A 72,089-nucleotide genomic window follows, 5' to 3' on the forward strand; every position below is an offset into this window, starting at 1 on the left:
AGCAGTTTAAATATATGTGGGATTTTGCCTCTTTGTTTTTTTTTTCTTCGTAACATCATATCCTCCGGAACGGGGGGGGGAGATTTGAGTTTAGAAGGAGGTACCCTCGGATTTCAAAAATTCTTGGTAAAACCTTTCGACTATTGTTATCTTCCTACGACTATCACTCGAGATGTTATATAAAATTTCGGAAAGCGCTGGAGATAAAATTGCTTTATTTAGAAAAATGATGGCACTTCTCACTCTCAAATCGTATTGTTTAAGAGACATTTTTAAGTTAAAAAAATATGAAATAAATAGTATTGCCAAACTCGAAACTTATTGTTATTATTTACGGTTATATTCTGAGTTGAAGAAAGCACGTGATTCCATATAACGTCACTGTATGTCGAAAAATATTTCGTTAATTTCAGTATTTTAAATGAATAGCTGCTTTTGGCAACTCTTATGTTTCACCTTTATATACGTGACACGATATGCTATCGCTACGTTAATTCTTTTATTGAGATTTTGCAAATTTGTTATATTAAAATAAATTTAAATCATAACTTCAAATGTATTACCCCAAGTGTCAAAGGTCTTTGTTTCCTGACTTGGCAAGAAAAATTTATTTACGAATAGCTGGTTGCTTGGAAAGAATGAATACATTTTCTTCATAATAAAATGTTTCTATGCATTTTAGGCTATTCTAATTTTATTTATAAAAATTTAATTTCTTTTATTGTATAGTTCCTTTCTGAGTAGAATTTTAAACTCCTGTAGGTATTTAACATATTTTAGATGCAATGTTACTTTACTACAGTTACAAAATTTTTTTTTCAATTTACTAAAATGTCTGAACGCAAGAAGACAGCACAAATGTTACACCGAGCTACAGAAAAAATGAAGTAAAAAGCACTAGGAGACTCAGCAGGCAAGTACAAGAAAACTTGCATGCTTCAAAAATGGATGAAGATACAACTAGAAACTCAGCAGGCAAGCATAGTGACAAGAAAGGTTACGCATTCAAGAAACTGAAGAAGAAACGAATAGGAGTTCCAGCAGACAAGCAACAACTCAAGAAACTTCGCTTGCTCAAACTGTATCAGAAACTAGTAGCAGACGCAAAAGACATTCAGAAAACCAAGAATCACTGCGTGCTCCGGAAAGGTAAGCAGAAGCGAAACGGAGGCCCATTAGGCAAGCGGAACGTCAAAAGAATATGCGCGATGACGGGAAGAAGTCGCAAGTAAACGAAGGATGCAAGACTATCCGCGTCATCGTCAGATTCGACAGGAAATACCAGAACAGCTCAAGAAGCTGCATAAACAACTCAAGACGCTGCAGATTAGGGACAATTTCGGTTCGAAGAGGCAGAGCTCATACGAGGAAACAAGCTTCGCATGAACGCATCGCGACATACACGTAGTACTCTTCACAATGCAGGAAGTTTACTTTGAGCAACACACTGTATACGTAGAGCTCGTAGACATATATAGTAAAGATTTTGCTTTGTCAACAGCCCCCTAGTAAAATGTATGAAGTTTATATTGACATCTCACAATACCTGAAAGAAATTTTTCTATTTACTTCTTCATTTACTATTTTCTTAAATTTCTTATCAGTAATCCTGTCTATATATTATAGATATCAAAATCAGAAAAAATTAATTAATTATCTTTAAATGTATCTAAGTGATGAATACTTCGCCCCTGTTCGTACCGAAACAACACGATGTAATTGTAGATAACTAGAAAGTAAAATGTATTCAGCAGGCTGTACAGCAAACGACAACTATAAATGGTGGTAACACAAGAATGTTATATAATGTTATATACTGGCAGAATTTTAAAAAAAGAACATATACATCAGTGTTTTAAAAATACGAATTTTGCATCAAATTGCAAAACAAATATCTTAAAATCTGCCTTTCCATGCATAAGAGTTCAGGATTCGGAAAATTATATTTTCGTAAACGGTTTTAGCAAAAATAACAAAAATTATTGCCTTGAGAAATGGATAATCTTGGTATGAATACGAATTACGCCAAGACTACTCGTCAATGGTTGTTTTGAACACGCACTTAATGTATATATACATAAGCCTTAAAAAACGTAAAGTGAGTGAATCTACTATTCGAGTGTGTCTTTATATCTGGAGCATTTAAGAAATAAGAATTGCATTTATCTATCTCGATAAAGCTAACGCTATTGCCCGTATAACAACGTTTATTTAACACTTGATATAACCAACTTCATATATATCTTGAAATAAGACATAAATTTCCTAATCAGATACTACGAATTGCAGAAAAAATACAAAAATAATGGAATTTCTAATAACACTACAAGTAACATACCGAGGAATAAATTGCGCTGCAAAACTGATGCAATCTACAATATGTAAACCACAAAATTTATGTACCGCTATAGAAATGCAATAGAATGAGAAACGAAACTGTGATAAGAATTATAATGAAAAACTTACCATAAACTATTAGTATATGATATAAGTAAATATATACTTTTAATACTATTCATTTAAATATGTTCAAACGTTCATAATATTCATTACTTACAAACGCTTCTTGATCGATCGAAGCATAGCACAAGCCATTCTCAATTCAGTGCTGGTGCACGTCAATAAAATAAGGATAAATCCAAATTTTTACAAAAAATCAATCGCTATGACTCGTTTCTCAAAAAACGTATATCTATAATGCAGTATTAATATATCACATCAATATAATTCGGGATCATAAAATCACCAAACAACGCATTAAACGCAAAAAATCGCATTAAGGCAGAATGAAGAATTTTCACTCTTACAATGACTTTTACAACAATATATAATAGAATCGAATTTCTAAACTAAGTGTTCATTGTTACACCATATTTCATTCTTGGGGAACCTTTCATGGTTGTTCAGTAATTCTAACTGTTAACTGGTATAAAAAGAATTATGATTTCATATATATGCACAGACTTATATATGTATTATATTAACACGTATCTGTAGTAACATTTTCATTTTCACCCGCAGATCGTTTAAAAAAACTGTCCAAGGAGGTTTGTTTCTTCCTACCTGTCAAGGTATTGCGGAATCGAGTTATGCAAGTTTAGTTGAACAACTCCGATTTAGGACTAGTTGCAACTTTTTCGCGGTGATTTTTATCCACGAACTCTACAACTTTATCCCACATTCTCAAGGTCTGTTTTATATCTCTTGTAGGGATAACCTCCTCTATCTCTGGCTCCTCTTCAAAACTAATTTTTCCTTGAACCACCGTATGCTGCTGCAAATGCAGATCGTGTAACACCTCGGTTGTCAGCTCCTGAGACTGTTCCTCTACGAGTTCGTTCACATCTCTCTCCTCCACCTCCAGACTCATGGATTTTCCCAGAGAAACAAGCTCCTCTACCACTGACACTTTGGGTTCCAATCCTTCGAATTCTCTTTCAGCTACAGCCTCAGGCCACAGCTTCTTCCATGCAGACGTTGTAACACCCAGCCAGGCCTTGTCAAACCAGCCCCGACTGGCTTTAAACGGGTCTTCCGATTCCACGTTTGTAGAAGTGTGTGGGATCTTCTTTAGAAAATAACCGTAAATCGCTCGTAAATAACTCGTAATAGTGCCTACTCACATATGATGCTTTGTGTTAAGGTTCCTCCTTGAATCTGCTTCTCTCTCACTCACACCATCAGTAGTTTCTCCATGTCTTGACGGAGAGAAGTCGGAGCTTAAAAGTTATTGTAACGCCCTTAGTTGGCGTTATACTTTATCAACTCCTTTTGTTCAAGCGCAGTAAATATCATTGATGTGTTACGCCCGTACATCGTCCCCAAGTCAATTACTCGCACACCTTGCTCATGGTTTTCTATTATTTAACGCTTTAATTCAATAGACATCATCATCTTCTTTGGACCCAGGGTTATAAAAATAAATATGATAATGTTTTCTAAATGTACAAAAAGCAAAAAACGCGAACCCAACTTATCAAAAATGTTTCCAAAACGAGGGAAACAAGCACTCAGACTGAGGACTAGTCTGAGGTGGGAGAAACTGTTAGACGCTGCACACGACACCTACATGCGCGCGCATGTTGCGGTCGTGTACAGCGGTGTAGTGTGCGATTCCTCGTATCTCAAATCTTGCTCTGGTCTCAAAGCAAAACCATCGCTCGGTCGGTAGCTCCTGTCTCAAAACACTCGTATGTTGGGGCACTCGTATATCGAGGTACCACTGTAAATACAGTTTATAGTTTTTTTAATGTGACAATCATTATAAGCCATGTAGATTTTTCCTTGTGGCTTCATTTGTTTTCTCTTCCAAAATTTCGAACGTCCAACAGTTTTGTCAGTTTCGGGCTTTTGGTATGGAGAGTGAGAAAATGAGATAAGACCAGAATGAACTTCAGTTCTGAACTTTGCAGTTCAGCATAGAGTAAGGAGTATTGACAGATTTATGTTCGCTCTTTACGTGCGCTTTTCATCGTATTTTCTTCATCATTCTCAGCACTTTAAAGTGATAACTACTAGCAGTGTTCCTTTATATTTCGTATATTTTTGGAATTATATTTTTTTACTCGTACTTTTCGAAAAACTCCAGAATTGTTTAGTGTTTTTTCGGGACAAATAAATTCTAACAAGCTACCAGCTCTTCCGCATGCTTTACGAACCTTTATGCCAGGAACAATTTTGGGTGTTAGAAGTAGGACAGAATGCTAGTGACAAGAACAATTGAGGAGTATCTGAGGCAGCTTGTGACAGTCTTTGCTGCGTTCCAGGAAGATATAAAAGGAGAGGTTGATTCCTTTACAGAAGAGATAAATGCGTCCAACAAAAGAGGGAAAGGGGAAATAATACCAGTTCAAGGAAAGATGGAATCTATCCAAAATTGATACTTAAGCCTGTCAAGAAGAAATAAAAGACAACAGTAGAAGATTTTCGAGGCTTTTGAAAGCAGAAATAACATGGTCGAAAGGAGAGTTAGAGAAACTGGAGAACGTGTTTCTGTTGTCAAACAGCAAATCAAAGAAAGAGTTAATGCTGTCAAACTACAAATCAAAGTAAGAGTTTCTGATGTCGAACAACAAATCGATGACAGAATTTCTGCTGTTGCCGCCAAAGAATCTGACAGCTTGAACACATTCATAATGAGAACTGAAGACGATTCTGATACCTTTAAATTGGTACCTATGTTTTCCGACCCATTTCTCATGCTTTCCACGTGTGATGGAAAAAACATTTGGCATATGGACAAGGCCCAGTTCTGTATAGCTCCAAATGGAAATGGGTAGGATTCCGAAGACAAACCTGTAATTTCGCAGCTTCTCTGAGAATAGAAGAAGACGATATCGGTCCCACTCTTCTAGAAACCAAAGGCTAGATTTTGATGCTGTACCCTGTACGCGAAAGCTCTACTAAGAAGTGTTTAAAAGGCTACAGAAGGCTGCAGTTAATATCTCGATAGCAGAAGCTCACCAAAATAATCCAGAAGCTCGCCACTGATATCGAAATGCTCTCCCATCTCTCCTTTTTTGACTGCTCAGCAGAAATACATGAAGTACAATCCATGAAATACTTCCTCGGTGGCATACGGGAACCTGAGGTATAGAAACAACTGCGAATAGTGTATCTCAAGGATTTAAAAAATGCCTAGAGTGTACGCCATGAAAAACGTGGCAGTCCTTTCAGAAACTTGCACACACCATTGCCCAATCGGAACTACTCCAACCCAGAAGCTAGTGGACAAGTGACAGCTCGTCCAGGCAGTCTACCCACTTAAGTAAGTGCCTTGAGGCGGAACAGACGTCAGACGAAAGCGACCTTAGTATGCTAGAACTGCAGTGGTGATGAACACTTGCGAAAGAACTGCAGAACACATTAGGACACAGAAGATAATGCTGCTAATCAGCAAGAAGTCACGAAAACAAATCGTGGATGTTGAGCGGAATTTGCCAGAGATTGCCAGATATTGAGAAGTCCCACATAAAATCCTTTCAGATTTCGGTTATGGTTGGTGGCAATAATGGACTTTTCAATCATGAGGCATACAAATAGAGTTCCCTTAGTATAACAATCGATACATGAGTAATTTACCATCATCCAAAACCTCAAGTCGAGATGATAGAACCAGCATGAACAGAACTTTTCCTTCCAGGATTATAGCTGAAAACAGAAATTTCCGGTAAGGCATTATGAAATATGCTAAGAACGTTAAGAGCACGAAATGAGTACTAATAATATGTTCTTTCGTTGAATTATCAAGGCCGTCATTCCGGTGACGGTTGAAACGTAAGTGCCAAAGCTAAAGTCATTGGGGAATGCGAAGTGGTTGCATCACGTTCTCCATTGAACTACGTTAAGGGGTCTCGTACACCTTAAAACCCTCAAAACCTCTGAATATGATCCTGTTGTAAGGATTGGGATAACATATTTATTTTTAAAGCTATTACTTCCAGTTCTTTACAGCTCACTCCATAGCTCAGCTGAATTTGTAAGCAAATAGTTTGTGTTGCCACAAATGTTTTTATAATTTAATCTTCTTTGTGAGGTAATTTATTATATGTTCACGTAATACTCCCACTTTGCGTGCACAATTTAAAACATTCTGTTATATATTTTAACTTCATAGTTAATACACAGCTTGTATAGCATCTAAAGACTACTGTGAACCAAAAATCTTAAGAATTTCATGTTAAATTCTCATTTTATTTAGAACTAAATTTATACAATGCATTTTAATAAAAAATTTTTAATATTTCCATGCGTAAAACTTTTGACTATTAAAATATTCAATATATTTTTGGTTCAGTTAGATGATAATACTCATATAAAGAAGTCCATTAAATTTAAAGTGTGTACCAAGAACCGTTTTTAAAATATCATGCGCGCAACAGTGAAAATTTATGTTTTGAGATAATCACGTTTTAATGTAAATATTTTTTTAAATACTTCTCTTGTCATAAAATATATAAAATGCTTATTTTCTGAGAGATATTGTAATATTATACAATTTCCAATAGTTGGTATAAGCATAATTAATGTAAAATAAGCTGCCATCATCAAAGTATAACATATCAACTAAAAATGATTTGAAACTTCTACGCTATCAATGATACAACTAAAATTTTTCTTACAAATTGGAACTTACTTATAGGCAAATGTTTCAGGTAAAGTTCTCTGTAATGTATTATTGTATATCAAACATATAAATCATTTAATAGTTCTTCCACAGGGTAACTTTAGCATACTCTAAATGCTATGTATACAACTGGGAAAAAATGCATTTTAAGAAAATCGAGTTTTGATGCAAATATTTCAGTATACAACTTTCTAATAATAAAGTGCATAGTATATTTATTTTCAAAATGATATATTTAAAAAGTATAAATCCTAATAAATTGCATAAGCTTTTGTCAATATGAAACACATTAAAATTACCATACTATATAAAATACCATGACAGAATGATAGCCGCGTATTAAAATACGTGTAGCATATTTGAACAAATAATTTATTTTTACATAACTACATCAGTTAAGTACTTTCAAGCATTTAAGCATATGATATGTATCATATTATGCAATATTATTTAAACATAACTGGGAAAAAACCTTTACGACTTATTTGAAATTGTATGCTAAACAGCTACATTCATCGAAGTATAACATATCGACTAAGAATGATAAAACTAAAACTTCCTTACAAATAAGAATTTACTTATAGCCAAATGTCTTAGCTAAAGTTCTCTGTAATATATTACTGTATATCAACGTATAAAACATTTAATAGTTCTTCCACAATGTAACTTTAGCATACTTTAAATGCTATGTATACAACTGCGAAAAATCGTGTTTTAAGAAATTTGAGTTTTAATGCCAATACTTCAGTATATAACTTTCTAATAATAAAGTGCATAGTATATTTATTTTGAAAACACATTTAAAAAGTATAAATCCTAATAAATTGCAGAAGCTTTTGTTAGTATGAAACACGTTAAATTTACCTTGCTATATACATTACCATGACAGAATGATAGCCGTATATTAAAATACATGTGGCATATTTGCACAAAAATTTATTTTTACATAACCACTTTAGTTAAATAAACTCAAGCATTTAAGCATATGATATGTATTATATTGTATAATATACATATTATTTAACATGGGTGCAAAAATCTTTTACGACTTACTTCAAATCGTATGCTAAACTGCTAAAATTTTATTTACAAATTAAAACGCACCAGCACAATAAACATCCCCATCATTTTTATGGAGGCCTGCACTTCTGACATTTTTTGCTGCCTTTCAAGCTTAGCTGTTGTTTTGTTTCTGACAAGCCTTTCTTTTCTGCGTTATCTATTCTCTTGTTATCAATTTGTAAAAATCCTTCAATAGAAAACTTACTTCTAAAAAGCTGTAGCTCATTTTTTACAGAATGTCTACCAACAGACCTTTCGTTAAAAGCAATTAGTGCTTCATTTCCAGCAATTTGAACTATCCTACTACCAGCACGACATGTCTTTGGACAAAATTTCCAAATTAAGGAATTAAATGATTCATTATTATTTTGTGTTTTGCCGCCAAGGCAACGTCTATATAACGAAGGTTGTGACAAATCTATAAAAACTGGCTTTATTGCCTCCATTACAGCGACTGGTTCAGAATTTATATGCTTATAATCAGCTTTATTTTGCTTAGCTTTATTGTATTTGCACCATGTGGTTTCATTTGTAGGACAAACGGCATGAATCGGCTTTTCATCACTCGATATTTTGTGGTAGTAAATTGCCCAAATGGCTTTTCTCATATCACTAACAGGCTCATTATATTCTCGAATCGCATTACCATAATACGAAGTTATTTCATTTATTAACTTATCTGTTAGTCTCCCTTTCCCAGACAGATTTTACCGTTATTTAATTTCACTTTTTTTCTTTCAAGTTTTAATTTGCGTAGCCATATTCCCATTCGTTTTTGAATATGTCCAACACACTCAATTTTTTCTATATTTAATGAACCATATGGTTTGGCGTCAGTTATACCTGCAAATGGTTTTGCATCAACTATGTAAGGATCTTAAGTTTTACTAACGTTTATTTTATTTTAAATCTTTACTATCACTTCTTATTTTCTACTTCCGGCCAGAATTAAAAGCGTTAACTTATTTATGCAATATTTGTGTGGCGAACGCCAAGTACTTAAGATGTGGCTTTTTGCCAAGCGAGAGAGAGGAAGGAGTTAGTCGAAGCAGGCCGCTTACCTTAGAAGTTTTACTCAGTTGCTGGTTGCCTTCCAGGCCAGAGTTTTAATCCTCGTGATAATGTTTAAACGTATTGTATTGTTAACAGTTTTCTGTACTACATACGGCTTCCTGTTAATATACGGCCAATCTTCCACGTTTATTATTCCAAAGGTAAGTTAGAGTTTAGTTAAATATTTTTATATTCTTACGTTTAGACCACAAGTAGTGGGTCTTTGTATTCCAAAGTACGGAAATTATTGTAAAGAGAGAAAAATAAAGGGTTTTGTATACCTTTCTTGTGTATCCTGTCTACTTCCCACAGTTATTGAACATAGCTTTAGTAAGCTCTCTGTTCCGAGTCAGGTCCTTGCATATTCCCGAAGAAAGTAAGACGGAACATTGAACCTGATAGTGGCGCCCAACGAAGAAGAATAACCATGGCCGAGTTTCAAGAAGAACCTGTGCTGCCTGCAGAAGCGGCTCAGAATCCAGAAATGCCAGCTGCCGCCCTGGAAAGATTTGGTTACATCGTCCAGACCCTGCGCGCTTCGATGAAACTAGAAGCAACATTTAATGGAAACTCACCGGTAATCAGTTTTTTGGAAAAATTGGATGACCACTTCATGCTCTACCCCGTGCACGAATTTCAAAAAGTTACCTTAGCTACCAGCGCTTTGAGGGGCCAAGCGCTTAATTGGTTCAAATGTATAGGCAGAAGTCTCTTGGGTCAAGCAGGAAGTCCCACCTATACTTACGAGAATTTCAAGACTGCCCTAGTAAAAGCCTTCCCTGACGTAAGGGATCGTGCGAAATTAGAAACGGAACTTTTCAGCATATATCAGCAAAGAATCGAAAATCTCTCAAGCTGTATTTTAAGAAAAATTCACGTCTTCAAAATCTTGTATGGAAACCGTCCGGATCCTGAGATAATTCAAGTGATTTTGCCGAGGTTACTGCCCCAAGTGCAAGACTTTATTGAATTAAGAAATCCGACTACACTGGAAAAGTTATTTGAGCTAGCAATCCAGTTTGAAAGTAGAAGAACGGCGGACATTGAAAGAAGACGTCAATATCAACTGCGAAACCAATTTGGTGCGCCAAGACTACAGCAAACTCAAGCACACGGCTACGGAAGCAAAGCGAATCAGTGGGCAAGGAAACCCGAGCATTCAAAAAAAGCCGGCGGACGTCGACAGTTCAATAGCAATCCAGGAAAAAGTCTCAAGGCCAGTGGAAAAAGAAGGAAAGCACGGAAATGAAAAATAATTTAAACTAAAACAGATTTCTGCTGACTGGAGGGTGCGAAAATCCGAAGGCCGTGAAAACCCCTATTCCTTCAAGTTAAATACAGTAATGGTGAAAAATTTGACTCTTCCGAAGATTGAAGTGTTGAAAATAATATCCCAGCCACATCACTCCTGGATACAGGCGCGCAGTATTCCTGTGTGGCAGAATATTTTTTTAGGAAGTATTTTCGTAAATATCGTATATATAATTCGGATAATACGACAGTGTTAGCTGCGCAAAGAGAAAGATGTAAGTGTATAGGTAAATTACCGCTGTATGTCCGTATCAAGGACGAACAAGTAAAGGTTATGTTTTTCATAGTAAAGAATCTGCAAGCACATATTATCTTAGGAATAGATTTTCTTTCAGAGGCACAAGCAACGCTAGATTTTAATGAAGCGTCTCTTAAGCTGACAATGAAACCAGTTCGTGAAGAAAAGGCTGAACCGCCGATGTTAAACCTTGACCACCTGCCTAATGAAGAGCAACAAAGAATCCGACAAGTGGTAAGTGAATTTGCTTCGTTATTTAGTGATATTCCAGGATTTACTCAGGTTACTAACCATAGTATTGACACCGGAGATTCAATGCCAGTTCGCCACAAAGCATACCGGTATGATAAGAATAAGGAAAAAATTATAGAATAGTATATCACCGATATGCTACGTAAAAAGATCATAACGCCCATCTCAAGTAGTTATGCTAGCCCGGTGGTTTTATGTAAGATAAATATTGACTATCCATTGACACATCGAAAAAGGTGGAGTTTCGCAATTGACTACCGTATATTAAACTCCATAACTAAATATCCGGTATATCCGTTACCTATTATTGAAGAAATTCTAAGGAACATAACATCCACCAAATATATGACGACTTTAGACTTAACGACTGGTTATTTTCAAATAGGGATTAGGCCTGAGGACGTGCCTAAGACTGCTTTTATAACCAAGTCTGGCACTTATGCATTTCTGCGCATGCCGTTTGGCCTTTCAGGGGCACCGGCAACATTTCAGCGATGTATGGACATTGTGTTAAGGACTGTTCATGGAAAGTCTACATTTATCTATTTAGAGGATATCATTATTACTAGTGATAATCTCGACCAACATGTACAGGATTTAAGACAGGTGTTTTCTTTATTAAATGAGGCCGGTCTAAAAGTTAATGTCGAAAAGTGCAAATTTGCAGCACTTGAATTAAAATATTTAGGTTACAAAATATCTCAGAAAGGAATAGAGACAGACGAATCAAAAATAATCGCTGTACAAAAGTATCCGACTCCAAACACGGCGAAGAAGCTCTCTTCTTTTCTAGGACTTTGTTCATATTATAGGTCCTTTATAAAAGATTTTGCAGCTATTGCTGAACCATTGTTAAAATTAAAAAGGAAAAAGGCAAGATTCTCGTGGACGGCCGAAGCCAATAGTGCTTTCGAAAAATTAAAACAAGCATTAACGCAAGCCCCTGTGCTGAAATTTCCTGAAAAGGATGAGAATTTAGAAATTTCAGTGGATGCTTCGGATTATGCGGTAGGAGCGCTACTTTCGCAAAATCAGCAGCCCGTGGCATTTTTTAGCCGAACTTTAAATCAAACACAAAGAAACTATTCCGCGACCGAGAGAGAGGCACTTGCAGTTCTGTTAGTAGTGCAAAAGTTCCGAGTCTATTTTGGAAAGGCGCCAATAACAGTGTACTCTGATCATGCGACGGTAACTAGATTGTACTCAGGGAAAAACTTATCCCCAAGGTTAATAAGATGGGCACTCAAGCTACAAGAATATAATCTGGTACTCAAGCATACCCCCGCAAAGGAAAATATCGTAGCAGATGCGCTATCCAGAATTAAAATAGATGAAGAAGGTAATACTGTAAAGGTGGCAATGCTCACAGCATGTACAATAAATTCCCGAGAAACTGTAATAACCGAACTGGGTACGGATCCTGAGTTTGAAAGCATTTATTAGTATTTAAAGGATCCTGAAAATTTTAGCCACCAAGATATTGTGGCGATAAGAAATAGGGCGGCCCATAACGAACTAATAGATGGTCTATTATTTTATACAAAAACTACGAATTCCAACAACGAATTTCGACCTGTTATCCCAGCTAGTCTTAGATTAAATATCCTGCAGGAGCTCCATGACAGCCCTTTAGCTTTTCATGCTGGTATTCGAAAACCTATCCAACGCGTACGCGAGGCAGTCTATTTTCCTGAACTGCAAAAGTTAACAAGGGCGTATGTCCAGTCCTGCCCAACATGTCAAGCAGTTAATTATATTAATTTCCGCCCGGCCGGGTTTCTAAATAGTATTAAATCCGAATTTCCAAATGAAATAATTGGCATCGAATTATTGGGCCCTTTCCCAAAAAGTCAGTTAAATGAAAGTCGCTATGTCCTTGTTATGGTTGATCATTTTAGTAAGTGGACCGAAATTGTTCCCTTAAAGCGAGACTCCGCGAAATTAGTTACTGATTCTATTTTAAATAAATATATTTTAAAATACGGAGCGCCCCTATAAGTTATATCGGATAATGGTCCTCAATTTGTAAGTAATGTATTTGAAGACATGTGCCAAAAACTGGGCATACGTCATTTAAAAACGGTCCCGTATCGGCCGCAATCAAATATAGCGGGACGGGTGAATAGAAGTATAGTGAAAATTATCCGTAGTTATGTTAACAATTTTCATAAAAGCGGTAAAGCAACCTTTACCGCTTTACTGAAGAGCAGGTAAATATTTCTCAATCGGCAGTATATAAATTACGCATATGAGGGGGATTATTTGTGAATAAATAAACTGTATTGGACTTTTATCCACTATGTCATATTACAATGGAATTATTGCATTTCAAAGTTATTTCTCATGAATTAATTTTGCTCTTCATGATTTTTGATATTTTCAAAGAGAAAATTCCACACTTTAAATAAAAATATACATACACGAGAAGATACTTTATGCAAAATTTGGCGTAAACGGTTTTCTTAATTTTGCTTTGAAAATATTGCAGTGTAATCGTTTTCATTACTGGAAGAAATATAAAAAACAAATTTACTACATGGTATCTACACCGAATATTTCCTTATTCTTTTGAAAACGTGAAAGATTACTCTTTCTAAAATAAATTAGAAAATATATTATGTGCAAATAGAATATTCGTTGAAAATGAAATAGACTTCAACTTTTGGATATAACGATAGTTTTAGACGAAATTTCTACCTATGGAAAGAAATTGACGTATAATTAATTCTTCATGAACATTTAAAACTGTTCTCAAAACTCTTTTGATGATTGCATGTATAAGTCACGAATTTTTTTCTCGGCGAACATAAACAAAAGCCTATTTTACAAAGAAAAATTCTCGTTAAAGATATACCTTCTTTGCCTGATAGTCCAATGTAATATTTGTTAAAATTAATTATTAAACGCAACCAATGTATCTCAGATTTTGATTTTTATATTATAATAACAAAATTATCGAAAAAAGCAGATTTAAATCTCTGTTATTGTTATGTAAAGCTTTATTATTGCTGTAAGTTCATCTCAAAATCTAATTGTATTGAATCTCATTCTAATCATCTAATGGTAATAAATATTATTATTATTATTTCATTAACTTAGTCATTACCATTATTTTATGAATGAAAACATGTTATTAAAAATCGAATTCCGGCCTGCAGACTTACAGATCTAGTCTGTATTTACTATATTTTGTTAAATTTTGTTCTCGCTTTCTAATTTCTAATACGAAAATACGCGAATATAAATGAAGAGTGAAAACAAAGTTAAAAAATTCACAAATTATTTACGAGATTGATTAGAAATAATGAATGAAATATAAACATTGCATACATTTTGTTCTAAATAAAGTGTGCACTGGATATGCATCCAGTACTACACATTTATTTATGCACTATTTATTTAGAATTTTGCTTTCATTTAAATATGAAAGCAAAATAATCATCGAAAAAATTGCAAATCTAGCAACTCCTCTACTATGGGACGTAGGCGTCCGACAAACATGTAAATTTTACTTCATCCATGGAGGAGAACTGACGACTTTTCTCATTAGGAAAATGTCAAAGAGGGGGCAAAACTGTTTCGGATCGCGCTGGTCTGAAAGCTATAATATGAGAATTTCGGCCCGGTTTTAGAAGGTTAAGAGGGTAATGCTTGAGAACCTATTGTAATAATTTTGTGGAAACATTTATTTGGAAGAACGTTTATAAAAGTATAAAGAAACATTACAATGAGAGAGAAAATATAAATTATTATCAGGTTTTAGTCAAATTATCTGTATATGAAACGTCGAAATGGTAATATGAGGAGTATTTTATTCATTTGTGTAAGCATTTTATTTACTTGCATACCAACGAGTTCTGACGAAAGTCTGCATAGATTTATTACCTAATTATTGGCACTTCTTGCAGACGCAAATGAGATCTAATCAGAAAATAATCAAGCATCTGAATCAGTCAATCATCAACACGCACATTCTAAATCAGATTTCTGAATTACTTTCTTGAAGAGTTTACGGTCCAAATAAAACTGAAGAAACATTTTAAACACAAAACAAAGCAGCAGAAGTGTGAGAAGTATATATTACTATAAAGCCAACACTCTGTCAGTTAAAGACAAAGTAGTTTGATTAAATAAACAAGGTGAACAGAGACACAGTTGTAGCCGTTTGTAATTTTAAAGTACATAAAGCGCAGGAGTATATGAGAAAACTAGTGAGTAGCACATTGGTTACAATTTTTATTATAAACATGCTGAAACTGTGAATATAATTTCAAGCAATGGTGGCAACATCGAATGGAGATATGCTTCAGTGTCAGATGTATTTCATTAAAAGATATGAAATATTTTTAAACGTTTAAGAACACAGTTTCTGAAGTACTTGACAGCTCACACTGTATAAGCTTCATTCCTTTGTTTAAAAGTCGGTAAGGAGTTATCACAGATTTTCTTAAAAATTATCGGTGATCAATACTGGTATTGATCAATCATAACGACAATAACATACATTGTTATGGAAAGAGAGAAAGTACTTGTGAGGCTTTCTGAAAGACCGAGTCTCAGTTTTAATATTTTAATATTAATCTCTACAAGTCTGACCTAACTGACACTACTGAAATAGTTACGAAAAATTGATTCCCACTGTTAAAAAATTGATCTGCATTTTTTTTTTTCGTAAATTTTATTTTTTTAAACAACATGTCTGTAATCAATGTGCGCACCGCATTGATGCTGGAAAAACACTAAAATTTGAATCATCGTTGTACAAGCTAAAGAAAAAAAAACAATATTTAATTGTGAGAATAAAATATTCTAACGATTATAATGATAAGTCAAGAATAAAATCAAATCTGTAGCTGCAAGCCTTTTTTAGCGTTATGGTGGTTAGGGAAAACTTAGTGCGATACCGAAGGGCTCGGGTTCGAATCCCGGAGAAGGCATGGATGTAAAATTGTAAGTCCCTTCATAGGAGGCAATGATGGCCCGGCTACTAGGCGCCTCCATGATAAAGAGACTACCGATCTGGCCTTAGGGCAGGACGATGCCGACATAGGCAAGTGCCAACCATAAGAAAAAAAATTTGATTGTAATCTTATTCAAAAATTCCTAATTATAAGACGCAAATTTTTAGACACCTTTCTCATGTTCGTTTTTAATGGTAATCAAACTAATATGAAAGTGGACTGAAAAGTCATTTTTAAATGAACCCCATAATCTTATACGTCTCTGTACATTTGCATAAATCCATAATGGGCCAGGTATTATTTTGTCGAAGGACAAGAGTCTAAATGGAACGATTACTTCGCTTGCTTGCGAGTGAATTCTAGGAGGTCCGACGAAGACATCGCGGACGAAAACGTAGCGGAGAAAACAACGTAAGACGGAAACTTCGTTGTAGAAAACATGTGGGAGAAAAGAAGGCAGGAAAACATATCGTAAGTCTAAAACATCATCGAAGAAAACAATCGTGGTACAAAACATCGACGAAGAACAGAAAGCGGTTCCAAAACTTCGCAGTTTAAAAATATCGTCGTGGAAAATATATTCCTATAAAAGAGAGTAAATAAAATAATCGCATGACGATTATTCTGCAGATATATCTTTTCTACTTTTAAAAGGTGCTGGTGCGTATTCGAATAATGAATTCTAGGTGCGAGTAAGAATGAGGAATATTTTTACCTCTATATTTCATATATTTCCTTTCATTAATAATTTTTTGCTAAAAATCCAAGAAGGAACTCTTGCATTGAAAAGTTGAAAGGAAGTAGAAAATTAATGATACGTATGGGAGTACTACGCAGTTTTTTATTTTTTATTTTAAGAGAATTTTAAATTTATTTACTTAACTATTAAACGTTATTATTTAATTAAGTCATTTCATAAAGTTGTATTGGCAGTTCTTCATGAACAATATATTTTTAAAAAATTAAAAAAGGGAAAATGAGCATTCACTTTAGATTAAATGTATTTAAAAGTTTTATGCATGTATGAAATTTCTAATATTATGTTCTTTGAATAAAATTAAGACTTCTTTTGTTCTTTTTCCTTCAGCTTCTTCAAAGTAATCCTTTTATATAAGTATCCTTTGCATGTTGCGATTCGTTAGTTGTGATGACACAAGTCAGGATGAACTACGTAATATTTCAGTACCGTATTTATATTTATTGGATTATTGGAAGAGCACGTTAGGGCTCTTTTACTAAGGGGAGGGAAGCGTTTGGGGAGGATTTTCTCAGGGAATGTTTCATACGCACATTAAACATTAGAAAAACCACAAAATTCTCAAGCAGCGTGTTTTTGTGCTGGGTCTAGCTACCAGCGTTCAACGACTTTACCTCTGGACCACTGCAGCCAGATAGAGTTATTAACGGAATAGATTATTAACGGAAATGCATTCATTTTCACACTATTTTTTTGGGAAAGATCAAATTTAAATTTAGATCTAGAAAATGTAAACGCAGAATTTTACAAAAAGAAAATATAGGTACAATAAATCCTCTTGTCGGTTACCATCCTAAGATGACCGATGTTTTTGAAAAAATAAGTAAATATAGGTTTTTCACAATGTCTCTCTAAGATGACCGCATCAACGGAAGACTAAAGAGATATGGAATCGTCAACGATCGCTTTGAAACGAATATTTTATATTTAACTTTACATTTATATATTTTTATAAATGATTCTAAAATATGGTTAAGCTTTTGTGTCTCAGTGTGCCACTACATGGAACACCCAAATTGAATCGCTTCGAAAGCCTCTAAATTCAACCGTAAATAGATAAAAATGCTTTTATAATATACTTTGAACTTTTCTTTTTAAACCGTAGATAGCAGCATATCACAAGGAGACACATAACTTTAATTTATTATGTGTTATTAAAATCCATTTTTTTCAAGTAATTTTCTCTATTTTTTAATGATATAAAAATTTTATTTGGAGAAAAAATAGGCATAATTTTTTTGGCTGTACTCCAAATTATTTTTTTAATCTTTCATACAAAAATCATACGCAGAATCATTGAATAAAACCAGGTGTTCCATTAGCGGGAACACTGCGCCTTTAGCAATCTCATGCTCTTACTAATCAGAACATCTGTGCTCTCAGGAGAGAACATCCGTTGTTTTCGTTTTCTCTTTCCGTTGATTTTTTTTGGGGAGGGAATGAATTCAAACAAAGCAGCATTGAGGGGCGAGGTGGGTTTTGTGTTATGAAAGCATTAATATTGGCATCTCGAAATTTATGGGGGTAGTTTTTAGGCGGGAATTCATTAGTAGCTTCACTCATCTTTACTTAGACCTACGCGAATGTTTTGCTGTCCTTTTAGTCTCATTCCCGTTTATTTTCAATATTTGTGTAGATATTTTTCGTGTATCTATATATTATAAGCTTATTTTTCTTTTTTGTTAATATTAATCGTAGTTAATTATTTTAATCTTAGTTGGTTTGTGCTTCCATCAAAAAGGGGTGACTTGCTTTGAACAATTTCACGAAGCTAAGAAATAGGAAAATTTATAAACATTTTTGTATATAGGACTTGTGTATATACATATGTATCTCATTTATTCGTATATATTCAGGAATATTGTGTATATCCAGGAAACCATGTATACAGCCATAATACAGAGTTTTTTCATTCTTATGCAAACGCTTCTACTCATTTTCGTGCTTCACTGCAAAGCTCGCTTTGTCGCACTTTTATAAGCTCTGGCGGCGCAGTGTTCCACCTCATGGAACACCCACAGAATTAAAACGGTAAGTGCAATTTTTACAACATTTTACCTGTATATTTATTTAGGACTAAATAGACTGAATACAACGTTTCTTGCTAAAATTCCGACTTTCACGTACAGTGCGCCGCAAAGGATTAAATATTTTAGTTCTATGTTACGCAAATTGTATTTCTCCCTTTGTACCGAGGAGAGGCGCAGACACAAATTTGTTAGGATCGTAAAGCTCGGGTTTAGAGCTTTTAAGTTGCGGTGAGTTTCAACTAAGCAGAGGTTCTCCTGAGTTTACTTGGTCAGCCGCTACTGAAGTCGGAGATTTCAAAGAGTTCTTCGCCGTTCCTCAGCCAACTTAATGTTTGAAAGCCAATAAAGTAGTTTCGGTCAACATTATGACTCTGAGGTTTCTTGGGTTCTACACTGAGGGAACATCAAGTGAATTTACAGTCCACTACTTTTGAACGACGGGACATACAGTTTTCACACACAATTTATTCGAAAATGTTTTAGTTATTGCTTGAACTTTTAGAACGAAGTTCTCAGCGAACCACTTTTTTTTACGACCACTTCTTAAAAGTATAGCTGTGGAATTCTGGTACTAATTCTCATCTTTTTAAGATTTCCCATTTAGGTAATATTTTATTACTGCATTTTACAATATAAAGGAAGTATTATAATTACGAAAATTTTCAAGTATCACATTTCAGTGGAAATATCCATTTTGTCCATATCTGAATCCATTTGGATGATTTTTGTGCGACATCTCATACGGACAGAATAAAGACTTCTTCCTTTTCATAGTATATTTTATAATGCATTCAAAAGGGACTTTTTCGTGTTCTCTGTATGTATGTAGATATAATATATGTGTGTATGTATCTCGCATAAATCAAAAACGATTAGCCGAAGAATATTTAAATTTTCTAAAGAGTAGGCTTGCTTCTCTCTTTATATTGCAGGTTAGCTGTACCAACCGTATATGTATATGCTCACGTATATGTACACCAACATCCTTTATCCGGCTTAAAAGTCCCTACACGACCTTTATTTTTGCAATCGTTGCTTGTAGTAATATACTTCCAGTTATTGAATTGTTTTTAATTCACGAAAATATTCATGTTTTGGCGATGTCAAATTTTTAAAAAAATTCTTTTTTGACAAATAAGTAAATCCAAATTTTAATACAGTCTCGCGGTTCGTATACTTACATTTGGGAAAGTTTCATACTTGTTATCTATATAGTATATAAAGAAGAAATTTTGTGTGTTTGTCCTCTCATAACTCGGTCACTACTATAGCTATCACCACCAAACTTTCTACAATTAGGTCGACGTCACTTTTCTCAAAAAAAAAAAAAAAAAAAAAAAAGTAGCTAAAATCAGAGCTATAAATTAAAAACTCGGAAAAACGATAATTTTCTTTCTCATTTTCCGAGTGGCAACAGTCTCGCAAGCTGGAGACGAAAATCTGCTTTATTTCGAAAGTTGTTACCATTGCTCTCTTTCAAATCCTAGAGTTTGTTAAAATACGAAAATAGATAAAGGATGAAATAAAAATAGCTTTCCCAAACATTAAATACGTTATTCCCGATTCCGAAAACTCGAGGGAAGCCATTTCGACTATTCTCATCTTAACCACTTTCATGAGCCAAAATACTAATTAAAAATTCTGAAAGTTCTAATTTTCGCACTCATTTTTCCTAGTGGTAACAGTCTCGGGCGTTGGAGATAGAATTGTTTTATTTCGAAAAGTGTTGCTACTGCTCGCTTGCAAATCGTACATTTTGTTAATAAAAAAATTTGAAAATTTTACATAACCTATATATATAAAGAAGAATGTCTGTTTGTGTGTTTGTTTGTTTGTTTGCGTTATTGATTTCTGATCAATTATGATAAATATTTTGCGACATTGAATCGACTAAAGTTGAATATAGGTGAAATATTGGATGGAACTTGAGCTGTTATGGCCATTTGATTAGAAAGACGAAAATCACTAAAAGCTGAGTGACATTGCTTCTGATACAATGAGAGAGAATTATATTTTTCTATCGAAATTTTTTATGTGGGGTTGCATATCGCACCAGACTGAAAAATGTATAACTATGAATCGTATTTTTTACATCGTTAGAGAAGGATTACAACGGTATCGTTCTCTCTGTTGTTAGAAACATTGCTTTCAATCTAACTTAATTGACATCGGGTACTTCCGCTAATAAAGAAATAAAATTAGAAAAAATTCATAAACGCACGACCAAAATTGTGCAGTATACGTAATTTCAAATTCAGCAACTTTCTTTTAGGAATCGGGTATTCAAGTTTGAAAGAGCAATTCGAAGAAATAAATTTAAATGATCAGCAGCAAAAAGTGTGTATATTTTAATAGGCCTTATAAGGAAATTCACATAACTAATAAGGAACAACACATAAGGCCTTTACAAGGCCTTATGTGTTGTTTGCCTGAGATTTTTGATTTTAGTAAGCACATAATTTTTCGATTTTTTTCATTCGAAAAAATATGCGTCTGTTTCTCGTACTTTTCTAATATACAGTGAATTATTTCATAAGGGCATTACGCGGAAGTTTCTAATTATTAGTTTATATATAGTATATAGACATTGTCAAACATTCGTTTTCTCCAGATGTAAACCACCTGTTTCTCCACCTGGCCCAAACAGCTTTTTACATATTGTTAACTGCAAACAATCATTCGATTTACTGCATAGTTAAATGGAATGTATTCTGAGAGCTGAAAAATGTCATCTAAGCAATTTGCAATTTGATTCATTACTAGTAAATCTGAAATCAGTTTCGTTATTTTAAGAAGAAAGGGTATTTTTATGCATAGTGCTGGAAATAGATTAAAGATTTAATAAAAATTAAATTTTAGGTTCGAGTTCCATTTGACGAATATCAAAATGTTTACCTTGAAATATTAATAAAAGTATTTTGAAAATAGGAATGCAATTTTTAATTATTTTAAATCTATTTACTCTAAAGCAAAATGCCGTTACATTAAATATCAGAGGCACAAGTAGAAGGTATAGAACTGGATATAGATGGCTAGAAGTAAGAAACAAACAGAAAAGAAAGAGAGAGATCAGAGTAAAATTATTCATGTTAAATTCAAATGGAAAGAATCTGAAAATGCTATATTTCAATAGCTAAGATTTAGTTAACTCTAACAGGGGGAGAAGTACCTCATATGGGCATAGTATACATCATAAGTGAAGTGTTGAAAGCATACGGTATCGTGTTTTTACTATTTGAACACTTTCGAAGATCTGAATGATGAGTTTATACATGTCAAATACTCTATTAATTACTTATCTCTATCTATCTGTAATTATACACGTACTGTCCAGCAATGAATGCTCGATGTATAGGTCACAGCCACTATCCCACCAAATAAGAAAACTTTCATTTATGAAAATTCCTAGTACGTCTGCCAGGGAAACGAAAACAGGCTTTACATCTAACATTATCCTGCACATTTTTATGAAACATTAACATTTTGATTTGACCCTTTTGTTTTATTTTGTTTTGAGTTTTGTTCAAGCAAACGTTTCGAAAATTATTCCTACTAGTAAATATCTGTTTGTTTCTTGTATGTTTGGGGCACCATTGGTCATGTGGTTAGGATTGCAGAATACTGAGAGTTTTATGGAACTGATCATCACAATTGTAATTTCCATTATTTATATACAAAAACAATATAGGAGCATGAAAAACACCAACATGGATAGTTTAATAAAACGAAACTTCAGCTCGTAAGTGCTGATAAAAAATAATGTACAATAACTAAATGTTACTGTAGGATGTTTATTATAGCTTAAATAAACAATATTCTGTTTTTGCTCAAACACAGCGTTAAAAATACCAAGTGGTTGACACGAAGCCACATAAATTTCATTTGATTAATTATTAATATATTATTATATCATAATATTAGTTAGCAGTGGTAAATCTAGGTATTAAAAAACCGTAAACACGAATTTTTGAAAATTTTAATATTTCTCCTTTGGCCACGTTTGAATTATCTATTTGAAATTAGGCATCAAGAAGGTGGCAAGGGGCCTTCATTTTCAAGGAATGATTTCTACCGGCAGTAATTTTACAATAATATTATAAGATTAGACATAATAAATCTGACAGCATGAATGCATTATATGAAAAAAGCATGGAATTTGCATTATTTTGCTATAGAATGTTATACTAATTCTCGATTATCCGTGTGTGGAATACCCGTCTTGCAATTTGGAACTAGGTACCGTTGAAGCAATTTTAAGCGACCAGCGAATATATTTTTCATTTAGTCAATTTGTCGAAATTTTAATCTTTTTAATTGCATTTTTACATTATTTTGATTACCATTAAAAACGAACGTGAGTAAGTCATCTCAAAATTTATAAGCTGTGAGAGAAATCATATTGAATGAACTGAGCATACAGAGGAGACTAATTATATGCCTTTGGCTTTACAATCCTTGTTAGAATATTTCATTTTCAGAGTTGTGTTTTTGTGTTTATTGCAGCTTGTAGGATGATGAGTGAAATTGCTTGGAACTCCGTGCATTAAATAAGTGCAAACATTGGTTACAGACCTTGTTAATTAAAAAAAATTAAACTTTAAAAAAATAATGTTACAGAATACATATATTTCTTTTACTTTCCGAATCAATTTTTCGTACCTAGTTGAGTCACATAAATTATGACAAACTTTGAGAAATGAATTTAAAAGAATTAAATATGAAAAAAAGTATTTAACAAAACAATTATAACTTGGCTGTGCGAGAAATCTCACAAATACTTCGTTTATGGTTCTGAACAAATGCATAATATTCCCTCCCTTTCTATCTATCAATTTTATCATTTATCTCTCACACCCTTTTTTATGAAAATCTGTGATAACACTTTACAAACATTTAAACAAATAAATGAAACTTATACAGGTTGGACTGTCAAATACCTCGAAAAATTAGTTGTTAAATTTCAAAAAATTTCAGATTTCATTACGAGATATATCTGACATCGAAACAGGTCTCAATTCGATAATGTCATGGATTTTTAGAATTATGTTTACAGTTTGAAATTATCCTCATTATACGAAAAATATTAAATAAATTTGTTATATATCAGTTTCCTTTCACGCTCTTGTGCTATATGTACTTTAACGTACAAAGAACGTTATAGAATAATACGTTAATACGTTATAGATACGTTATAGAAACGTTATAGAAACGTTATAGAAATGTTATAGAACGTTATAGAAAGAACGTTATTGAATAGTGTTATCAATGGTTATTTAAACCAAACTGCTGTGCGTTTTTAAGGCCGAGCGGTAGCTTTCTAATTAACACGCTGAGTTCGGCGCCGAATTTGCTGTCCTTTCCGTTCAGTCGGCAGCGAGCTAAGCCTTAGAGCTAAGCCGTATTTGTGTTTAGAATGTTTCAATGCATTTCATTAATGCTAAATCTGATCACATTTCATTGAGACTATATTTATTTTTTAACTTATACTGTCGGTTCCGTGGAACGACGCCAGGCAAACGAAAATTCCAGTGCCGGTTCCCAAGGACCGACAACGGCCACACGGAAAGTTCACTGTCGGTCCCCAGAGACCGGCGCCGCGCTCAACGTGTTAAGAAAGTTTCGGGCCGGTAAGTAAATATGTATTTAATTCAAATATATGAATTGATATGTAATCTATATATATGATTGATTGTATTTGAGTTCCATTTCGAATACTCAAAACTTAAACACAAAGAACTAGAGGCAGCAGATACATAAATCAGTTTATTGAACGCAATTTAACAGAATCGTTACAGGTAATGAGATGTGGGTAGCTCACTTCACCACAGAAAACAGCAACTCACGATTGATTGGCGTCACAGGATCCACGCGCCGGACGATCCTCAGTCTATGCACGGAAATTAAGGTCCACGGTATTCTGGGATAGTAAAGCCATTCTGCTCATTGACGTATTGGCGAGTGGTGCTCCGGTGAAAGCTGATCTTTATTGCGCTTTACTATAGAACATCTGAAGAGCCATTCAGAACAAATGGTTTGGGATGCTCAGTGCTGGTGTTGTGGTGTCCTACGACAACATCGGACGCATACGGGGAATTCCACAAAATATATGTTGCAGACGTTTCGCTGGGAGATGTCTGACCATCCATTCTATGGCTCCGATCTTGCTGTTAAGTACTTCCACCTGTTATTGCACCTGAAGACGTCCTTGTCTGGGCACACTTTCCTACAGGTGAAATGTTGCAGACAAATGTGACGGGCTGCCTTTCTTCCCAGGCGACAGACTTCTATGACACTCTAATGGAAATAGGTAACCGACGCTATAACAATTGGTATAGTTCCGATGTTTCTTATGCTGAGAAGTAGCAGAAATATAGCTGTATCTTTTGCAATAGGTTTTTCCAGGTAATAAGACTTTGTTTTTTATGGTTTACGGCAAAGTAATTTTTCGGACGACCCTCTTATTGTTTAAATAATCATTATCAAATGAATATACCTTCATCTAAATCAATATCTAAAACATTGAAATCATCATCTATATAAATTTCCTTCTAAATCCAATCAACTTCATCTGCTAATCTAAGACATCTAACTAAGCATAACTACCCAAAACACATCTTCATGTTAAACCATCATATATATATTATCATCATCATCGTCATTGAAAATATCGCCAAATTAAGATAAATCATCATAGCTCAAATCAACTAAATAAAAAGCAGTATCATCTAAATCACCACCATCAACAATATGATTCTCATTTGATCATCGTCTTCATCACCTCAACCGTCTAAATCACCATCAAAATTGTTATCTGAATAACCCAAAAAAAAATTATAAAATTATCACCAGATAATTCAAAACCATCATTTAAATAATCATCATCATCGAAATCATACCTTCAGTTTAAACCGTCGTATATGTCATCATCACCATTATCATCGTCGAGAGAGATCTTCCAGATCATCTAAATAGAAAGCAATATCAACCAAATCATCATGTTCTTCATCCTCATTTAATCATGGTCTTCATTGCCTAACTCCTCTAAATTATTATATAAATCACTCTCACATCATGTATAAAATCGTCATCAGTCAAAACTATGTCACCATCAAATTCATCTAAATATTTATTATCACTTAATACACATCGTCATTTTAACCATCATGTATATCGCGTCACCATGATCATCGTCAGAATAAGATAAACCATCACCACCCAAATCACATCAGTCATTCTAAACCATCTTATGTATCATCTTCATCATCATCATTGAAGTCGTCGTCAAAATAAAAGATCTTCACCTAGATACAAAGCCCAATCACCTCAAGTTTTATTATCATCCTACTCAAATATTCATACTCTTCATCATTAAACCATATACTCACGATCACCTAAATAAAAAATCATCAGCAGTTAATCTAAATCCTCGTCCTTAAAATACCAGTTAAATTATTTAAATCATGATTTTTTAGTGTTTCGCTAGTGTGCCGTCAAAAAGAGCCAGTTTCATTCAGCTAAAGACAGAAGGATATCACCGGAAGTTCACTATCTTTGGTACAGGTGTAGTAACCAACCGCCCTCAGGAGATGGCAGAGGCTTGGGGACGTAGCCGAAACCTATGCCGTCTTAAATAACGTGACACTCGGAAGTGACGTAAGAGTTTGAATAACGTAATGTTTCAAAAAGTTTGGTTTTTGTGACAACGAAAATATTTTTTTGAAGTTTCATTTCTTCCGGAAACGACGAATTGTTTTCTTATTTTTTTAGGCAACGGCCTCTTGAACCCCTTGAAATCTTGTTTGTAATGACATTAAAAATTTCAGTTTTATCATTAAATCTGTATTTGTTTTTAATTGAGCATCTCATTATTTACTGTTTGTTCATTTCGCATAATTTTAATATAATAATAATAAGCCAAATGCAAAATGTTAATCGTTAAAGAGAAATGCGACCAGAGGTATAAAATTAAAAATTAAAAGACAAAGAATTAAATTTATATATCAAGTTTTACCAAAATAGAAAAAAAAGAGAAAGGACCTTTAAAGAATAGAATAGTTGAAGGGGTGTTGAAAGCCAAAACATTTCATAAAATGAGGATTTCTGATATTTGCATTTTCAAATTCTCTACAATTTTAGCTTTCTTAAAACACCGTTCTTTAATCTCTTTGAAAATTAGGACTGTACAAAATCTAGCTTTAATTTGTCATTGAATACTTTGATAATTGAGAATTTTTACATAAAATCGCGTTTTTCCCCCGAACGTGATTTTTTATACTCGATGTAGTACCTGTTCTCAAGAACTACTGCTCACAGGTATCTGAAATTTTTATACCTTATTTACTACGCTTCCAAATATTTGCCGAAATGAGCTTTTGATTATAATCAGTGCTAAATTTTACTATGCGTAACAAAATATACTGTAAAATACTCTAAAATTTAAAATGATAAAAAAGCTCGTTTCAGGATATTCAGCTAGGTATTGTGATGTTCCTTCCCGTAGCGAAAGACGTTTCCAGAACATTTTATCTGCGAGGGGCTAAAGACGGTTAAAGGAAGAGACGTAGTTACGCCGGAAAACAGAGTGGAGGCAAGCTGGTGGGAAGAATACGAGACTTGTGACTTTTGCGGTTGGACCGGCAGTCATGCCGTGTGCAAAGGGATAACTTAAGCTAAATGTATAGTAGTGGTATTTGTTTTATTGTGTATTGTTTAATAAATTAGTGGATAAAATTTCAAAGCTGATCGAGATTATTTTCCTATTATGGCGAGTGCATTAGAAATGACCGAACCCGCCTCGGAGTTGAAACGGCGCGAGGTGCAAATCGGCGCAGTCGATTGGATAAGATTGTGAAAAAGGAAATCACTAAATAGTGAAAATAATAAATAAATATGGTTGTAAAAAGTTACTGAAAGTTATAAAATGAAATTCGGTGATAGTTCACGAATGGATCTACGATGAGAGAAGATTTTTATGACGAAAGAAAATGGCGCGTTTAGGGCCATGTGTGCGAATAAATTCATCCGATTTGTGAAAGCGTGATGTGCTAAAAAGTTAACAGCCAGTGAGTGGTAAAATGGGATCATCAGTGTTCATCATCCTAGTGAAATCGTGAAAAGTTAAATCAGGGGTAATGTGAATTACCGTGTTGTAATCATGTCAAGTTACGTGCCACTGCAGTGTGCTCATGATTAAAGTTAACAGCGTCAAGTTGTGCTCTTCGTTCGATATTTTCACTATCGGGATCAAAGGTAAGTCCTTCTTAATTTATATATTAACCATATTAACTTAGAAAATTATAATTGTTTTTATGTCTGTTAATAACATGATTCGAATGTCAGGCGTTAAAGCCAGTAGACACCGAAAAAGTATATTTTATATGGAAATGAGAAATTAAGGTTCTTATTTTTATCAAGATATAGGAGATTCTTAGAGATTCTTAGAGCAAGGGAAACGATTATTGAAACATTTGAAAATAATGAAAGGAGTTATGTTTGACCCACCATCGAAAGCTGAGAAATGGCTGTTCTTTTTACATCATGCTGAAGTGATTCTTAATCTCTATAAAATATCTGAAGAAGGGAAAATTATTTTGCAGAGTTTAAAAACAAAAGTTAAAAGTTTGATCGCGACTCTCGATGAAATGGATTGAAATAACAATATTATGATTAAAGACACCGTATTAAAAGAATTCGAGATTCCACGGAAAAACCGATTGAGGCAGGCTGGTGGCGTGAATACGAGACTTGGTACTTTAGCGATTGGACCGGCAGCCATGCCGTGTGGAAAGAGATTACTTAAAACATGTTTTGCGCGCCTTATATTATGTATATAGCTGAGATTACTTAAAACATGTTTTGCACGCCTTATATTATGTATATAATTAAATGTATACTATACTAGTGATATTTGTTTTATTGTATATTGTGTACCGTTATGTGTAATAAATTAGAAGATAAAATTTCAAAGATAGAGATTATTTTCCTACTATGGCGAGCGCATAGACGAACCTGCCTCGTGGTTGAAAGAGCGCGAGGTGATAGATGTACTTTAATTACCTAAAAACCTTCAAGCCTGTAAGAACAGCAGATTTTCACAAAAGGTAATCAAAAAATGGCCAATTTAACATTGTTGCTATAGGGTTTCCAACACCCCTTAATAGAAAGGAGTAAAATATTTTTTAAAAAATGGCATTTATGGAAATACGAGAAAGAAATATGTTTAGCTTATAAGAGTATATAATATTTCTGTAAAATAAATAAAGTGAGCATTTAAAAGCAATTTTTTAAAATAAAAAACCAAAAGGAAATATTTATAGTTTTTAAAATCAGTATTACTTTTGTAAAATGAAAGAACTTAAAACCTTTTTAAGTAAAAATAGCGAAAAGAAAAATTTAAATTAAAGTTTAACGTTATTAAACTAAATATTGAAGAGAAAAACGCTTTTGACACGAGAAAGGGAAAATAAAAGAATTTTAAAGTCAAAATTACATTTGCACAAGTTGCAAATTTGATAGAGATTCGCGTTCCTTTAAGCCTCGGGCGCCTCCCTATGACGGTCGGTTACTATTAAGCTTGTTATTGTAAACTGGCTATTCAAATTACAGTCGGTATGCGCAAAGGGGGCCTGAATCTTCATCCTGAAAAATAAACAAAATTATTGTTACACATCACATAAAAATATCAGTTAAAATGATAATTCAATTCTGAGTCACAAGCATGAGAATATTTGACAAGGTTATATCGCATACGCAAATAACCAAAATGAAAGATACTCGAAACGGATGACTGTGCACTGTCTGCAAAATTTCAGACTGGATCTTGGTCGTTTGTGGTGGGCATTGACTTCCAAGTACAAAAGTGCTTTGAAAAACGTAAATGTTTGCGCTTTGGTACTTTTAAATTTAAAATAATTTGTTTTGTAAAAATTACGAAGCCTAGCTCTTCATATGTTTCTCCGACACTCATGATTTTATGAGGAAAAAGTTTGCACTCGTTATGAAATAATTTTGAACATAAGTATCTCCGTCTGATTTCGATGGACATCAGTCAATTGTTTTGTGATTTATTTCTTATAACCAAATACCTAGACAGAAGTCTAGGTATTGGAGGAAAAAATAATTAGTCAGATTTCGTACTTTGTGCAATAATAACCGTTTATTATTCGAAAAGACAAAAAGTTGCGTCATTTAAAACAGATTATTAATTGAAGTATATCCACGGTTGCACAAATAAAGAGCGAGTGAATATTTTGTGGACAGAGCGTGTACAATTTGATGAAAGGCATATGCAGTAGAAAAGTGCCCAAACTGGCGTAAATGGATAAAACGGCTTTTGTGGGAGTAAAATCTTTTTTATAATTAAATTTTAAATTAGTAAGTTATTTATTATGATATAAATAGTAAAATATAGATAACTGGTACTTTTATTTTCAGCTTTTTTGAAATAAACTCATTACGCATCGTGCCAAAAGAAAATAAAAAACTTCTTTCAAAATTTAATGCTTAACGTTCTTTTTTGGAAATGAAAATATCAATTAACAATAGACAAAACTCTTCCTTGACCTTGCAAATTATTCTAGAAAGCCTTGACTTCCTTTAGCTGGTAAAAACCTGAAATCTCTTACTAAATTTGTCATGGAATATGCCAGTAAATTTCAAACGTAAAAATGTGCGCCATTTCTTTTTACATAAAATTTCTCATATAAATAACTCTTGGATTAGACTTTTTTTGAAAAGTATCTTGACCCAAAACGTCTAAACTGTTTTCTTAAAACATTCGTTTGCTATTGAAAATTTTATAAATATAACTAGACTGAGTTTTGAATAAATGAAATTACAACGCATAAGCACATTGTTGGAACATTTTGTATAAGAAAACGTAATCGCATATAAATCAAGTTCTTATATCGCTTAATTACAATGCATCAGGTCTTTAGTAAATAAAGAAAGCAATAAAATACACATGGTGGTTTGGCAATACCAAAAACATCATATCCCGCACCAGCTCTTCTTGATTATTTCATACCTTAGAAAACACGAGCAAATATGTCAATTGCGGAAACATTGCAGTTTCGCAAGCGATAAGGTGGTGCGCAGGAGAATTGATTATCGGGGAAAATTATTTCTGCAAGGTAGGAGGTGATTTGTATTCATTCTGGATGTGGAAGAGAATGTTATTCTAGGACTTCGAGAAATAAGGAACATAATATGGAGGTTCTGATGTCAACATCAAAGACTTAACGATATCACATTTGATTTTAGTGAAGTGTAGTTCATCCAGTGCTTTCTTCAGCAGTAGTTATGGCTTTCGCCGAACGAAACAAACAAAATGCAAGTTTAAAATGTTAAGTCATTCAGTTTGCGAAAGAAAATGGAAATCATGCAGTTTGGTTTCCGTGAATGCTTCGTACACGAGTGGAAGAGGCATGAAATTTTACAATGATTATTGCGCCAAAGAATAAATGTGTATTGCATAAAGAAGTAATGAAATAGCTTACCGTCGGCGAAAGTGTTGGAAACTGCATTGTAGAAAATCCCCATCATCACTAGAATGGATTAATTGTAACAAGAAACAGCGTACGTTTCTTTGCCTTAAAAATAGAAAAATGGAGTGCAAATGAAAGTGAAAACTCTAAAGCAAACTGAGGTTGTGTATTCGATTTACTTCACGGAATAATTCAGTTCTCCGAGAAAAAGAGATAAAATTTTTTCAAAGGCTTCGAAAATATAGAGATAAAACTTTGATGAGTTTTTAAAAATATGTAAAAATTTATTTACTATCACGTGTTGCAAATATGGATGTCATTCCTGTAGTTTTGATATAGTAGGAGATAAAGAAACAATGATATGAAAGAAAAATAACGGTTAACATAGAAACAATAGTCCAACGAGAAATCTCACCTCACCGTACTGATCTCCTGCTTAGCCGACCGTACGAAATTAAAATCCCATCGATATCTTTAAAAGAAAGATTTTGCAGAAGTGCAGTTTACCGAAAGTGTTTTCATCCGTATTCAAGAGAAATTATCGGCGGAGAAAAATGTCGTGTAACTGTGGATAAGAAATATTTGGCAAAAGCTTCCTTTTGTCTCAGATAATCAAGAAAATCCAATACTTTGGGACATGTTCAGCCTCCATCTAACGGATAACACAAATATGTTGTTGAAATAATGTTATACAGATATGACAGTTTATCCAGGCGGATTATTGCCATTAGTTCAGATATTAGACATATATGCCAATATATCATCGATAGAATATTTTTAACGTCAGTGGAATACTCGAGCAAACGTGAAGGTGAAAAAAACAGTTACAAATGGAGACCAAATACGTCATGCCAGTCCATAAATAGTGTGTCAGTAAATAATAAAAGCACGGAATAAAATTAAACCCATTTAATATATGTGGTATATCTGACGGTCTAGTTGAAACGGAAGATGATTATTTATCTGTTGATCAGAGAAAAAGTGACGGCGAAAATGAAACAGAATCCGATGATGTGCTTGAAGATATAACTTAAGCCGAATATGACGAACTTGGATCTATGGAAGTATGGATCAGATGTGAAGGTGAAAATGAAACAGAATTTTTATAACGAAAATTTTTAAATACATAAACTGTGTTATTTCTTTTAAAGAAAAAAAATTTAATTACACGCAGAAATCTAATTTTCGTATGCTCACTTTTTCCATATTTCCAAACATAAAATTTTTATAGCTGGCGTACAGCGCGCACGCATAAATTTCCATCTTACATTTTGTTTTAAAAGTGCGTCTTATACGCCTGAATATACTATAACAAACATAGCTGAAACTTAAGTGATAGAGATATTTACATGCTTGCTGAACCATTGTATTCTGCTTTTTCCCTTCTATTAGTTTACAAATGTTTTCAAAATGTCGATGTTACGTTTTTCGATCTTTGTGTTGAGAAAAGAGATAAGGAATTAAAATTTTTATCTTGGAAAACAAAATTCCAAATCAGATTTCTAATGAAGAAGTGAAATTTTCTATAGCTTTACTTTCCGGATTATTTAAAATTAAGAAAAAGAAGAGAGGAAAAAAAGAACTGATTTGGGTAACCAGAATATTTAGCCATTGAGTATCTATTGATGGGAATGTATATAACTCTAACGAATAGTACAGAAATAAGATAAAGTTACGTTTCGGTTTGTAGGCCTTACATTTCAAAATGCTTTTATACATCTTAAAGCGCATAGCAAAAGATTAGGCTCTCAACCGCTTTTTGTGTAATAACTTCAGAGAATAATTCTTACAGTTACAAGGTTTTCAAATAATACATTCCTTCAAAAGTAATCTATTGTATTAAGATAATGTGTTTTCGAGGGGGAAGAAAATGAAACAGAACGGCGAGATCCTTCAGAGTATGATCCTGTAATGCTTTAGCAAATCTTTCGCAGTCTAAAGTAATAGAGAAATGTGGCAGAGCTTCATCTTACACTATAGTAATGTAGTCAGATTATTTATATTATGTGACTATGTGTCTCTATTCGATGTGTGGGAAAAAAACGTCTCCAACAGCTTTATATATACGATACCATTCAGATAAACGCAAAGCAAACCAACATTTCCATCTAATAATATTTATTTTATTTTAGTTATACCATTTTCTAGTTAGATAACCAATTTGTGAGCAAGAATTTGTATCGTAACAGTGAATCATATTGCTGCCAAATTCCAAATATAAAAAACTAAAGCTCACGAATCACAAACCGAGAGTTTCTGTGAGATTTGTGAGGTGCGAAGGAATCTCTATTTTGAAAGAAATCGAAATTGATATAAATTCGCTTTATAATATATTATTCAGTTTTTTTCTCTAATTATATTATGATTCTGATTTAATGTATACACACATTTTAAAAGTTATTTTTTCGCTCATTTTAATTTGTAATCTTGAATTTTTACACTAGAAAAATCCTGAGTAGAAACGGAAACTGTGGTATGTCAAACTACATTTAAACAAGGTGAAAGCAAATTAAAAGCTAATGTACATACTACAATAGCTTTTAATTTGTTTAGAATTACAATCTTAGTAATGCAACTCAAGCTGATTAACACATAATTAAAAGCGGATAAACATTCCTTTTTGAGCGTTTCTTTGAATCTTGATATAAAGTCCTATAAATATCTGCAGTTGGATAAGACAGCTCAGGGTCAAACAAATTTTAAAATGAAATCTGTATAAATTAATTTCATGAGTTCAATTATGAAAGATATGACGTGCAATATTTATTTGCACAATTTAAAGCCAGTAGCATAACATAAATTTATTGTTGAAAAATACTGTCATGTGACTATGTGTTAAAAATGTCAATAAACTGTGACTTTCCAGGAAAAACCGGAAGACCTCGCAGCCATGAAAGGCACTGAAAACATAGATCTGAACTACGAAAGAGTGTACTTAGTTGCTGCTAAAATAATGCTGATATCTTAAAGTTAGCATGACTAATTACTAGCTAATAATATATCAGTAGTTACACTTACCGAGCAAAATATTATCAAATGCTGTCCATATACTAAGAATACCATAAAGTTCTTCATAATAAAAATGTTATTGATAATAAATTTTGGTAAAATGAAGCAGGTGTATGATTTATTTGTTCTATTTTTCTTTTCCGGGTCTTGCTTCGTTTGATCATTAAATCAATCGTTCTACAGTTGTTATCGAGTTCTGGCTCTTTTCGCAGTTCATCCGGTTTCCTTTTCGGGTTTGACAGTTCTTTTCCGGTTCCAGCTTGTTTTTCAGACGAGGATTCTTTTCCGTTTTTTGCTTTTTTTCCAGGTATTGCGTCTTTTCTGACTCGTCTATATTTTCCAGTTCTGGCATCTTTTCCGGCTCTTGCTTCTTTTCCAGTTTTTGCATTTTTCCCAGTTTCTTATTCTTTTTCAGTTCTTCTTTGTTTGTTGTTTTTTGCATTTTTTCCAGTTTCTTCTTCTTTTTCAGTTCTTCTTTGTTTTTTAGTTTTTGCATTTTTTCCAGTTTCTTTTGACTTTTCAGTTCTTCTTTGTTTACTAGTTTTTGTATCTCTTTCAGTTGTTTCTCCATTTTCAGTTCTTCTTTCTTTTCTAGTTTTAGTATCTCTTCCCGTTTTTTCTTCTTTTTCAGTTCTTCTTTCTTTTCTAGTTTTTGATTCCATTCTAGTGTTTGTTTCTCTTTCAGTTCTTGCTTCTTTTCTAGTTTCTGTTGCTTTTCCAGTTTTTGTTTGTTTTTCAGTTCTTCCTTCTTTTCCAATTTTTGCTTCTTTTTCTGCTCTTGTTTCATTTTCAGTTCTTGCTTCTTTTCCAGTTTTTGCTTCTTTTTCAGCTCTTGCTTCTTTTTCAGTTCTTGCTTCTTTTCTAATTCTTGTATCTTTTCCTGCTCTTGCTTCTTTTCTAGTTTTTGTATCTTTTCCAGCTTTTGCTTCTTTTTCAGTTCTTGCTTCTTTTCTAGTTTTTGTGTCAATTCCAGTTTTTTCTTGTTTTTCAGTTCTTGCTTCTTTTCCAGTTTCTCCTTCTTTCCATGTTCTTCCTTTTTATCCAGTTCTTGATTCTTTTCCAGTTTTTGCATCTTTTCGGGTTCTCGCTTCTTTTCCAGTTCTTTCTCGTTTTCCAGTTTTTGCTCCTTTTCATGATCACAAGGAGGGTTTTCCAATCTACAAAATAATCAGTATATCTTTATTTCAGTAGTAAAAAAGTGAAAGTAATGCAACGACTATCACGTTTAACATGCACAACACTTCCATATTTAGATACTATATAACACTTTTGGCTCAGTTTCATAGGGAAAAATCTCCCCGTAGATTTATTGCCTGACAGAATGTTTTTCTACAAAAGGCGAATTTGTTGCTTTTGTTCTTCTGACCTAAAGCCAAGCAGAAAAGTTAAAGCATTTGGCGTGATTTATATGCAATAAGCGACCTCCATGAATCTCACGTAGAGCGTAATAATTTGCAAAGTTTCAGTGCCTTACTTTCCTTACTTAATTTTTACATAAGTTGAAATAATAATAATAGTAATAATAAACAGGTGGCTTAAAACAGAGGGAAACAATGGCGAAAATTGCAAAATAGGAGGAAAAATGAAACTGAAATGAAAAATAAAACAACTACAAACAAAGGATGGAAAAAGCATTTTAGAAGATATACACGTAACGTTCTTTCTGAATCAGCAAAACCTGTATTTAAACGAGTATAAGTTTGAAAGCTTTGGATTCATTTATTTTTTGAATCAATTACTATTTCTTACGCATGCCAGATATTTTAAATTTCTTCAATTTTTGTATAATTTACTTACGTATTTTACCATTTCTTATTATTATCCAGTAGAGGTAACCTTACACATCACTAAAATATCTCCGAGTTTCCTCATTTAAGTCATCTTTCTCGCAGATCAATCTCTTTGCATCGCTGGCTGCACAGGTTTCAAATTTTCTCTCGTTATTCCGAATTCGGAACATAATGCTGGTCTATTTTGTCGTCCAGCAAGAAGCACTAGGATTTTTGCCATCATTTGTTTTCAATTGAAAAATTTATTCTCATCTTCAGTTGCATTCTTAAAGTTTTATTATTTATACAGGAATAAAGAAAGAAATCAAACAAAGCAAAACAAATTAGGAAAAGAAATATCTGTTTTCTCCTATATTTATTGTTCCCTGTAATTTCTTTTGCCTGTTCCATTAAATTTATTGAAGGAAAATTTGCTAAATCTTTCAAAATGTATTTCCTAAATCCTTATGCGAATTAAACCTTTCTGAGCGTTTCGGCTACACTTTAATGGCTTTTACAATTTAATGTTTGAATACTGACAGCTGCCTATGCTGAAATAATTTCTCAATTGACCTCGAAAAAAGAAGAATTAAAGTTCCAGGAGATTTTACAATGAAGGACACATATTTCTTATTTGAAGGGCAAGAGGATAAAAAAAAGATATTTTCGGATGGGAATATGTAGCATTTTAAACACCGTGTTTGTATATTTCATCATATAGTAGCAACACTTGAGTCATAAGTATTTATGCACATATATGAGAGAGACGACGATGACGAAAAATGAAATGGCAAAACATGGCCGAAAACACTTTCCTGGGCGGTACAAACAACACAAAACACAAAAAAGAACGGACACCAGTTATGCTTAGCGCAAGAGAAATTAAAAAATAGAAACAAAATTAGACACTTATGGACCTGAAAGAAGGTGTTCGAAATTACGACCTGCACCCTGATGCAGGTATCACATCTCTCGCACATCGAACATAAGATGTTCTCGAAAATACCGTGCATTCCCAGGACTTTCCCAGCAGCTGCCACGATATGTGTCACAAGTTCCTGTGTGACTTCTAACAGGTTTCGTGCAATAATGTGTTGACGTATCCCGAGAGGATGTCACCGAAGGAACTTTCGAATACTTTCTTTGATGACGATCCCCTGTTTTTGTTCTTATTTCTTAGTTTCCGCTGCGCTAAGAATAATAAACAAATACCTTTACACTGTTCGTACCCTATTTTTCTTGTGTTGTGTCTCGTCACTATGGGGCCAGGAAAGCGTTTTCGATCATGAATTGCAATAAACGATTATATATATATATATATACGGGAGTTGGTTTGTTCCCCTTGAAAAGTCAACTATTTTCAGATCAATGACAATGATTACATGTTTTTAATTTAATTTTTCCTTTTAAAATTGAAATTTTGTTCTTCATGATGATTTAATTCTAGTCCCCGTTAAAACATTATTAACAATTTACTTTCAAGTTACCTCAAAACATCTTTCAAAATATAACTTACCAGTATTGATTCACTATTTTAAAATAATTCTAGTTTAAATAAACTTAGGAGACAATATAATCAATTAATCAATATTGTTTAGGAAATAAATTATATATATATAATCGTATATATATATATATATATATATGTTACCGTGAAAGATCGAAACTGGAGAATGTCGACTTTCACCGGAGAATGTCAACATTCACCAAATACGTCGGTGAATGATCGAATATTGCATTACATTTTTGTACATTCGGACCCTCACCGGTGTATGTCGACAATCACAGATATGCTCTGGTGTAGGTCAAAAAGAGAGGAGTATATGTACACGCTCTCGTTGCAAAAGGAAGTGTTCCACAAATAAATGCAGTTGTAAAAGCAAGGGCCTCTTGTGCAATTGAAAGTGTCCTAATAGTTTAAGTTGTTGCAAATAATAAGATTTGAATCACGTAATTTAGTAAATTTTTAACTTCTATTATTTTCCTTTCTCATTTTGAATGTACAGTGTGTTTCAAGTTCTTATATTCTTAAGTTCTTATTTTAAGTCCCAAGTGCGTTTTTTCGCGACCGAATTACGGAGAAGAAAATGTAATATTCTTATGTGTTCAACATTCACCATTAGTAGATGGTGAATGTCGACATTTACCGGTGTAAGTCAGAAATAAGTGTTTTTGAAAAATATTTCGGACATACAACAAGCGACTATGTGAATGTTGACATTCACCTGTGAAAGCCGACATTCTCCAGATTTCGGTGTTTCACCGTAACATATATACGATAAACGTATATATATAGATATATATGCATATGTGTGTGTGTGTGTGTGTGTGTGAATTAATGTTAGGAATTCTGATCGCACATATTGATCTATAATACAGAGCAAATTTGGCAGATGAATAAGATAAAATATTCAGATTTATTTCAATTCACATTTGCGCCCCCAATTCATTTGAAATTCTAAACTTACCTATTTCTAGAATATTTATATTTCTCATATTGTTGGAATAGGAAGAAAGTAGCACGACAGAGATAGGAATACCGTGCCAGCGTTGACAGAGATAGAAAAAATATGCATAGTTCTACAATATTGTGGTTTAGTAAGAGAAATATTTGTTTCAGGAAAATTTATATTCCCACTTAGCTAAGTCATCATCTTTAACTGAAATCATGTGATGGGGATATATAATATTAGATTTTTTTTCATAGATAGATTTTGCACTTGATTTGCTTATGCTTCTGAATTTAAATGATATTGTAGATTAGTTCGAGAATTAAATCGTTTACATGTTTGCATATTTTTAAATTATTTTAAATTATTTGGCTTTTTTCCTTTTTTTAGAATTTAAATTTGCATTTTTATATTTTTATTTTTTTACTTTTTTACTTTTATACGTATTTGTTAAGAATTTAAATTTGTTTAAATATATATATATTTATATATATATATATAAATATATGTTTATATATATATATATACATAAACATATATTTTAATTAATTAATTTTTATTTTTTAATTTGTTATTAATTCAAAATTATTTAATAATATATATTAAAAAAATAATTGCAATGAAAAGTTAGAATCTCGAAATTTTTATTATGTTTGATGAGTAAATTCTCAAAACTATAGCTAAATAATATCATAAATCTCTGTAAATCTAGAAATATATAGTCTAACAGAAACAGGTGAAGAGAACAATTTATATGAGTTTTTTTCCGAATAGAGTATGGGATGGATTTCAGTGTTTACTTAATTTGTTTTACATACATATATATATGCATATTATTTATAAACATAAAGTCCTTTTTGTCTTTGTTACTCTAATTATATCAACTATTTCACACTTACTTCTCATTCACAAATTTTACAGACTGGCCGTTTAAACACGTGTATTTTGTATATTAGCTTTCTGTTTAGGTATTTCATTAGTTAATGCAATAAAGTTTCCTCATAATCAAAAGGTATTACAATAAATTTGAATTCTTCACAATGTGATTTTCCAACTTAAACATTTATAATCTATTTTTGTAATGAAGGAATGAAAAAACATTACGCATTATAAATCTGAAAACGTATTATTTTCCAGACCAGCGTTTTTGTCAAAAAATTATTAAACGTATAATTAAACTGGACCTGAAACATTATGTTTTGTTTTATTATTTTTTCCGAAATGACTTACGTCTCCGACACGTATTGCAATCTTAAACATTGCGGATCCAATTCTTCTAGTAATTGTTTCATGGAATCAAAATCATGGAAAGTTTCCATTTTATTTCCAGAGATTCTTAAGAAGGCACGTAAAATGCGAGCGCGAAAAACCTGCAAATCTAGCAAAACCTAAGCTTTATAAATGGCACTCTCCATTACTTTCCATTCTTAGAAAAAGAAAACTAGGATTTGCATCAAAAATTCCAGAGAATTTTTTTTCTACAATATGAAGTGTGTGTCTGCACTTGAACAATTTATGAAATATATTATTGAAAGTGATAGAACTGTGACTATAAGTATCTAATCATATTACAAGAGTTAATAAGCAAGTATTTAAGAACATGTAAATTTTTTAAACCGTGGCTTCCGTTGACCAGGCTGATCAAATTTCCAGTCGAGCGCAACTAAGCAATGATTGGGCTCTCAACCTTATGGCTGCGTATGCTGAGCCGATGAATGATCAATCGTTTGGACAATTTCCGCACAGGATTAAAAATTGCCTTCCCACAGACTTCTTCACTTAACGGGCCATGTGTTCAAAACATAGATTTACACGTTAAATGAAATGTATAAAAATTTAGCGAAAAAAAAGAAATATTAAACGCACAATATCTCTTCGGATCTTCCTGATTATTACATCTGCTGAAAACAATTTAATACGTTTAAATGCAATTACGTTTCACTGAAGTAATCTATTAATTGTTTAACACTTTTCTGCTGTTGACTTCAATAAATTTATGATGTTTGGTATTTCATTTGTTTGCAGCAACACCTAGTCTCCTTTGCAACGAAAAGTAATATGAACTTTTGCAATTAAGAAATGATTTAGATGAAAAATTAAATTGGACTGAATTTAATGTCTCGGTTGTTTCCGTTAAAAGAAGTTGGTGCTTTCCTAATTCGAAAAAATATCTCCATATATATACATAACATACATTTAATTAATTTGCACACTAAAAAAGGATTCTTCACATGGTATCTTCAAATGGGTAGATACGATAGCTGAAAAACAAGTGTCGGACAAAAGCCGAGCTGCAAAGAGCGATTTGTTGTACTGTTCTTTCCGTTTAAGTAATCCTGTTATTCGATGCATGTAATTTTGTTGAAATTCGTGTTACAAATTGCTTTATTTTCTGACGTAGAAGGAATTATCCCAAATTTTATTCAGAAGATTTAAATAACGGTTTCGATCCCAATACGCAGCAGTTACTAATAAAATATCTGGCTCAGTGGCTTTTTTGACGTCATTTAAAACGCTTAATTACAGGGCCGTAGTACAATTCCCAACCCCAGGAGTATAGCGATATACTACAATAGTGACGTGATCGAAGCGTTTTTGGAAAAAATCGTTGTCATCGCATATTCTATTTAAGTAATCATAGTCATCAGCTTTTAATATTCGTTGCAAATAATCATTGTCATCGAATAATCATTGTAAAGAATCATTCTCATCGGATAATCATTGAAAATAATCTTTGTCATTACATAAAGGGGCATAGTAGCTGATGTATAAAGAATTGCACTCAAATTCTAATCAAAAGAATCGAATATGTATTGCAATTTATCATATGATCATTATTTACAGCAATGATTCTTAAATGTCTTCGACCTACGGCTCCTAATGACGCCGCGGAAAACTTGCGCAACACTGACAAAAAGAATATTTAAAAATACAATAAAAGCTTGAAAGCTAGGGAAAATGTCTGAATTTAATTTCTTTTTATTTAAATGAAGCTTAATGTTTTTAAAGGAAATTGAATATTGTAAAGAGTAATCAACAATATAAATATATGCGGGTTTTTGCCTCTTTGTTTTTTTTTTTTTTTTCGTAACATCATATCCTTCGGAACCGGTGGGGGAATTTGAGTTTGGAAGGAGGTACCCTCAAATTTCAAAAATCCATGGTAAAACGTTTCGACTATTGTTATCTTCCTACGACTATCACTCGAGATATTATATAAAATTTCTTAAAACGCTAATTTTTCGCATTCATTTTTCCAAGTGGACGATGTCTAGCGCGCTGGAAATCAAAATGCTTTATTTGGAAAAATGTTGGCCCTTCTCACTTTCATATCGTAGAGTTTGTTTAAGAGAAATTTTTAAGTTAAAAAAATATGAAATAAATAGCATTGACAAACGTGAAAGTTATGGTTATTATTATTTACGGTTATATTCTGAGTTGAAGAAAGCACGTGATTCCATATAACGTCATTGTACGTCGAAAATCTTTCGTTAATGTAAGTATTTTAAATGAATAGCTGCTTTTGGCAACTTTTATGTTTCACCTTTAGATACGTGATACGATATGCTATCGCTACGTTAATTCTTTTATTGAGATTTTGAAAATTTGTTATATTAAAATTAATTTAAATCATGACCTCAAATGTATTACCTGAAGTGTCAAAGGTCTTTGTTTCCTGACTTGGCAAGAAACATTTATTTAAGAATCACTTTTTGCTTGGGAAGAATGAATACATTTTCTTCATAATGAAATGTTTTATGCATATTATGCTATTCTAAATTTATTTATAAAAATTTAATTTCTTTTATTGTACAGTTCCTTTCTGAGTAGAAGTTTAAACTTCTGTAAGTATTTAACGTTTTAGATGCAATGTTACTTTACTACAAATACATAATTTTTTTTTCAATTTACGAAAATGTCTGAACGCAAGAAGACAGCACAAATGTTACAGCGAGCTACAGAAAAAATGAAGTAAAAAGCACTAGGAGACTCAGCAGGCAAGTACAAGAAAACTTGCATGCTTCAAAAATGAATGAAGATACAACTAGAAACTCAGCAGGCAAGCATAGTGACAAGAAAGGTTACGCATTCAAGAAACTGAAGAAGAAACGAATAGGAGTTCCAGCAGACAAGCAACAACTCAAAAAACTTCGCTTGCTCAAACTGTATCAGAAACTAGTAGCAGACGCAAAAGACATTCAGAAAACCAAGAATCACTGCGTGCTCCGGAAAGGTAAGCAGAAGCGAAACGGAGGCCCATTAGGCAAGCGGAACGTCAAAAGAATATGCGCGATGACGGGAAGAAGTCGCAAGTAAACGAAGGATGCAAGACTGTCCGCGTCATCGTCAGATTCGACAGGAAATACCAGAACAGCTCAAGAAGCTGCATAAACAACTCAAGACGCTGCAGTTTACGGACAATTTCGGTTCGAAGAGGCAGAGCTCATACGAGGGAACAAGCTTCTCATGAACGCATCAAGACATACACGTAGTACTGTTCACAATGCAGGAAGTTTACTTTGAGCAACACACTGTATACGTAGAGCTCGTAGACATATATGGTAAAGATTTTGCTTTGTCAACAGCCCCCTAGTAAAATGTATGAAGTTTATATTGACATCTCACAATACCTGAAAGAAATTTTTCTATTTACTTCTTCATTTACTATTTTCTTACATTTCTTATCAGTAATCCTGTCTATATATTATAGATATCAAAATCAGAAAAAATTAATTAATTATCTTTAAATGTATCTAAGTGATGAATACTTCGCCTCTGTTCGTACCGAAACAACACGATGTAATTGTAGATACCTAGAAAGTAAAATGTATTCAGCAGGCTGTACAGCAAGCGACAACTATAAATGGTGATAACACAAAAATGTTATATAATGTTATATACTGGCAGAATTTTAAAAAAAGAACATATACATCAGTGTTTTAAAAATACGAATTTTGCATCAAATTGCAAAACAAATATCTTAAAATCTGCCTTTCCATGCATAAGAGTTCAGGATTCGGAAAATTATATTTTTGTAAACGGTTTAGGAAAAATAACAAAAATTATTGCCTTGAGAAATGGATAATCTTGGTATGAATACGAATTACGCCAAGACTACTCGTCAATGGTTGTTTTGAACACGCCCTTTATGTATATATATAAAACCCTTAAAAAACGTAAAGTGAGTGAATCTACTATTCGAGTGTGTCTTTATATCTTGAGTATTTAAGAAATAAGAATTGCATTTATGTATCTCGATAAAGCTAACGCTATTGCCCGAATAACAACGTTTATTTAACACTTGATATAACCAACTTCATATATATCTTGAAATAAAACATAAATTTCCTAATCAGATACTACCAATTGCAGAAAAAATACAAAAATAATGGAATTTCTAATAACACTACAAGTAACATACCGAGGAATAAATTGCGCTGCAAAACTGATGCAATCTACAATATGTAAACCACAAAATTTATGTACCGCTATAGAAATGCAATAGAATGAGAAACGAAACTGTGATGAGAATTATAATGAAAAATTTACCATAAACTATTAGTATATGATATAAGTAAATATATACTTTTAATACTATTCATTTAAATATGTTCAAACGTTCATAATATTCATTACTTACAAACGCTTCTTCATCCATCGAAGCATAGCACAAGCCATTCTCAATTCAGTGCTGGTGCACATCAATAAAATAAGGATAAATCCAAATTTTTACAAAAAATCAATCGCTTTGTCTCGTTTCTCAAAAAACGTATATCTAGAAATGCAATATTAATATATCACATCAATATAATTCGGGATCATAAAATCACCAAACAACGCATTAAACGCAAAAAATCGCATTAAGGCAGAATGAAGAATTTTCACTCTTACAATGACTTTTACAACAATATATAATAGAATCGAATTTCTAAACTAAGTGTTCATTGTTACACCATATTTCATTCTTGGGGAACCTTTCATGGTTGTTCAGTAATTCTAACTGTTAACTGGTATAAAAAGAATTATGATTTCATATATATGCACAGACTTATATATGTATTATATTAACACGTATCTGTAGTAACATACATCATCTTATATTATATGTATTCGCATAATTCTAAATTAATTATACTAGTCAACATAATTTGTATTGATAGCAGCACAGTTTTAAAATTATTTATTACTATCTGCTTGCTAACGATTATATAATTAAGTACAGTGGTACCTCGACATACGAGTTTAATATGTTTCGTAACCTTGCTCGTATCTCAAAGCAATTTTCCGCATTGAAAGTAATCGAAATGCCATTAATCCGTTCCAGCTCCCAAAACACGACCTCAGCTGTTTTTTTAAGTGTTTTTGAATAAGAAAAATGTAGTTTCTTATTCAAAAACAAGAAGAAACATATATTTATAAATAACAAATACATATTCTATAAAAACATAATTAAACGAAAAAGTGCCTAGGGAAGCGCTTAATTTTTGTCACTGGTCTTCGCTCTTTTTGTCATGATCTGCTCATTTTCACCCGCAAAACGTTTAAAAAAACTGTCCAAGGAGGTTTGTTTCTTCCTACCTGTCAAGGTATTGCGGAATCGAGTTATGCAAGTTTAGTTGAACAACTCCGATTTAGAACTAGTTGCAACTTTTTCGCGGTGATTTTTATCCACGAACTCTACAACTTTATCCCACATTCTCAAGATCTGTTTTATATCTCTTGTAGGGATAACCTCCTCTATCTCTGGCTCCTCTTCAAAACTAATTTTTCGTTGAACCACCGTATGCTGCTGCAAATGCAGATCGTGTAACTCCTCGGTTGTCAGCTCCTGAGACTGTTCCTCTACGAGTTCGTTCACATCTCTCTCCTCCACCTCCAGACTCATAGATTTTCCCAGAGAAACAAGCTCCTCTACCACTGACACTTTGGGTTCCAATCCTTCGAATTCTCTTTCAGCTACAGCCTCAGGCCACAGCTTCTTCCATGCAGACGTTGTAACACCCAGCCAGGCCTTGTCAAACCAGCCCCGACTGGCTTTAAACGGGTCTTCTGATTCCACGTTTGTAGAAGTGTGTGGGATCTTCTTTAGAAAATAACCGTAAATCGCTCGTAAATAACTCGTAATAGTGCCTACTCACATATGATGCTATGATCACATATGATTGTGTTAAGGTTCCTCCTTGAAGCTGCTTCTCTCTCACTCACACCATCAGTAGTTTCTCCATGTCTTGACGGAGAGAAGTTGGAGCTTAAAAGTTATTGTAACGCCCTTAGTTGGAGTTATACTTTATCAACTCCTTTTGTTCAAGCACAGTAAATATCATTGATGTGTTACGCCCGTACATCGTCCCCAAGTCAATTACTCGCACACCTTGCTCAGGGTTTTCTATTATTTAACGCTTTAATTCAATAGACATCATCATCTTCTTTGGACCCAGGGTTATAAAAATAAATATGATAATGTTTTCTAAATGTACAAAATGCAAAAAACGCGAACCCAACTTATCAAAAATGCTTCCAAAACGAGGGAAACAAGCACTCAGACTGAGGACTAGTCTGAGGTGGGAGAAGCTGTTAGACGCTGCACACGACACCTACATGCGCGCGCATGTTGCGGTCGTGTACAGCGGTGTAGTGTGCGATTCCTCGTATCTCAAATCTTGCTCTCGTCTCAAAGCAAAAACATCGCTCGCTCGGTAGCTCCTGTCTCAAAACACTCGTATGTTGGGGCACTCGTATATCGAGGTACCACTGTAAATACAGTTTATAGTTTTTTTAATGTGACAATCATTATAAGCCATGTAGATTTTTCCTTGTGGCTTCATTTGTTTTCTCTTCCAAAATTTCGAACGTCCAACAGTTTTGTCAGTTTCGGGCTATTGGTATGGAGAGTGAGAAAATGAGATAAGACCAGAGTGAACTTCAGTTGTGAACTTTGCAGTTCAGCATAGAGTAAGGAGTATTGACAGATTTATGTTCGCTCTTTACGTGCGCTTTTCATCGTATTTTCTTCATCATTCTCAGCACTTTAAAGTGATAACTACTAGCAGTGTTCCTTTATATTTCGTATATTTTTGGAATTATATTTTTTTACTCGTACTTTTCGAAAAACTCCAGAATTGTTTAGTGTTTTTTCGGGACAAATAAATTCTAACAAGCTACCAGCTCTTCCGCATGCTTTACGAACCTTTATGCCAGGAACAATTTTGGGTGTTAGAAGTAGGACAGAATGCTAGTGACAAGAACAATTGAGGAGCATCTGGGGCAGCTTGTGACAGTCTTTGCTGCGTTCCAGGAAGATATAAAAGGAGAGGTTGATTCCTTTACAGAAGAGATAAATGCGTCCTACAAAAGAGGGAAAGGGGAAATAATACTAGTTCAAGGAAAGATGGAATCTATCCAAAATTGATACTTAAGCCTGTCAAGAAGAAATAAAAGACAACAGTAGAAGATTTTCGAGGATTTTGAAAGCAGAAATAACATGGTCGAAAGGAGAGTTAGAGAAACTGGAGAACGTGTTTCTGTTGTCAAACAGCAAATCAAAGAAAGAGTTAATGCTGTCAAACTACAAATCAAAGGAAGAGTTTCTGATGTCGAACAACAAATCGATGACAGAGTTTCTGCTGTTGTCGCCAAAGAATCTGACAGCTTGAACACATTCATAATGACAACTGGAGACGATTCTGATACCTTTAAATTGGTACCTATGTTTTCCGACCCATTTCTCATGCTTTCCACGTGTGATGGAAAAAACATTTGGCATATGGACAAGGCCCAGTTGTGTATAGCTCCAAATGGAAATGGGTAGGATTCCGAAGACAAACCTGTAATTTCGCAGCTTCTCTGAGAATAGAAGAAGACGATATCGGTCCCACTCTTCTAGAAACCCAGAGGCTAGATTTTGATGCTGTACCCGGTACGCGAAAGCTCTACTAAGAAGTGTTTAAAAGGATACAGAAGGCTGCAGTTAATATCTCGATAGCAGAAGCTCACCAAAATAATCCAGAAGCTCGCCACTGATATCGAAATGCTCTCCCATCTCTCCTTTTTTGACTGCTCAGCAGAAATACTTAAAGTACAATCCATGAAATACTTCCTCGGTGGCATACGGGAACCTGAGGTATAGAAACAACTGCGAATAGTGGATCCCAAAGATTTAAAAAATGCCTAGAGTGTACGCCATGAAAAACGTGGCAGTCCTTTTAGAAACTTGCACACACCATTGCCCAATCGGAACTACTCCAACCCAGAAACTAGTGGACAAGTGACAGCTCGTCCAGGCAGTCTACCCACTTAAGTAAGTGCCTTGAGGCGGAACAGACGTCAGACGAAAGCTACCTTAGTATGCTAGAACTGCAGTGGTGATGAACACTTACGAAAGAACTGCAGAACACATTAGGACACAGAAGATAATGCTGCTAATCAGCAAGAAGTCACGAAAATAAATCGTGGATGTTGAGCGGAATTTGCCAGAGATTGCCAGATATTGAGAAGTCCCACATAAAATCCTTTCAGATTTCGGTTATGGTTGGTGGCAATAATGGACTTTTCAATCATGAGGCATACAAATAGAGTTCCCTTAGTATAACAATCGATACATGAGTAATTTACCATCATCGAAAACCTCAAGTCGAGATGATAGAGCCAGCATGAACAGAACTTTTCCTTCCAGGATTATAGTTGAAAACAGAAATTTCCGGTAAGGCATTATGAAATATGCTAAGAACGTTAAGAGCACGAAATGAGTACTAATAATATGTTCTTTCGTTGATATATCAAGGCCGTCATTCCGGTGACGGTTGAAACGTAAGTGCCAAAGCTAAAGTCATTGGGGAATGCGAAGTGGTTGCATCACGTTCTCCATTGAACTACGTTAAGGGGTCTCGTACACCTTAGAACCCTCAAAACCTCTGAATATGATCCTGTTGTAAGGATTGGGATAACATATTTATTTTTAAAGCTATTACTTCCAGTTTTTTACAGCTCACTGCATAGCACAGCTGAATTTGTAAGCAAATAGTTTGTGTTGCCACAAATGTTTTTATAATTTAATCTTCTTTGTGAGGTAATTTATTATATGTTCACGTAATACTCCCACTTTGCGTGCACAATTTAAAACATTCTGTTATATATTTTAACTTCATAGTTAATATACAGCTTGTATAGCATCTAAAGACTACTGTGAACCAAAAATCTTAAGAATTTCATGTTAAATTCTCATTTTATTTAGAAGTAAATTTATACAATGCATTTTAATAAAAAATTTTTAATATTTCCATGCGTAAAACTTTTGACTATTAAAATATTCAATATATTTTTGGTTCAGTTAGATGATAATACTCATATAAAGAAGTCCATTAAATTTAAAGTGTGTACCAAGAACCGTTTTTAAAATATCATGCGCGCAACAGTGAAAATTTATGTTTTGAGATAATCAAGTTTTAATGTAAATATTTTTTTAAATACTTCTCTTGTCATAAAATATATAAAATGCTTATTTTCTGAGAGATATTGTAATATTATACAATTTCCAATAGTTGGTATAAGCATAATTAATGTAAAATAAGCTGCCATCATCAAAGTATAACATATCAACTAAAAATGATTTGAAACTTCTACGCTATCAATGATACAACTAAAATTTTTCTTACAAATTGGAACTTACTTATAGGCAAATGTTTCAGGTAAAGTTCTCTGTAATGTATTATTGTATATCAAACATACAAATCATTTAATAGTTCTTCCACAGGGTAACTTTAGCATACTCTAAATGCTATGTATACAACTGGGAAAAAATGCATTTTAAGAAAATCGAGTTTTGATGCAAATATTTCAGTATACAACTTTCTAATAATAAAGTGCATAGTATATTTATTTTCAAAATGATATATTTAAAAAGTATAAATCCTAATAAATTGCATAAGCTTTTGTCAATATGAAACACATTAAAATTACCATACTATATAAAATACCATGACAGAATGATAGCCGTGTATTAAAATACGTGTAGCATATTTAACAAATAATTTATTTTTACATAACCACATCAGTTAAGTACTTTCAAGCATTTAAGCATATGATATGTATCATATTATGCAATATTATTTAAACATAAATGGGAAAAAACCTTTACGACTTATTTGAAATTGTATGCTAAACTGCTACATTCATCGAAGTATAACATATCGACTAAGAATGATAAAACTAAAACTTCCTTACAAATAAGAATTTACTTATAGCCAAATGTCTTAGCTAAAGTTCTCTGTAATATATTACTGTATATCAAACATATAAAACATTTAATAGTTCTTCCACAATGTAACTTTAGCATACTTTAAATGCTATGTATACAACTGCGAAAAATCGTGTTTTAAGAAATTTGAGTTTTAATGCCAATACTTCAGTATATAACTTTCTAATAATAAAGTGCATAGTATATTTATTTTGAAAATACATTTAAAAAGTATTAATCCTAATAAATTGCAGAAGCTTTTGTTAGTATGAAACACGTTAAATTTACCTTGCTATAACACATTACCATGACAGAATGATAGCCGTATATTAAAATACATGTGGCATATTTGCACAAAAATTTATTTTTACATAACCACTTTAGTTAAATAAACTCAAGCATTTAAGCATATGATATGTATTATATTGTATAATATACATATTATTTAACATGGGTGAAAAAATCTTTTACGACTTACTTCAAATTGTATGCTAAACTGCTAAAATTTTATTTACAAATTAAAACGCACCAGCACAATAAACATCCCCATCATTTTTATGGAGGCCTGCACTTCTGACATTTTTTGCTGCCTTTCAAGCTTAGCTGTTGTTTTGTTTCTGACAAGCCTTTCTTTTCTGCGTTATCTATTCTCTTGTTATCAATTTGTAAAAATCCTTCAATTGAAAACCTACTTCTAAAAAGCTGTATCTCATTTTTTACAGAATGTCTACCAACAGACCTTTCGTTAAAAGCAATTACTGCTTCATTTCCAGCAATTTGAACTATCCTACTACCAGCACGACATGTCTTTGGACAAAATTTCCAAATTAAGGAATTAAATGATTCATTATTATTTTGTGTTTTGCCGCCAAGGCAACGTCTATATAACGAAGGTTGTGACAAATCTATAAAAACTGGCTTTATTGCCTCCATTACAGCGACTGGTTCAGAATTTATATGCTTATAATCAGCTTTATTTTGCTTAGCTTTATTGTATTTGCACCATGTGGTTTCATTTGTAGGACAAACGTCATGAATCGGCTTTTCATCACTCGATATTTTCTGGTAGTAAATTGCCCAAATGGCTTTTCTCATATCACTAACAGACTCATTATATTCTCTAATCGCATTACCATAATACGAAGTTATTTCATTTATATTAACTTATCTGTTAGTCTCCCTTTCCCAGACAGATTTTACCGTCATTTAATTTCACTTTTTTTTCTTTCAAGTTTTAATTTGCGTAGCCATATTCCCATTCGTTTTTGATATGTCCAACACACTCAATTTTAAATATTTTTATATTCTTACGTTTAGACCACAAGTAGTGGGTCTTTGTATTCCGAAGTACGGAAATTATTGTAAAGAGAGAAAAATAAAGGGTTTTGTATACTTTCTTGTGTATCCTGTCTACTTCCCACAGTTATTGAACATAGCTTTAGTAAGCTCTCTGTTCCGAGTCAGGTCCTTGCATATTCCCGAAGAAAGTAAGACGGAACATTGAACCTGATAGTGGCGCCCAACGAAGAAGAATAACCATTGCCGAGTTTGAAGAAGAACCTGTGCTGCCTGCAGAAGCGGCTCAGAATCCAGAAATGCCAGCTGCCGCCCTGGAAAGATTTGGTTACATCGTCCAGACCCTGCGCGCTTCGATGAAACTAGAAGCAACATTTAATGGAAACTCACCGGTAATCAGTTTTTTGGAAAAATTGGATGACCACTTCATGCTCTACCCCGTGCACGAATTTCAAACAGTTACCTTAGCTACCAGCGCTTTGAGAGGCCAAGCGCTTAATTGGTTCAAATGTATAGGCAGAAGTCTCTTGGGTCAAGCAGGAAGTCCCACCTATACTTACGAGAATTTCAAGACTGCCCTAGTAAAAGCCTTCCCTGACGTAAGGGATCGTGCGAAATTAGAAACGGAACTTTTCAGCATATATCAGCAAAGAATCGAAAATCTCTCAAGCTGTATTTTAAGAAAAATTCACGTCTTCAAAATCTTGTATGGAAACCGTCCGGATCCTGAGATAATTCAAGTGATTTTGCCGAGGTTACTGCCCCAAGTGCAAGACTTTATTGAATTAAGAAATCCGACTACACTGGAAAAGTTATTTGAGCTAGCAATCCAGTTTGAAAGTAGAAGAACGGCGGACATTGAAAGAAGACGTCAATATCAACTGCGAAACCAATTTGGTGCGCCAAGACTACAGCAAACTCAAGCACACGGCTACGGAAGCAAAGCGAATCAGTGGGCAAGGAAACCCGAGCATTCAAAAAAAGCCGGCGAACGTCGACAGTTCAATAGCAATCCAGGAAAAAGTCTCAAGGCCAGTGGAAAAAGAAGGAAAGCACGGAAATGAAAAATAATTTAAACTAAAACGGATTTCTGCTGACTGGAGGGTGCGAAAACCGAAGGCCACGAAAACCCCTATTCCTTCAAGTTAAATACAGTAATGGTGAAAAATTTGACTCTTCCGAAGATTGAAGTGTTGGTAAATAATATCCCAGCCACCGCACTCCTGGATACAGGCGCGCAGTATTCCTGTGTAGCAGAAGATTTTTTTAGGAAGTATTTTCGTAAATATCGTATATATAATTCGGATAATACGACAGTGTTAGCTGCGCAAGGAGAAAGATGTAAGTGTATAGGTAAATTACCGCTGTATGTCCGTATCAAGGACGAACAAGTAAAGGTTATGTTTTTCATAGTAAAGAATCTGCAAGCACATATTATCTTAGGAATAGATTTTCTTTCAGAGGCACAAGCAACGCTAGATTTTAATGAAGCGTCTCTTAAGCTGACAATGAAACCAGTTCGTGAAAAAAAGGCTGAACCGCCGATGTTAAACCATGACCACCTGCCTAATGAAGAGCAACAAAGTATCCGACAAGTGGTAAGTGAATTTGCTTTGTTATTTAGTGATATTCCAGGATTTACTCAGGTTACTAACCATAGTATTGACACCGGAGATTCAATGCCAGTTCGCCACAAAGCATACCGGTATGATAAGAATAAGGAAAAAATTATAGAATAGTATATCACCGATATGCTACGTAAAAAGATCATAACGCCCATCTCAAGTAGTTATGCTAGCCCGGTGGTTTTATGTAAGATAAATAATGACTATCCATTGACACATCGAAAAAGGTCGAGATTCGCAATTGACTACCGTATATTAAACTCCATAACTAAATATCCGGTATATCCGTTACCTATTATTGAAGAAATTCTAAGGAACATAACATCCACCAAATATATGACGACTTTAGACTTAACGACTGGTTATTTTCAAATAGGGTTTAGGCCTGAGGACGTGCCTAAGACTGCTTTTATAACCAAGTCTGGCACTTATGCATTTCTGCGCATGCCGTTTGGCCTTTCAGGGGCACCGGCAACATTTCAGCGATGTATGGACATTGTGTTAAGGACTGTTCATGGAAAGTCCACATTTATCTATTTAGAGGATATCATTATTACTAGTGATAATCTCGACCAACATGTACAGGATTTAAGACAGGTGTTTTCTTTATTAAATGAGGCCGGTCTAAAAGTTAATGTCGAAAAGTGCAAATTTGCAGCACTTGAATTAAAATATTTAGGTTACAAAATATCTCAGAAAGGAATAGAGACAGACGAATCAAAAATAATCGCTGTACAAAAGTATCCGACTCCAAACACGGCGAAGAAGCTCTCTTCTTTTCTAGGACTTTGTTCATATTATAGGTCCTTTATAAAAGATTTTGCAGCTATTGCTGAACCATTGTTAAAATTAAAAAGGAAAAAGGCAAGATTCTCGTGGACGGCCGAAGCCAATAGTGCTTTCGAAAAATTAAAACAAGCATTAACGCAAGCCCCTGTGCTGAAATTTCCTGAAAAGGATGAGAATTTAGAAATTTCAGTGGATGCTTCGGATTATGCGGTAGGAGCGCTACTTTCGCAAAATCAGCAGCCCGTGGCATTTTTTAGCCGAACTTTAAATCAAACACAAAGAAACTATTCCGCGACCGAGAGAGAGGCACTTGCAGTTCTGTTAGTAGTGCAAAAGTTCCGAGTCTATTTTGGAAAGGCGCCAATAACAGTGTACTCTGATCATGCGGCGGTAACTAGATTGTACTCAGGGAAAACTTATCCCCAAGGTTAATAAGATGGGCACTCAAGCTACAAGAATATAATCTGGTACTCAAGCATACCCCCGCAAAGGAAAATATCGTAGCAGATGCCCTATCCAGAATTAAAATAGATGAAGAAGGTAATACTGTAAAGGTGGCAATGCTCACAGCATGTACAATAAATTCCCGAGAAACTGTAATAACCGAACTGGGTAAGGATCCTGAGTTTGAAAGCATTTATTAGTATTTAAAGGATCCTGAAAATTTTAGCCACCAAGATATTGTGGCGATAAGAAATAGGGCGGCCCATAACGAACTAATAGATGGTCTATTATTTTATACAAAAACTACGAATTCCAACAACGAATTTCGACCTGTTATCCCAGCTAGTCTTAGATTAAATATCCTGCAGGAGCTCCATGACAGCCCTTTAGCTTTTCATGCTGGTATTCGAAAACCTATCCAACGCGTACGCGAGGCAGTCTATTTTCCTGAACTGCAAAAGTTAACAAGGGCGTATGTCCAGTCCTGCCCAACATGTCAAGCTGTTAATTATATTAATTTCCGCCCGGCCGGGTTTCTAAATAGTACTAAATCCGAATTTCCAAATGAAATAATTGGCATCGATTTATTGGGCCCTTTCCCAAAAAGTCAGTTAAATAAAAGTCGCTATGTCCTTGTTATGGTTGATCATTTTAGTAAGTGGACCGAAATTGTTCCCTTAAAGCGAGACTCCGCGAAATTAGTTACTGATTCTATTTTAAATAAATATATTTTAAAATACGGAGCGCCCCTATAAGTTATATCGGATAATGGTCCTCAATTTGTAAGTAATGTATTTGAAGACATGTGCCAAAAACTGGGCATACGTCATTTAAAAATGGTCCCGTATCGGCCGCAATCAAATATAGCGGAACGGGTGAATAGAAATATAGTGAAAATTATCCGTAGTTATGTTAACAATTTTCATAAAAGCTGGGATAACTATCTCAATGAATTTGCTTTCGCCCTTAGGACCGCAAAACATGATACAACGGGCAAAACTCCTGCTGAATTATTTTTAGGCAGAAAGATTATAACGCCGTTAGATAAATTATTTTATGTGCAACAAAGAGCCACAGAATTTAAAATGGCTGATATAGAAAAACTAATTAAAGAAGCAAAAAAGAATACTGAAGTAGCACAGAGAAAACAAAAGCTGTATTATGACTTGAAACGACGGGGAGTAACTTATAAAGTAGGGGATGAAGTGTTAAAAATTAAGCATTCACTTTCTTCAGCACCAGAAGATAAAACTGCCAAATTTTTTCCACGATTTGAAGATCCATATGTCATAGAAAAAATAACTCACGCTGTAGTAGTGTTAAAAGCCAGGAATGGTGAAACCTGCTCCGCAAACATTGATCAAATCAAACCCTACTATGATCGTAATAAAATGCAAATATTTACAGATCTTTTGCAGGATCCGGCACGGCAGACACGGCGGGCACAAGCTCCAGATGTGGAACAACGACAAGTACAATGGCAAGCCATTAAGAGGCAGGAGCAAGTGAAAACAAAGTTTCCCCGCTGGAAAATTAAAGGTAACAAGAAAAAGAAGCCGTTCCACCGTCCAGAAAAGAGAGCTCACGAACACCCCCAGAATGAAGAAGGGAGAAGGACGACGTATGCAAAGAGAGCCAGGACAAAAGACGGCAACTATAATCCGACTCTAAAACGGAAGATCTACTCATCCGACAGGACTCTCCGCAGCAAATGTCGCCGAACTGCCGAAGGGCCACCAGCGGCGGAAGAAAAGTTACAAGGAAAATTTGAACGGCCAGCAACGAGGTCCAAGCAGGAACGCGAAAGAAGTCTCCCGGTTCCGCCAAGACCAGCTGCCATCAAACGGCCAAGACCACAGGCAGAGGCGAAAAAGAAGGTATTCAAGGGTGACCGAACGGGAGAAAAAAAGAAAGCTTCTAGAGGAAGGCACTGAAGGGCGAGCCCGCACAAGAAGGAGAATAAATCAAACGAGAATCTCTGCTACCTTCCAGGACTGGGCTCAGAAAAGAATGTCCTAATATAACAAAGATAAGTAAAATTTTATGTTACTTTGCAAACTTAAGTTAATCTTTCATTCTTACTGCAAGTGGCAGATTTCAAGAAGTTTTACGTCATGCGAGGTCTACCTTTATCGCCAAAAAGGCGAGAAATGAGTTCTTACCGATTTTGGTATTATGTTTTTCAATTACTCGCGCGTAAAACTAAAGTTGATGTATAATAGGAATATGTAAAGACTTAAATATTGTAAAAGTTACTGTATAAATTTTATTTAAAACATTCTGGCAAGAAAGAAGTTTTAGTCTGAAAGACTTTTTGAAATGTAGTATTTCAATGTAGAAGAATTGGCACTTGATTTGAAAAGAATAGAAGTTAACAATGTGCTACTAATGTATGTTTTCAAATGCGTAAAATTAACGGCATGTTAATATGTTCTTATATACATCGTGAACTGTTATTTTAAATGTTAAGAAATACCGTGATATGGTAAAAGTGAAAGTAATGTTAAATTTTTTTTTATTCGTGTGACTGTAAAAAGACCAAATCATGGTGAATATGTGTTAAAGGTTGAATGAATGTAGTTAGGTTCTCTGACGCTACACTTCAGAGTTAGCCACTTTCAGAATAGTACCTCAGGGTTTAGAGTTGAAGTTAGGGTGTGTTACGAGGTCTTGGTATGTTGAATTTTTAACACGTTAGTGTTTTGATTGTAGGAGGAAGTGTTGAACACGTATACATAAACACATTCGTGTTTGGTGTTCTTTTACAACACATGTCAGAGAGCACGGGGAGAGATAATTAAAATAGTGATGAATGAAATAAGAATGTTAAGAGAAATATAAATATGCATGTTACTTGCCATTACATTGTGTAACATTTCATTAAACTAGTTTTCCTTCCAGATCTCTGGAAGGAACCAGATTTGAATAAAAGCTCCTGTTTAGATGCAGTACAGATGAAAAATTGCGTGTCCTTGGAGCTGCTATTGTAAAAACAAATTTCTTTTTTTTTTTTTTTTTAATTTCAAGTTTCTAGTGAGAAATGTTTGTAAAAGATTAGGCCTCGCGTTAGATTCTAGAGCTAAAAGTTTTCAACAAGGTCGTTTTAGACCTCAGTTTAAAACTAATTAACTCTGGCGGGAAGTATGTAAGGATCTTAAGTTTTACTAACGTTTATTTTATTTTAAATCTTTACTATCACTTCTTATTTTCTACTTCCGGCCAGAATTAAAAGCGTTAACTTATTTATGCAAAATTTGTCTGGCGAACGCCAAGTACTTAAGATGTGGCTTTTTGCCAAGCGAGAGAGAGGAAGGAGTTAGTCGAAGCAGGCCGCTTACCTTAGAAGTTTTACTCAGTTGCTGGTTGCCTTCCAGGCCAGAGTTTTAATCCTCGTGATAATGTTTAAACGTATTGTAGTGTTAACAGTTCTCTGTACTACATACGGCTTCCTGTTAATATACGGCCAATCTTCCACGTTTATTATTCCAAAGTTAAGTTAGAGATTAGTTAAATATTTTTATATTCTTACGTTTAGACCACAAGTAGTGGGTCTTTGTATTCCAAAGTACGGAAATTATTGTAAAGAGAGAAAAACAAAGGGTTTTGTATACCCTTCTTGTGTATCCTGTCTACTTCCCACAGTTATTGAACATAGCTTTAGTAAGCTCTCTGTTCCGAGTCAGGTCCTTGCATGTTCCCGAAGAAAGTAAGACAGAACATTGAACCTGATACCGTCACCAATATAAGAAGTATATTTTACACCTCTTTTTTCCATGGAACATGAAAAATTGTTTATCTTTCCATTCATTTCCATTTTTCCTGAAGAACCAGCATGATTCTCCAAACAGGCCTTGTGTTCACTTACGCCATTTCCTAGAAATGACTCGCAACCTTTGCAATATAAAGACAGTATTTCTGTATCGATTACTGTGTTGCTTTCTGACCCTATTACGGAGCAGACTCCAACCAAAGACGTATGTCCTCGAGTCTTCCACGTACCGTCTCAACTTACAGTCACATTTAACGACGAATTTCAAAGAATGATGTGCAATCACAGGAGGGAGATCCATAACGCAGCAGAATTTCTGCATAGCAGCTTTCCCTTGACCAAGAGTTCGCATTGCATACGTAAATCTTCTGTTTAGCTCTGATATATTTTTTCGGACACCCATCATATTAGAGTTTCTGAAAGTTCTTTTACATGAACACTTTGAGCATAGTAACTCAAATTTTGAGCTTAAACCATGATGAAATAGTTCACTTAAATGAACATTACAAATTTTACAACATAAATTATTTTCAATAAATTGAAATAGGATATCCAAATCAAATAGTCTATAACCACTAAAATTAGGCTCTAAAGTTATCTTTATCTCTTGGTGGCAAAACAGTGTCACTATATAATTTTTTAAACGAAGAACTGACACCACACTTCTTATTCATTGTATCATTATGCTGATTTCCCTGGAACTTTCTTTTCTTTGGTCGATGAATATAAGACCTTTTATTTTTTACATCTTCCTTACAATTTTCCATAATTATCAGGTGATAAAAATACTAAACAAAAACTGCAATGTTATAGTAAAAGCACCTTCAAAAAAGTCAAAAGAAATTTAGAAATCGCAAAAGAGCTTGTAAGCAATCACGTTTCACGCTAATCCAAAGCTGGAGTAAGATTTCAACACATGCCTATGTTAGATGCCTATGTTAGATGCCTATGTTAGAATAGTGCTATGTATAAATCTAATATATTCCTAAGTCGCGCTTTCGAGACATGAAAAACGCAGTTTCAATTTTGTCAATCGGCCCAGTAGAACGGGAGATATAGCACAGTCTTCCCCCCCCTTTTTTTTTTTTTTTTAGCTTGATAACACATCAGCACTGTTTTTCCACCATCTCAAAATAAATTATGAAGATTTCTGCTTTTGCAACTAGTTGAATTTCAACAGAAATACACGTTCATATGAAAACGTTGAAGCTTTTTTAAAGGGCCGGTTTTATACCTTTATGCAAATGTAATTCTACCGCATATAGCAGTAATTCCCTGTCAGCTGAATTACTTTCACACTGAGTCTTCCGATGAGAATTTTCCTATTTAAATACCAAAGGATGAATGATTATAAATTTCAAAGCACCTACTATCTTAACGATCGTTTCACTCAAAATCAAATATTCGAAAAGTGAGCAGAAAGGCAAAATAGACAATAGCTAAACATGGGAACATTGAATGTGAATAGCACTTTATTGTTGGTCTGCTGCCTTTTACCAGCTAAGATAGTACTTGCCAGAAACCGAAGATTATCCAACTGTGGGCATTGTGGTAAGAAGTCCTTTACTGAGTTCTCCAGCCGAGTAAACGTAAATGCGATTAACCTCTCGAAGCCGGCTGGTACAGCAGTTGTACAAGGAGAATGACTTTCTCAGACGCCGGCATTGGTACAACTGTCGTACCATCCATGCCCTCCCCATTTTAGAGAATCGCCTATCTGTAGATCTTTGGGTGGTCCATTGTCGCTGCTCAGAGTAGCCGCTGGCTACGCATTATTTCCCTCTTCTTATCAGTTTAGCTACATTTTGGCAAAAACCGCAGGTTTCGTCTCGCGCGAATATACTTGAAAATTAAATAGAGGCCATCTCTTTCTCAATCTTTCTCATAATTTTAATGCTATTTTTTTAGTACTGACTTTTGCTATGATTAAAACGTCAGCGATTTTGCACGCTCTTTAAGCATACCATATTTAATGTTCTTTAATCATAACAAATAAGAATAGATTAATATTTTAGATTTAATGCCCTTCTAGAAAATAGGTAAAACCGTTTTTATCGTTTACTCGTTTACTTCATTTTCATACTTATGAATAATAAGATTTTATTTTGACATTGTTTTGTGTAGTGCATAAAACCCTTAAGAACTGTCAACTCTTTCAAAGTGCTTCTATTATGCAGGCAATTTTGTCTGATTTATCAGGAGATAAATAAGAGACAATTGTATGCATAATAGTTTTTCTGATTTTCATTCATTCAGTGATTGCTTTCAATGATTTTCATTGATTGTAAATTAAATAAAATTAATTTATCTTTACACCCTATTTTAGGATGAGATCTGCCAAAAAATATTTAAATATCAGTAAAGCTCACGTTACTTCTAAACTGAATCAAAACATCAGTAAAATGTTATAAAATTTTGGCCAGTTTTATTTGCTGAAATTCTTATACTCTTCAAGAGATAGAGAGAATTCAGACAAGTTGATAAAAAAATATCTTAAAAAAAGTTGTTATTTTGTCTGTAATAAGGTGTATGTCAACTTACTACTAAATGTATGAAAATTAGGATTGGATTACGGAAAAGCACGCGAACGCTATCTGCTTAAGGGAATGGATGCTTTCGTGTAAACCTTTTTAAGAGAAAATTGCTCGCATTTACATTCCTGGTGGAAAACTCCACATGTAATCAACCCGTTTTTCGGTATTGATTGGATTAATTTGTTCGCTTACTGAATTACATCAAAGCACCCAACGATTACCTGTATAAGGGGAGTTATGTCTTCGCGGAGGACTTTCTAAGAGAAGCTGGCTTGCATTTACGTTACACAAAAACCATGAATACAACTATTTATCCGGGATTCAAATCCAAGCGAGCTATAAGTGTTCAGCCACCTTTACCGCTTTACTGAAGAGCAGGTAAAAATATTGATAAAGGAAAAGTATTGAATTAACCGGTTTAATTTACTAACCTATATTTCTCAATCGGCAGTATATAAATTACGCATATGAGGGGGATTATTTGTGAATAAATAAACTGTATTGGACTTTTATCCACTATGTCATATTACAATGGAATTATTGCATTTCAAAGTTATTTCTCATGAATTAATTTTGCTCTTCATGATTTTTGATATTTTCAAAGAGAAAATTCCACACTTTAAATAAAAATATACACGACAAGATACTTTATGGAAAATTTGGCGTAAACGGTTTTCTTAATTTTGCTTTGAAAATATTGCAGTGTAATCGTTTTCATTACTGGAAGAAATATAAAAAACAAATTTACTACATGGTATCTACACCGAATATTTCCTTATTCTTTTGAAAACGTGAAAGATTACTCTTTCTAAAATAAATTAGAAAATATATTATGTGCAAATAGAATATTCGTTGAAAATGAAATAGACTTCAACTTTTGGATATAACGATAGTTTTAGACGAAATTTCTACCTATGGAAAGAAATTGACGTATAATTAATTCTTCATGAACATTTAAAACTGTTCTCAAAATTCTTTTGATGATTGCATGTATAAGTCACGAATTTTTTTCTCGGCTAACATAAACAAAAGCCAATTTTACAAAGAAAAATTCTCGTTAAAGATATACCTTCTTTGCCTGATAGTCCAATGTAATATTTGTTAAAATTAATTATTAAACGCAACCAATGTATCTCGGATTTTGATTTTTATATTATAATAACAAAATCATCGAAAAAAGCAGATTTAAATCTCTGTTATTGTTATGTAAAGCTTTATTATTGCTGTAAGTTCATCTCAAAATCTAATTGTATTGAATCTCATTCTAATCATCTAATGGTAATAAATAATATTATTATTATTTCATTAACTTAGTCATTACCATTATTTTATTAATGAAAATATGTTATTAAAAATCGCATTCCGGCCTGCAGACTTACAGATCTAGTCTGTATTTACTATATTTTGTTAAATTTTGTTCTCGCTTTCTAATTTCTAATACGAAAATACGCGAATATAAATGAAGAGTGAAAACAAAGTTAAAAAATTCACAAATTATTTACGAGATTGATTAGAAATAATGAATGAAATATAAACATTGCATACATTTTGTTCTAAATAAAGTGTGCACTGGATATGCATCCAGTACTGCACATTTATTTATGCACTATTTATTTAGAATTTTGCTTTCATTTAAATATGGAAGCAAAATAATCATCGAAAAAATTGCAAATCTAGCAACTCCTCTACTATGGGACGTAGGCGTCCGACAAACATGTAAATTTTACTTCATCCATGGAGGAGAACTGACGACTTTTCTCATTAGGAAAATGTCAAAGAGGGGGCAAAACTGTTTCGGATCGCGCTGGTCTGAAAGCTATAATATGAGAATTTCGGCCCGGTTTTAGAAGGTTAAGAGGGTAATGCTTGAGAACCTATTGTAATAATTTTGTGGAAACATTTATTTGGAAGAACGTTTATAAAAGTATAAAGAAACATTACAATGAGAGAGAAAATATAAATTATTATCAGGTTTTAGTCAAATTATCTGTATATGAAACGTCGAAATGGTAATATGAGGAGTATTTTATTCATTTGTGTAAGCATTTTATTTACTTGCATACCAACGAGTTCTGACGAAAGTCTGCATAGATTTATTACCTAATTTTTGGCACTTCTTGCAGACGCAAATGAGATCTAATCAGAAAATAATCAAGCATCTGAATCAGTCAATCATCAACACGCACATTCTAAATCAGATTTCTGAATTACTTTCTTGAAGAGTTTACGGTCCAAATAAAACTGAAGAAACATTTTAAACACAAAACAAAGCAGCAGAAGTGTGAGAAGTATATATTACTATAAAGCCAACACTCTGTCAGTTAAAGACAAAGTAGTTTGATTAAATAAACAAGGTGAACAGAGACACAGTTGTAGCCGTTTGTAATTTTAAAGTACATAAAGCGCAGGAGTATATGAGAAAACCAGTGAGTAGCACATTGGTTACAATTTTTATTATAAACATGCTGAAACTGTGAATATAATTTCAAGCATCGGTGGCAACATCGAATGGAGACATGCTTCAGTGTCAGATGTATTTCATTAAAAGATATGAAATATTTTTAAACGTTTAAGAACACAGTTTCTGAAGTACTTGACAGCTCACACTGTATAAGCTTCATTCCTTTGTTTAAAAGTCGGTAAAGAGTTATCACAGATTTTCTTAAAAATTATCGGTGATAAATACTGGTATTGATCAATCATAACGACAATAACATACATTGTTATGGAAAGAGAGAAAGTACTTGTAAGGCTTTCTGAAAGACCGAGTCTCAGTTTTAATATTTTAATATTAATCTCTACAAGTCTGACCTAACTGACACTACTGAAATAGTTACGAAAAATTGATTCCCACTGTTAAAAAATTGATCTGCATTTTTTTTTCGTAAATTTTATTTTTTTAAACAATATGTCTGTAATCAATGTGCGCACCGCATTGATGCTGGAAAAACACTAAAATTGAATCATCGTTGTACAAGCTAAAGAAAAAAAAACAATATTTAATTGTGAGAATAAAATATTCTAACGATTATAATGATAAGTCAAGAATAAAATCAAATCTGTAGCTGCAAGCCTTTTTTAGCGTTATGGTGGTTAGGGAAAACTTAGTGCGATACCGAAGGGCTCGGGTTCGAATCCCGGAGAAGGCATGGATGTAAAATTGTAAGTCCCTTCATAGGAGGCAATGATGGCCCGCCTACTAGGCGCCTCCATGATAAAGAGACTACCGATCTGGCCTTAGGGCAGGACGATGCCGACATAGGCAAGTGCCAACCATAAGAAAAAAAATTTGATTGTAATCTTATTCAAAAATTCCTAATTATAAGACGCAAATTTTTAGACACCTTTCTCATGTTCGTTTTTAATGGTAATCAAACTAATATGAAAGTGGACTGAAAAGTCATTTTTAAATGAACCCCATAATCTTATACGTCTCTGTACATTTGCATAAATCCATAATGGGCCAGGTATTATTTTATCGAAGGACAAGAGTCTAAATGGAACGATTACTTCGCTTGCTTGCGAGTGAATTCTAGAAGGTCCGACGAAGACATCGCGGACGAAAACGTAGCGGAGAAAACAACATAAGACGGAAACTTCGTTGTAGAAAACATGTGGGAGAAAAGAAGGCAGGAAAACATATCGTAAGTCTAAAACATCATCGAAGAAAACAATCGTGGTACAAAACATCGACAAAGAACAGAAAGCGGTTCCAAAACTTCGCAGTTTAAAAATATCGTCGTGGAAAATATATTCCTATAAAAGAGAGTAAATAAAATAATCGCATGACGATTATTCTGCAGATATATCTTTTCTACTTTTAAAAGGTGCTGGTGCGTATTCGAATAATGAATTCTAGGTGCGAGTAAGAATGAGGAATATTTTTACCTCTATATTTCATATATTTCCTTTCATTAATAATTTTTTGCTAAAAATCCAAGAAGGAACTCTTGCATTGAAAAGTTGAAAGGAAGTAGAAAATTAATGATACGTATGGGAGTACTACGCAGTTTTTTATTTTTTATTTTAAGAGAATTTTAAATTTATTTACTTAACTATTAAACGTTATTATTTAATTAAGTCATTTCATAAAGTTGTATTGGCAGTTCTTCATGAACAATATATTTTTAAAAAATTAAAAAAAGGGAAAAGGAGCATTTACTTTAGATTAAATGTATTTAAAAGTTTTATGCATGTATGAAATTTCTAATATTATGTTCTTTGAATAAAATTAAGACTTCTTTTGTTCTTTTTCCTTCAGCTTCTTCAAAGTAATCCTTTTATATAAGTATCCTTTGCATGTTGCGATTCGTTAGTTGTGATGACACAAGTCAGGATGAACTACGTAATATTTCAGTACCGTATTTAAATTGATTGGATTATTGAAAGAGCACGTTAGGGCTCTTTTACTAAGGGCAGGGAAGCGTTTGGGGAGGACTTTCTCAGGAAAAGTTTCGTACGCACATTACACATTAGAAAAACCACAAAATTCTCAAGCAGCGTGTTTTTGTGCTGGGTCTAGCTACCAGCGTTCAACGACTTTACCTCTGGACCACTGCAGCCAGATAGAGTTATTAACGGAATAGATTATTAACGGAAATGCATTCATTTTCACACTATTTTTTTGAGAAAGATCAAATTTAAATTTAGATCTAGAAAATGTAAACGCAGAATTTTACAAAAAGAAAATATAGGTACAATAAATCCTCTTGTCGGTTACCATCCTCAGATGACCGATGTTTTTGAAAAAATAAGTAAATATAGGTTTTTCACAATGTTTTCTACAACGAAGTTTCCGTCTTATGTTGTTTTCTCCGCTACGTTTTCGTCCGCGATGTCTTCGTCGGACCTCCTAGAATTCACTCGCAAGCAAGCGAAGTAATCGTTCCATTTAGACTCTTGTCCTTCGATAAAATAATACCTGGCCCATTATGGATTTATGCAAATGTACAGAGACGTATAAGATTATGGGGTTCATTTAAAAATGACTTTTCAGTCCACTTTCATATTAGTTTGATTACCATTAAAAACGAACATGAGAAAGGTGTCTAAAAATTTGCGTCTTATAATTAGGAATTTTTGAATAAGATTACAATCAAATTTTTTTTCTTATGGTTGGCACTTGCCTATGTCGGCATCGTTCTGCCCTAAGGCCAGATCGGTAGTCTCTTTATCATGGAGGCGCCTAGTAGGCGGGCCATCATTGCCTCCTATGAAGGGACTTACAATTTTACATCCATGCCTTCTCCGGGATTCGAACCCGAGACCTTCGGTATCGCACTAAGTTTTCCCTAACCACCATAACGCTAAAAAAGGCTTGCAGCTACTGATTTGATTTTATTCTTGACTTATCATTATAATCGTTAGAATATTTTATTCTCACAATTAAATATTGTTTTTTTTTCTTTAGCTTGTACAACGATGATTCAATTTTAGTGTTTTTCCAGCATCAATGCGGTGCGCACATTGATTACAGACATATTGTTTAAAAAAATAAAATTTACGAAAAAAAAATGCAGATCAATTTTTTAACAGTGGGAATCAATTTTTCGTAACTATTTCAGTAGTGTCAGTTAGGTCAGACTTGTAGAGATTAATATTAAAATATTAAAACTGAGACTCGGTCTTTCAGAAAGCCTTACAAGTACTTTCTCTCTTTCCATAACAATGTATGTTATTGTCGTTATGATTGATCAATACCAGTATTTATCACCGATAATTTTTAAGAAAATCTGTGATAACTCTTTACCGACATTTAAACAAAGGAATGAAGCTTATACAGTGTGAGCTGTCAAGTACTTCAGAAACTGTGTTCTTAAACGTTTAAAAATATGTCTCTCTAAGATGACCGCATCAACGGAAGACTAAAGAGATATGGAATCGTCAACGATCGCTTTGAAACGAATATTTTATATTTAACTTTACATTTATATATTTTTATAAATGATTCCAAAATATGGTTAAGCTTTTGTGTCTCAGTGTGCCACTACATGGAACACCCAAATTGAATCGCTTCGAAAGCCTCTAAATTCAACCGTAAATAGAGAAAAATGCTTTTATAATATACTTTGAACTTTTCTTTTTAAACCGTAGATAGCAGCATATCACAAGGAGAAACATAACTTTAATTTATTATGTGTTATTAAAATCCATTTTTTTCAAGTAATTTTCTCTATTTTTTAATGATATAAAAATTTTATTTGGAGAAAAAATAGGCATAATTTTTTTGGCTGTACTCCAAATTATTTTTTTAAACTTTCATACAAAAATCATACGCAGAATCATTGAATAAAACCAGGTGTTCCATTAGCGGGAACACTGCGCCTTTAGCAATCTCATGCTCTTACTAATCAGAACATCTGTGCTCTCAGGAGAGAACATCCGTTGTTTTCGTTTTCTCTTTCCGTTGATTTTTTTTGGGGGAGGGAATTAATTCAAACAAAGCAGCATTGAGGGGCGAGGTGGGTTTTGTGTCATGAAAGCATTAATATTGGCATCTCGAAATTTTTGGGGGTAGTTTTTAGGCGGGAATTTCATTAGTAGCTTCACTCATCTTTACTTAGACCTACGCGAATGTTTTGCTGTCTTTTTAGTCTCATTCCCGTTTATTTTCAATAATTGTGTAGATATTTTTCGTGTATCTCTATATTATAAGCTTATTTTTCTTTTTTGTTAATATTAATCGTAGTTAATTATTTTAATCTTAGTTGGTTTGTGCTTCCATCAAAAAGGTGTGACTTGCTTTGAACAATTTCACGAAGCTAAGAAATAGGAAAATTTATAAACATTTTTGTATATAGGACTTGTGTATATAGATATGTATCTCATTTATTCGTATATATTCAAGATTATTGTGTATATCCAGGAAACCATGTATACAGCCATAATACAGAGTTTTTTCATTCTTATGCAAACGCTTCTACTCATTTTCCTGCTTCACTGCAAAGCTCGCTTAGTCGCACTTTTATAAGCTCTGGCGGCGCAGTGTTCCACCTCATGGAACACCCACAGAATTAAAACGGTAAGTGCAATTTTTACAACATTTTACCTGTATATTTATTTAGGACTAAATAGACTGAATACAACGTTTCTTTCTGAAATTCCGACTTTAACGTACAGTGCGCCGCAAAGGATTAAATATTTTAGTTCTATGTTACGCAAATTGTATTTCTCCCTTTGTACCGAGGAGAGGAGCAGACACAAATTTGTTAGGATCGTAAAGCTCGGGTTTAGAGCTTTTAAGTTGCGGTGAGTTTCAACTAAGCAGAGGTTCTCCTGAGTTTACTTGGTGAGCCGCTACTGAAGTCGGAGATTTCAAAGAGTTCTTCGCCGTTCCTCAGCCAACTTAATGTTTGAAAGCCAATAAAGTAGTTTCGGTCAACATTATGACTCTGAGGTTTCTTGGGTTCTACACTGAGGGAACATCAAGTGAATTTACAGTCCACTACTTTTGAACGACGGGACATACAGTTTTCACACACAATTTATTCGAAAATGTTTTAGTTATTGCTTGAACTTTTAGAACGAAGTTCTCAGCGAACCACTTTTTTTTACGACCACTTCTTAAAAGTATAGCTGTGGAATTCTGGTACTAATTCTCATATTTTTAAGATTTCCCATTTAGGTAATATTTTATTACTGCATTTTACAATATAAAGGAAGTATTATAATTACGAAAATTTTCAAGTATCACATTTCAGTGGAAATATCCATTTTGTCCATATCTGAATCCATTTGGATGATTTTTGTGCGACATCTCATACGGACAGAATAAAGACTTCTTCCTTTTCATAGTATATTTTATAATGCATTCAAAAGGGGTTTTTTCGTGTTCTCTGTATGTATGTAGATATAATATATGTGTGTATGTATCTCGCATAACTCAAAAACGATTAGCCGAAGAATATTTAAATTTTCTAAAGAGTAGGCTTGCTTCTCTCTTTATATTGCAGGTTAGCTGTACCAACCGTATATGTATATGCTCACGTATATGTACACCAACATCCTTTATCCGGCTTAAAAGTCCCTACACGACCTTTATTTTTGCAATCGTTGCTTGTAGTAATATACTTCCAGTTATTGAAATGTTTTTAAATCACGAAAATATTCATGTTTTGGCGATGTCAAATTTTTAAAAAAATTTTTTTTAACAAATAAGTAAATCCAAATTTTAATACAGTCTCGCGGTTCGTATACTTACATTTGGGAAAGTTTCATACTTGTTAACTATATAGTATATAAAGAAGAAAGTTTGTGTGTTTGTCCTCTCATAACTCGGTCACTACTATAGCTATCACCCCCAAACTTTCTACAATTAGGTCGACGTCACTTTTCTCAAAAAAAAAAAAAAAAAAAAAAAAAAAAAAAAGTAGCTAAAATCAGAGCTATAAATTAAAAACTCGGAAAAACGATAATTTTCTTTCTCATTTTCCGAGTGGCAACAGTCTCGCAAGCTGGAGACGAAAATCTGCTTTATTTCGAAAGTTGTTACCATTGCTCTCTTTCAAATCCTAGAGTTTGTTAAAATACGAAAATAGATAAAAGATGAAATAAAAATAGCTTTCCCAAACATTAAATACGTTATTCCCGATTCCGAAAATTTGAGGGAAGCCATTTCGACTATTCTCATCTTAACCACTTTCATGAGCCAAAATACTAATTAAAAATTCTGAAAGTTCTAATTTTCGCACTCATTTTTCCTAGTGGTAACAGGCTCGGGCGTTGGAGATAGAATTGTTTTATTTCGAAAAGTGTTGCTACTGCTCGCTTGCAAATCGTACATTTTGTTAATAAAAAAATTTGTAAATTTTACATAACCTATATATATAAAGAAGAATGTCTGTTTGTGTGTTTGTTTGTTTGTTTGCGTTATTGATTTCTGATCAATTATGATAAATATTTTCGACATTGAATCGACTAAAGTTGAATATAGGTGAAATAGTGGATGGAACTTGAGCTGTTATGGCCATTTGATTAGAAAGACGAAAATCACTAAAATCTGAGTGACATTGCTTCTGATACAATGAGAGAGAATTATATTTTTCTATCGAAATTTTTTATGTGGGGTTGCATATCGCACCAGACTGAAAAATGTATAACTATGAATCGTATTTTTTACATCGTTAGAGAAGGATTACAACGGTATCGTTCTCTCTGTTGTTAGATACATTGCTTTCAATCTAACTTAATTGACATCGGGTACTTCCGCTAATAAAGAAATAAAATTAGAAAAAATTCATAAACGCACGACCAAAATTGTGCAGTATACGTAATTTCAAAATCAGCAACTTTCTTTTAGGAATCGGGTATTCAAGTTTGAAAGAGCAATTCGAAGAAATAAATTTAAATGATCAGCAGCAAAAAGTGTGTATATTTTAATAGGCCTTATAAGGAAATTCACATAACTAATAAGGAACAACGCATAAGGCCTTTACAAGGCCTTATGTGTTGTTCGCCTGAGATTTTTGATTTTAGTAAGCACATAATTTTTCGATTTTTTTCATTCGAAAAAATATGCGTCTGTTTCTCGTACTTTTCTAATATACAGTGAATTATTTCATAAGGGCATTACGCGGAAGTTTCTAATTATTAGTTTATATATATTATATAGACATTGTCAAACATTCGTTTTCTCCAGATGTAAACCACCTGTTTCTCCACCTGGCCCAAACAGCTTTTTACATATTGTTAACTGCAAACAATCATTCGAATTACTGCATAGTTAAATGGAATGTATTCTGAGAGCTGAAAAATGTCATCTAAGCAATTTGCAATTTGATTCATTACTAGTAAATCTGAAATCAGTTTCGTTATTTTAACAAGAAAGGGTATTTTTATGCATAGTGATGGAAATAGATTAAAGATTTAATAAAAATTAAATTTTAGGTTCGAGTTCCATTTGACGAATATCAAAATGTTTACCTTGAAATATTCATAAAAGTATTTTGAAAATAGGAATGCAATTTTTAATTATTTTAAATCTATTTACTCTAAAGCAAAATGCCGTTACATTAAATATCAGAGGCACAAGTAGAAGATATAGATCTGGATATAGATGGCTAGAAGTAAGAAACAAACAGAAAAGAAAGAGAGAGATCAGAGTAAAATTATTTATGTTAAATTCAAATGGAAAGAATTTGAAAATGCTATATTTCAATAGCTAAGATTTAGTTAACTCTAACAGGGAGAAGTACCTCATATGGGCATAGTATACATCATAAGTGAAGTGGTAAAAGCATACGGTATCGTGTTTTTACTATTTGAACACTTTGGAAATCTGAATGATGAGTTTATATATGTCAAATATTCTGTTAATTACTTATCTCTATCTATCTGTAATTATACACGTACTGTCCAGCAATGAATGTTCGATGTATAGGTCACAGCCACTATCCCACCAAAAGAGAAAACTTTCATTTATGAAACTTCCTAGTACGTCTGCCAGGGAAACGAAAACAGGCTTTACATCTAACATTATCCTGCACATTTTTATGAAACATTAACATTTTGATTCGACCCTTTTGTTTTATTTTGTTTTGAGTTTTGTTCAAGCAAACGTTTCGAAAATCATTCCTACTAGTAAATATCTGTTTGTTTCTTGTATGTTTGGGGCACCATTGGTCATGTGGTTAGGATTGCAGAATACTGAGAGTTTTATGGAACTGATCATCACAATTGTAATTTCCATTATTTATATACAAAAACAATATAGGAGCATGAAAAACACCAATATGGATAGTTTAATAAGACGATACTTCAGCTCGTAAGTGCTGATAAAAAACAATGTACAATAACTAAATGTTACTGTAGGATGTTTATTATAGTTTAAATAAACAATATTTTGTTTTTGCTCAAACACAGCGTTAAAAATACCAAGTGGTTGACACGAAGCCACATAAATTTCATTTGACTAATTATTAATATATTATTATATCATAATATTAGTTAGCAGTGGTAAATCTAGGTATTAAAAAACCGTAAACACGAATTTTTGAAAATTTTAATATTTCTCCTTTGGCCACGTTTCAATTATCCATTTGAAATTAGGCATCAAGAAGGTGGCAAGGGGCCTTCATTTTCAAGGAATGATTTCTACCGGCAGTAATTTTACAATAATATTATAAGATTAGACATAATAAATCTGACAGCATGAATGCATTATATGAAAAAAGCATGGAATTTGCATTATTTTGCTATAGAATATTATACTAATTCTCGATTATCCGTGTGTGGAATACCCGTCTTGCAATTTGGAACTAGGTACGTATAAAACATTTAATAGTTCTTCCACAATGTAACTTTAGCATACTTTAAATGCTATGTATACAACTGCGAAAAATCGTGTTTTAAGAAATTTGAGTTTTAATGCCAATACTTCAGTATATAACTTTCTAATAATAAAGTGCATAGTATATTTATTTCGAAAATACATTTAAAAAGTATAAATCCTAATAAATTGCAGAAGCTTTTGTTAGTATGAAACACGTTAAATTTACCTTGCTATATACATTACCATGACAGAATGATAGCCGTATATTAAAATACATGTGGCATATTTGCACAATTTATTTTTACATAACCACTTTAGTTAAATAAACTCAAGCATTTAAGCATATGATATGTATTATATTGTATAATATACATATTATTTAACATGGGTGAAAAAATCTTTTACGACTTACTTCAAATTGTATGCTAAACTGCTAAAATTTTATTTACAAATTAAAACGCACCAGCACAATAAACATCCCCATCATTTTTATGGAGGCCTGCACTTCTGACATTTTTTGCTGCCTTTCAAGCTTAGCTGTTGTTTTGTTTCTGACAAGCCTATCTTTTCTGCGTTATCTATTCTCTTGTTATCAATTTGTAAAAATCCTTCAAAAGAAAACTTACT

The sequence above is a fragment of the Stegodyphus dumicola genome, chromosome 2, assembly GCF_044657685.1.
Source record: "Stegodyphus dumicola isolate Sdum_Otavi_A_Nest chromosome 2, ASM4465768v1".
Lineage (NCBI taxonomy): Eukaryota > Metazoa > Arthropoda > Arachnida > Araneae > Eresidae > Stegodyphus > Stegodyphus dumicola.